Source organism: Cydia fagiglandana, chromosome 25, assembly GCF_963556715.1.
Source record: "Cydia fagiglandana chromosome 25, ilCydFagi1.1, whole genome shotgun sequence".
NCBI classification, from domain to species: Eukaryota; Metazoa; Arthropoda; class Insecta; order Lepidoptera; family Tortricidae; genus Cydia; species Cydia fagiglandana.
In genome coordinates, this window is record NC_085956.1 from 3,130,043 (window position 1) to 3,190,990 (window position 60,948).

Consider the following 60,948-nt stretch of genomic DNA (forward strand, 5'->3'; position numbering starts at 1 on the left):
ATAAAAAGCAATTTGATTTGACCCCTATTCTAATATCAGTTGAGATGACGTTTTGTTCGAAATCAAATGACAATTGCATACAATATTGACAAATCTCGCATGTAAGTTGGTATCGGACGATATGGTAATCGACCCCGACTCTAGTTTGTCTCTGAATTAAAAAAAAACTACGGATGCGTGACGTGCGTGAAAAAGGTTTTCATTTGCCGCCATTTGACGTACAGTTTATCTTTTAATTAGTTAATAAGTAAAAAATAATTTGTTTTGTTGTTTTTAAAGGAACTATAACAAATGTTTCGTGTAAAATGTGGGATAAAGATATTTGGGAGACGCCATCTCATATCCGCGAGTTCCGCCAGAGAGCAAAGTCGGCTGTAATATGAAGTTAGTGAATATATCATAGAAAGTTTATAATATGTGTGTAGATAAAGCAGTGTATGTAACTGTACATAATTAGGCATTAAAACACTCGTGTGATACTATTATGAAACTCATTTCATTCGTTTCATAAACCCACACTCGTATTTTAATGCCTTTCATTATGTAGCAGTCACATAAACTACTATTAATTTACAATTTTTGCATATATTACTTACCTTATTTAATAAATTGATTTAATCATTGAACCTGCTCACAAAATTTCACAAAAATCTGTTGAGAAATGCGACCTGTAGAGGAGAACTGTACATAAGAAACCATTTTTGCCCAAGCTTAAATGGAGACCTTAGCTAACGGAATTAGTTTCACTTGTAACAAACTATGAAATAAAATCTTGCATTTCAATTTTAACCTTTTTTCCGAAATTTTACAAGTATACATATTTTTGGGCAGAAATGTAATACTTACTCGTCTAATTTAAATGCTTTTTAACTTGGCAGTGCACATTAAGGAGCAGACAGACTATATGCAGCATTCTGACTGTCAGATGGAGACACAGTGTGCGGAACAAATTAAAGAGGAGTCCTCATGCTCGGAAAGTGAGGAATGCAGCATGAGTAAGGCAGCATTGCCGGCTAGCCTGTGCACCGAACACAAACCCTTATGTTCGGACAGCACAAGCTATGGTGTAAGCGAGGCAGAAAAGCTCGCTGATGAGCTAAAGGAGGAGGCACTGTGTTCAGACGGCATGGAGTGTGGCATGACTGGCATGAGCGAGTCAACCATGCTGGCTGGTGTGGATACTGACCATGATGTAAAGGATGAGTTTGTGCTCGGATCAGAGCATGTGAAGGAAGAGCCTTCATTGTCAGAGAGCGTAGAGTATGGAATGAGTGAGGCGGCCATGCTGGCAGACCTATACGCTGACCACGTCGTAAAGGATGAGTTAGTGCTGGGGCCGGAGCATCCACATCGGCCAGATGTTTCTCTGGTAGCCCTCGGTAAGTTATCCTGAGTTGTATGTATTTGTGAGATAGTCAATACTAAAATTTTTCAAGAACCAGTAAATAGGTAATTTTATATAAGTTATATAACAAATGTCAATACCAGTTATGTAATCGAATTTGTTCTGTCCTAAGTCATAAGTCGTACTAACTTAAGCCAAAAATATTGTGTGGTTAACCAAATTTTTTGGCTTAAACCAATTATGTAAATATATTAAAAAAATTTAAACATGAATATTTGTTCCTGAAAATCCTCTGTTATGTAACTATATACGTATATGTATCTGTTTATCTATTTTTGTCTAGTACAGTCGCCATCAGATATATCGGAGCGCTCATCAAGACGCTGACAAATATCCGAACACGCCTCTATTGTCCGATATATCTGGTGGCGACTGTACACAGGCCTAACAGGGACTAGGTTGATTTGTGTTCTTACACAAATCAACCTAGTCTTCAGTCAGTCTTCTAACTTCATGGTTTTATTCTGAGCAGACTGGGCGCTAGCTGACGAGGATGTTTGCCTGCAGGAGTCTCAGGAGCACACCTCACAGCCGGCACTGAAGGACTGCTGCGTAAGGCTCGAGCGCCTCCACTACGGAGCCCCTGCCAAGCACACCATACAAGACACCACTCACACTGACAGTGAACCTTATTCTGAAGATGAAATGTACACTAAAGTTGACTGTGAGAGTGTGACTGATCCGGTGTGTGATCTTTGTGGCAAGAAGTTTTCTCTGAACTCTGATTTATTGAAGCATGTCATGACCCACATTCACACGTCTAGTGTGCAGCAAGAAGGCAGCCGGCCTGTTGTCGCTGATTACGGTAAGTTCTTGATAAAATTCAAAAATGGCTGCAGCAGGCCTCATATAGTGATACCTAGCGACCCGCCCCGGCTTCGCACGGGTTAACAAATTATACACAAACCTTCCTCTTGAATCACTATATCTATTAAAAAACCGCATCGAAATCCGTTGCGTAGTTTTAAAGATCTAAGCATACAGGGACAGACAGACAGTGGGAAGCGGCTTTGTTTTATATTTTGTAGTCACAGTAAATTTACTGCCATCTATCAACACAGGATTAAAACTGAAATGAAAATGTATAAAAGTATCGAAAAGATTATATGGATAAATGATTTTTTATTTTTTGAGAACGCCATATGACTCTGACCCATGTTCTTTCACTGATATGTGTTACAATTGTTAAATATCTATCGGTGTCGCCAACGCCATTTACACGACTATAGGCCTAAGGTGTGGCGCCAACTATTCGAACATAACTTTTTCTTGATTTCCGAGGCACGTGTTTTCCTAAGACTTATACGGAGTTAATTAACCGATTACTTAACAATGTGGTTTCAGTATTTGAAGAAAAGCCGTTACAGGAGCGCGTCCTTAGTGGAGACTCTCCGCTCGCGCTCCGAGACTGCTGCGTGCGGCTCGAACACCTCCAACACCACGAGGCGCTCGCCGGCAACGACACAACACGTACTGACACGGAATCTGATACTGAAAACATATATGCTAGAGACTGTATCGTTAACAATCGTACAACAACTAGTGGCACAGACAATGATAATGAAAATATATATGCTAGAGACTGTAAGAGGATGTTTATATGCGATCTTTGTGGCAAAAAGTTCGCTTTGAAGGCGGGTTTAATGAAACATGTTGTAATCCATATACATGTACCTACTAACGCTGGATCGATTGAACCAAATACTTCACAAGACAAAATAAGCATAAATATCTTGAATGAAAACTCAGATATAGATGAATATGTGTGTGACACTTGCAGAAAAACATTTCGCCGCAAATATGACTTGATTCGTCATATACAAAACACGCACACGCAAACAAGTTCTAAAATAATAAAACCAGAGCCAACGGTCTATGAATGTAATAAAGAAGGTAAGAAAACTTATTCCTGCGAGACATGTGGAATACAATTTACACAAAAAATGTATTTGATTACACATAAACGAATTCACAGTGCCGAAAGGCCTTATTCGTGTAACATATGTGAAAAACGGTTTAAAACTTCTGGTTGTTTGAAAATTCATGAACGTGTTCATACTGGTGTAAAGCCATATTCGAGCGAACCGTGTAACAAGCAGTTTCAGGATGTGCGACTATTAAACAAACATAAAAAAGTTCATACAGGTGAAAAACCATATATGTGCGAAATATGTAAAAAACAGTTTTCGAACATACTGTTTTTAAATATACACAAAGTTACCCACACGGGTATTACGTGTGAAATTTGTAAGGAACATTTTAGGCAATGGGAAAAATTTCGAATTCATAAGCGAACTCACACAGGCGGGACGATATATACGTGCGCGCTGTGTAATATGAAGTTTGCAAGTGTCTGGAAATTCAATGCGCACAAACGAACACATACGAACGAGACACCATACGCATGTGGAATATGTGGAAAGCGGTATACACGAGCTTCTCATTTAACGAGACATAATCGGTATCACACTGGTGAAAAACCGTTCTCCTGTAAGATGTGTGATAAGAAATATTCGGAACAAGATTCTTTGAGCAAACACATACTAAGCCATACTGGAGCGAAGCCTTATTCTTGCTATGTCTGCAAAAAACGGTTCGCGCATAAGGGCAATTTGAAGGCACACATACTAAGCCATACTGGAGCGAAGCCTTATTCTTGCGAAATCTGCAAAAGACGGTTCGCGCACAAGGGCAGTTTGAACACACACATACTAAGCCATACTGGAGCGAAGCCTTATTCTTGCGAAATCTGCAAAAAACGGTTCGCGCATAAGGGCAATTTGAAGGTACACATACTAAGCCATACTGGAGCGAAGCCTTATTCTTGCGAAATCTGCAAAAAACGGTTCGCGCACAAGGGCAATTTGAACACACACATACTAAGCCATACTGGAGCGAAGCCTTATTCTTGCGAAATCTGCAAAAAACGGTTCGCGCACAAGGGCAATTTGAACACACACATACTAAGCCATACTGGAGCGAAGCCTTATTCTTGCGAAATCTGCAATAAACGGTTCGCGCATAAGGGCAGTTTCAACACACACATACTAAGCCATACTGGAGCGAAGCCTTATTCTTGCGAAATCTGCAAAAAACGGATCGCGCAAAAGAGCAATTTGAACAGACACATACTAAGCCATACTGGAGCGAAGCCTTATTCTTGCGAAATCTGCAATAAACGGTTCGCGCGTAAGGGCAGTTTCAACACACACATACTAAGCCATACTGGAGCGAAGCCTTATTCTTGCGAAATCTGCAATAAACGGTTCGCGCATAAGAGCTATTTGAACACACACATATTAAGTCATACTGGAGCGAAGCCTTATTCTTGCGAAATCTGCAAAAAACGGTTCGTGCGAAAGTCCATTCTGATCACACACATACGAAGCCATACTGGATCGAAGCCTTATTCTTGCGAAATCTGCAAAAAACGGTTCGCGCAAAAGGGTAATTTGAACACACACATACGAAGCCATACTGGAGCGAAGCCTTATTCTTGCGAAATCTGCAAAAAACGGTTCACGCGAAAGTTCATTTTGAACACACACGTGCGAAGCCATACTGGAGCGAAGCCTTATTCTTGCGAAATCTGCAAAAAACGGTTCGCGCAAAAGAGCAATTTGAACAGACACATACTAAGCCATACTGGAGCGAAGCCTTATTCTTGCGAAATCTGCAATAAACGGTTCGCGCATAAGGGCAGTTTCAACACACACATACTAAGCCATACTGGAGCGAAGCCTTATTCTTGCGAAATCTGCAAAAAACGGTTCGCGCAAAAGAGCAATTTGAACACACACATACGAAGCCATACTGGAGCGAAGCCTTATTCTTGCCTTGCTTAAGATCAGATATTTTAAGAATTAAAAAAATCATAATATGCGATGTACGTTAAATGAAGTTTTAGCACTCGACACGTTTAGAGTACATTTAAAATAAATAAATAGATAAAATAAATTAAAAAGCCTTTATTAATAAGGAGTATTACACTAGTGACATAAGTATACCATAGAGTAACTTATACATACTGTACCTTAAACTGTTTTTGACAAGTTTTCACAGACAATCATTAATCAAATATGACATTGATACATCAAGGCGGTTTGTTTACAAAGGGCCTACCGGGAAACGCGAAATCGAACTTCAGCTACCTGCCTCTTTATCACTCGAATATGCAAGAGTGGTCTCTATCACTCTTAGAGGTTAGATAACAACATTTCGACTCTTCGTTTGCGGTAGTCCGTTAGATTTTGACTTATTGTGGGAGCGACGCCACCTACGCAGTTTGGCGTAATATTCCCTATTCTCTACGAGATTAAAGTATGTTGTATGGAATATCATTAAGTATGTTTTAAAAAAGTTTGTTCGTAAAGACCCTAGGGGGCAGATTTTTGAATTTCTAGTTTCGTTCGTTTTCGAATTTCGCTCGATTTCGTCACACGGAAATCGGTGGAAAAGGGCGAAATGCAAATTTTTGAAATACGACCGATAGAAATTGGGAGTCAAGTGGTATTGACCACTCGTTTTAAATTATATTAGTAGAATTTAAATGCAATGTACTCGAGATATTATTGAACGAAATACGCGAAATCAAGCGGTCGAACTTCAAAAATTGCCCCCCTGGGCCCTGTTTGGCTGAGCGCCTTCTCCAGTTTTCGCCAAGTTTTTCTATCCTTGGCCTTCTGTGGCCAGTCCTTGCCAGCTGTAGCCACTATTTCATCGGTCCATCTTTCTTTCGGCTTCCCGTGTTTCCTGGTCCCGGTGGGACCACGCCATAGCGTGGTTATTATTGACTTCAACTTTAACCTTTTGGCCGCCGGACCTAGTCCGCAAAGACGCTCACTCACACGCCAGAGCAAATTTTAAGTAAACAACTAATAAAAAGTTTAGGGATTGCAAATAGTGATAATTTATTAATTTCCGCTACCCAAAGGTTGTCTGGAAGAGATCGCTTTTTAGCGATAAGACCGCCTGTTGTTTACCTCTGCCTGTATTTCTGTTTTCTTTTGTATTGTCTTATTTTATTGAGGTGTGCAATAAAGAGTATTTGTATTGTATTTGTATTGTATTGATATCGATATTTACAATATTTAATAAAAATCTTTTTAATTTAGCTTTGTTCTTATCCTGTTTTAATTTCATTCCAAATTGCCAAAATTAAACATATGTTTTACACCCGAAAATGTTTAAAATATAGGGATTTAACATAAAAAACAACCACTAAACAATGTCGATTCAAGACGTGATATCGCCGCACTAGGCTGTACGAGAAGTCTTTTATACAAGACAACGGCGCCCATGGACTGCCCGCAGTGCAGACCGACAAGGACTGTTTCCGCGCGGATCAATTAATAATAGTCTCTAGGTCAACGGCGTAAGCGCTTGTCGGTACGTAAACTTTATTGGCGTAACGTTAAAGCTGCGCATCATGTGTCGATAAAGTCAATATACCGGAACTGTTTTAGTGAAAATTACACGTGGGTTGAATTTTTTATGAGTGAAGATATTATTCCGGAATTAGAATCGATCATTATAATTTCAGTTTGGTTTACATTAATCTATAGGTAAACTCTTATCAAAAAAACGTTCAACGACTTGTTATAAAAAAATTACACATTAACTTCAATGTTATAACAATAAAAGTAAAGTCTGATAAACAGGTATGATCCTGTACCACACTTGTGCGAAGCGGTCGCTGCGGTGTATCCCTTCCCACTAAGCTATAAAATAACATCAATTATTTTTTTTATTTATCTCTTCTGCAATTAAATAGTCCACAATCTACAATGGCAAATTTACTTGTCTGACTCTACTTTATAGAGCTAAAGAAGCTACCTGAACTTTAAATATAGTTATGCCTATCTGACTCTCGTTCTACGTATTCTAGTAAGTAGTTACCTACTATTCGTTGAAAAAAATTGGCGATTAACAAGTGTTCAAATACTTAGATAAAAACATATTTCTGACTTTATATTTACTTTAAAAATTCCCATATCGAGTTAACATTCCCATCCCTAGCTGTCTTTTATACAAGACAACGGCGACGAGGAACATGAAAAATGTTGAAAATTGGAGCAATTTTTTTAAATGCCTTATTATAAAAGAAGGGATTTATATAGCGGCTTAAAAAGCAAATAAATGAAAAAACAAAGACTTTAAATATGAACACGAGTGTAAATGAAATTGCAATTGTTATTATTTTCACATTAACTCAGTGGTTGAATTTGTGTCTTGTATACAAGACGACGGCGCCAGCGTATCGTTCTATCGTTGTCTTCTATACCGGACAACGGCGGTCAAAGGGTTAACTTCAAATATACTGTATTCATGTCGGCCTAGCAAGTAGCAACAAGCAATAATTATATTATCTTAAGAGGGGGTAGAGGAGGGTAAATTTTCAGATTCTGTCAAATTATCCCATTACACACAAACGCAGTTCACGCACACTACCTCAATTCACTGGGACAGGTCAATGACCCCTAATGTTTTTTTAACGGTGCTGTTTCGAGTTTGGTATTAACCACTGGCCTCCTTTGAGGAACTGAAACTGGCAAAGCGTTCCTTGAAATGAAATTAAATATTTATTTGTAAATAAATGGGTATACATAAATGATCTTATTTTATAGACAGTGTCTCCATTTTCAACCTATTACAGATATACAAATTAAATAATTAATTTTATCTATATTTACATTATTGCTTCATTGCGAAATGGCAAAGTGTTCCGAATTGTTATAATACATTTTTTCTAAACACCATCTAAAAATCTACCTCTTGATCAGTTTAAAACGAGTTTGTATGCCTGGATATGTGACTTAGATTGATTGATTTGTATACTATTAATGAGTTTTTTAATGTAAAATGTATATACATAATAATGGTATGTTGTAGGATAAGACTTGTAAATAGACTAAGTCTCTGTATCTTGTTGGATCATTAATTTACTAACAATCCACCAAAATACAGATTATTTTTTACCCGACTACGGCAATGCAAAAGGAGGGTTATGATTTTGACCGGTATGTATGTGGGTATGTATGTATGTATGTATGTATGTATGTATGTTCATCTGTTCCCTCATAACTTCTAAAGTACTTATTATAATTTAACAAACGATGAGTCATTCGAATCGTCTTAATCGTCCGCTGGTTATAGGCTATATGGCGTCACAAAAAAATGAACACTGCGCCCTCTACAGGTCATAAAGTCACGAACCAAAAAAATAAAATAAAGTAATGATGACGTGTTATACATCATTGTAAAGAGCTCAATTAGCACATTTCAAATATATAAATATTGTTAGCTTTTGCACCCGGCTTTGCTTGCATGCGCCAGATAAAACATTAAATTTTTACCCGACTACGGCAACGCAAAAGGAGGGTTATGATTTTGACCGGTATGTATGTGGGTATGTATGTATGTATGTATGTATGTATGTATGTTCATCTGTTCCCTCATAACTTCTAAAGTACTTATTATAATTTAACAAACGATGAGTCATTCGAATCGTCTTAATCGTCCGCTGGTTATAGGCTATATGGCGTCACAAAAAAATGAACACTGCGCCCTCTACAGGTCATAAAGTCACGAACCAAAAAAATAAAATAAAGTAATGATGACGTGTTATACATCATTGTAAAGAGCTCAATTAGCACATTTCAAATATATAAATATTGTTAGCTTTTGCACCCGGCTTTGCTTGCATGCGCCAGATAAAACATTAAATTTTCAGTTAGGTGATTCGAACTATGAATCTACAAGCGCTCTGGATTCTATCCGCGTGTTACGCGACTACGGCGATACAAGAAGGTTTTTGCAAAAGAAATTTGTTTGGCCGCTATACATGGTGTTTTTTTAATGTCCTGCAACATTTTATTATAACGTGAATAGGTATAGAAGTCCTGGCCCCAATTTCACATCGGTGACAGGTGCGACGAATTGTAAAATCACTGTTGCTGACGTCACAGGCATCCATGGGCTACGATTACCACTTACCATCGGGCGGGCCGTATTCCTGTTTGCCACCATCATTGTATTATTAAAAAAAACTTTATTATATCGGAAAAAACAGATATTTCTCTTGCTAAATTTCGCCTTCGGCGCCCTCATACTAAACGTGTCGGGCATAGCCCGACGTACGCGTTGCAGTACTAGAAGAGTCGGGCGCAGCCCGACATACGCGTTCCAAAGCCGGGCGCCTTCGGCGCCCTCATACTAAAAGAGTCGGGCGGAGCCCGACGTACGCGTTCCAAAGCCGGGCACCTGCGGCGCCCCCATACTAAAAGAGTCGGGTGTAGCCCGACATACGCGTTCCAAAGCCGGGCGCCTTCGGCGCCCTCATACTAAAAGAGTCGGGCGGAGCCCGACGTACGCGTTGCAAAGCCAGGCGCCTTCGGCGCCCCCATACTAAAAGTGTCGGGCATAGCCCGACGTACGCGTTCCAAAGCCGGGCGCCTTTAGCGCCCTCATACTAAAAGAGTTGGGCGGAGCCCGACGTACGCGTTGCAAAGCCGCGCTCATACTAAAAGTGTCGGGCGTAGCCCGACGTACGCGTTTCAAAGCCGGGCGCCTTCAGCGCCCTTATACTAAATGAGTCGGGCGGAGCCCGACGTACGCGAAGCAAAGCCGGGCGCCTTCGGCGCCCTCATACTAAAAGAGTCGGGCGTAGCCCGACGTACACGTTCCAAAGCCGGGCGCCTTTGGCGTCCTCATACTAAAAGAGTCGGGCGTAGCCCGACGCACGCGTTTCAAAGCTGGGCGCCTTCGGTGCCCTCATACTAAAAGTGTCGAGCGTAACCCGACGTACGCGTTCCAAAGCCGGGCGCCTTCGGCGCCCTCATACTAAAAGAGTCGGGCGTAGCCCGAAGTACGCGTTCCAAAGCCGGGCGCCTTCGGCGCCCTCATACTAAAAGAGTCGGGCGTAGCCCGACATACGCGTTCCAAAGCCTCACACTAAAAGTGTCGGGCGTAGCCCGACGTACGCGTTCCAAAGCCGGGCGCCTTCGGCGCCCCCATACTAAAAGAGTCGGGCGTAGCCCGACATACGCGTTCCAAAGCCGGGCGCCTTCGGCGCCCTCATACTAAAAGAGTCGGGCGTAGCCCGACATACGCGTTCCAAAGTCGGGCGCCTTCGGCGTCCTCATACTAAAAGTGTCGAGCGTAACCCGACGTACGCGTTCCAAAACCGGGCGCCTTCGGCGCCCTCATACTAAAAGAGTCGGGCGTAGCCCGACGTACGCGTTCCAAAGACGGCCGCTATCGGCGCCCTCATAGGCACTAAAGGAGTCGGGCGTAGCCCGATATAGGCGGCGCTCTGCGTGCATTTCTGTACTGAGGACGCCCTCGCAAAAGACCCCAAAATTAATTAAATAAAAAATAAGTTCAAAAACTAAAACCCGACTACTGCAAATCGCGCTCTAAAAAGTATGAAACAAGATAGAATTCTTATCTAAAATGATCAAGCAGGAATTATTATAAATGTTACCATTTCTTTATATAAAAATACAACGTAATATAATTTACTGAATTTTTTATATATTTACAGAGATTCAGAGGATCGCCGTGGTCGTATGCCACATTACTTTTAAGTTTATAATCGTGGCATACGACCACGGCGATCCTCTGAATCTCTGTAAATATATAAAAAATTCAGTAAATTATATTACGTTGTATTTTTATATAAAGAAATGGTAACATTTATAATAATTCCTGCTTGATCATTTTAGATAAGAATTCTATCTTGTTTCATACTTTTTAGAGCGCGATTTGCAGTAGTCGGGTTTTAGTTTTTGAACTTATCAGTTAGGTGATTCGAACTATGAATCTACAAGCGCTCTGGATTCTATCCGCGTGTTACGCGACTACGGCGATACAAGAAGGTTTTTGCAAAAGAAATTTGTTTGGCCGCTATACATGGTGTTTTTTTAATGTCCTGCAACATTTTATTATAACGTGAATAGGTATAGAAGTCCTGGCCCCAATTTCACATCGGTGACAGGTGCGACGAATTGTAAAATCACTGTTGCTGACGTCACAGGCATCCATGGGCTACGATTACCACTTACCATCGGGCGGGCCGTATTCCTGTTTGCCACCATCATTGTATTATTAAAAAAAACTTTATTATATCGGAAAAAACAGATATTTCTCTTGCTAAATTTCGCCTTCGGCGCCCTCATACTAAACGTGTCGGGCATAGCCCGACGTACGCGTTGCAGTACTAGAAGAGTCGGGCGCAGCCCGACATACGCGTTCCAAAGCCGGGCGCCTTCGGCGCCCTCATACTAAAAGAGTCGGGCGGAGCCCGACGTACGCGTTCCAAAGCCGGGCACCTGCGGCGCCCCCATACTAAAAGAGTCGGGTGTAGCCCGACATACGCGTTCCAAAGCCGGGCGCCTTCGGCGCCCTCATACTAAAAGAGTCGGGCGGAGCCCGACGTACGCGTTGCAAAGCCAGGCGCCTTCGGCGCCCCCATACTAAAAGTGTCGGGCATAGCCCGACGTACGCGTTCCAAAGCCGGGCGCCTTTAGCGCCCTCATACTAAAAGAGTTGGGCGGAGCCCGACGTACGCGTTGCAAAGCCGCGCTCATACTAAAAGTGTCGGGCGTAGCCCGACGTACGCGTTTCAAAGCCGGGCGCCTTCAGCGCCCTTATACTAAATGAGTCGGGCGGAGCCCGACGTACGCGAAGCAAAGCCGGGCGCCTTCGGCGCCCTCATACTAAAAGAGTCGGGCGTAGCCCGACGTACACGTTCCAAAGCCGGGCGCCTTTGGCGTCCTCATACTAAAAGAGTCGGGCGTAGCCCGACGCACGCGTTTCAAAGCTGGGCGCCTTCGGTGCCCTCATACTAAAAGTGTCGAGCGTAACCCGACGTACGCGTTCCAAAGCCGGGCGCCTTCGGCGCCCTCATACTAAAAGAGTCGGGCGTAGCCCGAAGTACGCGTTCCAAAGCCGGGCGCCTTCGGCGCCCTCATACTAAAAGAGTCGGGCGTAGCCCGACATACGCGTTCCAAAGCCTCACACTAAAAGTGTCGGGCGTAGCCCGACGTACGCGTTCCAAAGCCGGGCGCCTTCGGCGCCCCCATACTAAAAGAGTCGGGCGTAGCCCGACATACGCGTTCCAAAGCCGGGCGCCTTCGGCGCCCTCATACTAAAAGAGTCGGGCGTAGCCCGACATACGCGTTCCAAAGTCGGGCGCCTTCGGCGTCCTCATACTAAAAGTGTCGAGCGTAACCCGACGTACGCGTTCCAAAACCGGGCGCCTTCGGCGCCCTCATACTAAAAGAGTCGGGCGTAGCCCGACGTACGCGTTCCAAAGACGGCCGCTATCGGCGCCCTCATAGGCACTAAAGGAGTCGGGCGTAGCCCGATATAGGCGGCGCTCTGCGTGCATTTCTGTACTGAGGACGCCCTCGCAAAAGACCCCAAAATTAATTAAATAAAAAATAAGTTCAAAAACTAAAACCCGACTACTGCAAATCGCGCTCTAAAAAGTATGAAACAAGATAGAATTCTTATCTAAAATGATCAAGCAGGAATTATTATAAATGTTACCATTTCTTTATATAAAAATACAACGTAATATAATTTACTGAATTTTTTATATATTTACAGAGATTCAGAGGATCGCCGTGGTCGTATGCCACATTACTTTTAAGTTTATAATCGTGGCATACGACCACGGCGATCCTCTGAATCTCTGTAAATATATAAAAAATTCAGTAAATTATATTACGTTGTATTTTTATATAAAGAAATGGTAACATTTATAATAATTCCTGCTTGATCATTTTAGATAAGAATTCTATCTTGTTTCATACTTTTTAGAGCGCGATTTGCAGTAGTCGGGTTTTAGTTTTTGAACTTATTTTTTTTGCATGCTTGTCTAAGTAGAATATGGAGAACTTGTAAATAGAATGTTTATACCAACCCAATGTAACCTGTATTCCGCAAATAAAATTAATTAATTCATTATAACTTAATTTTTAGAACTTTATTGAAAATAAGGTTTTAAAAAACATCTAATGAAATTATACTTTAGTAAGTCAGTAAGTGATGGTTACCTACTTATAACTTATCGGCCTTGTTAAGAAATAAAAAAACTCATAATTATATTACAATATTTAAGTTTACTATTTCATTTCATCAAAGCCACTGACAAGACTTATAACACCTCATAATTATAAACGTTCACTGAAAAAAACCAAAGGCATTTCTGGTAATTCTATTTCGTTTCCGAGTTATAGTTTTGCACAGAATATCAATGAAATAAAAGCACATTGTTATACTTGTTATTAGATAGATACATTTCTATAAGAATCGTCATATGAAACCAACATACTCGTAAACCAGACCACTGCGATGGTATTGGCTGGCTATTTCAATTTCTTGATGATAATGATGATATATCATTGAATTAACTTTTAAAGCACGTGATATTCTCAAAAACAACCTTAGGAACAAATAAAATTATTTTATTAAATGTTCACAATTAAATAGAACTAGAAGTGCCCGCGGCTCCGCTCGCGTAAGTTTGTATTATGCTTAGGTACTTAAATACCGACATTATTATGTAATCAAAAATGAACCTCCAGATGATGATGATTCAAGACTGCCAGAGTTCATAACTGTGATGGACTTCCTAATTAATTGTAACCGTAATTTAGATAACATAGTTCATAAATTCACGTATTTATTTACTTTTCAACATAAAATTAATATTTATTTTTATAAGCCCAGTTTCAAACACGTTCATTAGATTAATCGCCGCCTTAAGGCCAGCGCAAACCGGCGGAGCGCAGCGCAGATCACCGAGGAGGATTTACGCCGCGAAGCGCACACCCGAGGTAAAATCCCCCGCGATACCGCGAGCGCCCGCCAGCCCGAGCGCTGGCGGCCGGCGCAGCAGGCAGCACTTCGGCGGTGGGAGCAATTTGGCACCTGAGCGCGGGCTAGTCCAACGCTCAAAAAACCACGTGCGTTTTCCGATAACGTGCCCTTGTTACGCATCTCGATGACACATTTTAGACTGGTTCTGTAGCGTTCGACTCGCCGGCACTTAGTAACCGAAGTACTAAGTGCCGGCGAGTGGAACGGACCACACACATCGTAACAAAATATTTATCCATTTAGTTCATTTTGAATCTTATTGCAACTTCTATAGGCTGTAATTCAATTACCTGGGTAAAGGACTAGAAAAATGGGTATAGTCGCGGACGGTCTAGAACGCAAAATGACCATTTTTTTATATCACTAGCGTAGGTTAGGTTCGTTAGTTATCTTCAAATGGCCGAAGGCCAAACAGCACAGAATAGAACATATTATTAGCAAAATATTACACTAGTCATTTTGCGTTCTAGACCGTCTGTGAATAACCTGGAAAATAAAGTCCACCACAGCGCATGGAATAGAAAAATGAAGGTAAAAGTCAGGGCAAGAAGATCACCCTAACGATGATTTAAGTTGAAGAACCTACTCTCAAGAATCATGAGATTAAATTGAACACAGCTTTTCTTGTATAGACACAGAATAAATAATAGTACTAGGTACAGAAGACTCACTACCTAACGAAACGTCTGTTACGATCAGGACAGACATGGCCGCTAGGTTTTGGGAAGGTCGGGCTATGCCCGACGTACGAGGCGCGCAGTATGTTCCAAAACCGGCGCCCTCATACTCGCCCGACACTCTTAGGAGTGTCGGGCCCGACGGACGTGGCTCGCTGTATGCGTTTCGCGCGGCTTATGGCTAGCCACAAGGATTAAAAAATAAAGTACACACGGAAAAAATCAAGAATTTCTTTATTAGTTTTATTACTTACACATTTTTATATAGTGACTACTTAGTGCAAGTTGCACCAACAACATTTGACAGACTGATCAACGTCAGCCGGCGCGCCCCGGCGCTTTACTATGAAAGTTTTCATACATATATATTTAGCGAACTCTTTAACGATACAAACAGTTTGGTGCAACCGACCCTTAAAAAAAAAACAAAAGCACATCGACGTTTCGAGGATGGCGTTGTCCCCGCGGTCTCGGAGAAGACTGAACATCGGAAGTAAATTTAAAACTTAATTTTACGCGATTAAGTCCCGTCGTTGTGAATAATAATGAGTGAAAATCGTAAAAGTTTAAATCTGTGTTTTATCTTTATATGTCATGAGTCCTTACATGTGCGGTTAAGTGATATTTCCGACTAAATCCCATCTTACACGTATCGCACGAAAACGGCTTCTGTTTAGTGTGTACAAATATATGATTATTTAAAGTACTCCGCTGTGTAAAACATTTTTGACATATTTCACAACAGTAAGGCTTTTCAATGTGGATCCGTTTGTGTATTTTTAAATAATTAGAAGTCGCAAATACCCCGTTACATATTTCGCACGAGTAAGGTTTTATCCCAAGATGTGTTTTTATATGTTGCTTTAAAGTATCCAATAGCAAAAAGCGTCTGTCACATATTCCACAGAGATGTCTTTTCACACCTGTGTGAATAAGTTTATGTTTATTAAAAGTACTCAAGTGCATGAACGGTTTTGAACAGGTTTCACAAATGTAACGTTTGACACCCTCGTGAAGACGTCTATGTGAGCGTAAACCAGTCAATTGTGAAAACTGCTTATTACATATTTGACACGAATATGGTTTTTCTCCCGTGTGAGTTACTTTATGAACTTTTAAAGTATGTGGCAGTGAAAACTGCTTTTTACAGATTTCACAAGCGTAAGGCTTCTCACCAGTGTGAACTCGTTGATGTCTATCTAATGTGGACTTTAGAGTAAACTTCTTATCGCATAATTCACACTGGTATTTACGTTCTGCTATATGAATATTTATATGTCTCTTAAAATTGCTCAATCCTGTATATTGCTTTCCACAATTTTCGCAAGAGTATGATTTTCTCTCAGTGTGAATTAATAGTTTGTGGGTCTTTAAAGCATTTGAATGCTTGTACTTCTTTTGACATATATCACACGTTTTTTCGTCAATACGGTGTGCCGTCCGTATATGCTGCCTTATGTAGTCTGGTCTCGCGAACGATTTTTTACATATTTTACAAGGGTATAATTTCAGTCCTTTGTGTGCTAATTCATGTCTGTATGCGGAACGTTTAGATTTTAAAACTTTGTTACAATATTCGCAGACATAGGCCTTCTTTCTTGGACTGCGTTTGTGGTTTAATTCTGATTTGGTATTTGGTAATATCGGAACCTTTTGTAGATGTACCCTACTATGACTATTGAGGCCAATTTCAGTTTGAAATGTTTCACCGCATGTGTCGCATGCGTATGTGTTTGTATTAGTAAGCTGGATAGCGTCAGAGTGCATTTCCTGTCGTGGTACACTATCCTGCCGTGATACAGTTTCCTGTTGGGGTACAGTTTCCTGCCGCGGTACACTATCCTGTCGTGATACAGTTTCCTGTATGCTCGATTCTACGTTCTTAGTTACGTGCTCGCGATGAATCGTGTCACAGCCCTCGAGTCTCACCCAGCAGTCACGCATCGAAGACTTCAATTTCTCTGGAAAGACGAAAGGAGCATGAATATTTCCCACGGGCAGTAAATACTAGAGATGCAACGGATAGTTGTTTGGCCGGATACCGGATACCGGATATCCGGCGTGGATACTGGCCGAATATCCGGTATCCGGCCGAATATCCGGATATTCGGCCGGCGGAACTATACCTACATTTCGGTTTTTCAGGTGCGCATTCTGCAGGTTTGACCTGTTTCCTAGTAAACGTTCGCGCGGACTCATTTCTAGGTTCGAAATGAGTGGGCGTGCAAGTCAATGGAATTATTAAATTGTTTTAAAATAATAAACAAGTACGATTATGACCGTGTCTGTTTCTTAAATCCTATTTGTTTACTCCGAAATCAATCAATGTTACTATCTGGTATCCGGTCGGATAGTAGGTCACTATCCGGTATCCGGCCGGATAGTAAAATAGTGGCCGGATAGGCCGGATACCGGATAGTAACCGGATATCCGGTGCATCTCTAGTAAATACTTTACCTATCTGAGCCTTATCTTATTGTTTTCGGGGGCCCTTGCGGATACACTTCGACCCATAGGGATATTTTGTGCAATTACCCCCTAGAAAAGATCCGTTACTCAATAGCTTTTTCCACCATATCCATGTGTCGGATGATGGAGCTCATGGGTAGCGTTTTAAAGTCCTTTGGTTCCAGGTATCCTGCTCCAAAGTCCTTCATTCTTTGTCTGTCTACATACATATGTAAAAACAAACTATAAACTTATTTTTAACGCTTACGATGGTAAAATAAGGCTTTGATCTAGTATAGGAACCGTCAGAATTTTTATATATAAACATCTAATCTGAATAACGGCTTATGCAATATTAAAATACCAATATTAAAAAAGCCAGGAAACTAAAATTCATCTTTTTCAAGAAAAATAGATCTGACTTAAGACAGACGGACGGACCGACTAACTATAAGGCCTTTTTAAACTTTATTGCACAGTAAAAATTGTACAAAAGGCGAACTTAATGCCAGAAGGCATTCTCTACCAATTAACCCTCGGGCCAAACAGGGAACAAGTAGTTATAGGTGCAAGAAAAATTAAAAGTACTATTTTTTTACTTTTTTGGTTTTTTTCTTGACTTGACGGAACCTTAAAAAAACCAGACTCACCACAGTTCGAGACGCTGTGTCTCTCTTCCTCCTTCCCTGTAGGCATATATATGTGTCTCGTCATGGCATGTTTCATCAAATCTGATTTCAGACCAAACGCAGCACCACAAATACTACATACAGATTCTCTTTTGCCACTCTCTTTTCTCTGATAAGTAAGGTCTTTGACCTCTTCAGTCTTGACAGTATAAGAGCCCTTGGTTCCTTGGTTGTTGGTGAACGCTTGGTATTGGAGGCGTTCGAGCTTGACGGAGCACTTTTTCAGCTGTTTTAAGCCGCGAGTACGCGGGGTTGATGCAGGCCAGTCCGTTAACACCCAGCCTAAACACAATAACACATTATTAGTTACTTTTTGACGTCCTTCTTCTAGGGCCTTATAATGGCGTCCTAGCCTATTTATTTTATTATTCAAATTAGTTACACAGTTAAGAATATGAAACAGGGTTCAAACCTGGTAAGGGCATTTATTTGTGTGTGCAAGATATTTGTTCCTGAGTTTTAAATATTTGAGGTAAATATACCCGTCTCGCTAACGGAAGCGGCTCCTAAAACTAGTGCGATAAGGACAAGGCGAAAAATCCTGCGTAAAATCTCAAAAATCGAGGTGTCGTACTCGACTGTCTCCTCCTCCAAAACTTAACCAATCGTAACCAAATTAGGAAATCTAAATGATTATGAAATTATGTGTCGGACCGTTTTGCTTTTTTGGCTAATTGATATCAGTTTTGAATACTACGCTTCTCATTGCGGATATAGTCAATGAGGCCATTTTGGCCATTTTTGAAGGGCTCTAGCGCCTTAAAAAACAAAAATATCAAAAAAAGCAAAATGGTCCGACACAGGTATTGACAATATTAATCTGTGTTGAAAAAATCATTGCTCTAGCATTAAAACCCACAGAGGAAACAGTCGAGTACGTTTGTATGGAGAAATGACCACTCCTGTTGGCTCTTAAGCAACGCAACTCATGCTAGCAGCACAGTTGTAAGAATAATATAGTAAGTGATAAAAGCTCGAATAAAACCTAAAATTTTTGACAGTAAACTTATTTTTAAAACTAATAAATGAGAAGGTAAAGTACTTACTGGGAACCGTCAGTATTACATCAGGCCTATGTGGGTGCTCCGGTCCTAACACAAGCTCGTCCTTGACAGTATGGTCGTTGTACAGGCCGGCCAGCATGGCTGCCTCACTCACTCCATCTGTGATATTTTGTGAAGGGATGGACTCTGACATAACCTCATTCTTAACTTCATAGTTGCACAGGCCAGCCAGCATGGCTGCCTCACTCACTCCATCTGGGATATTTTGTGAAGACATAGACTCTGACATAACCTCATTCTTAACTTCATGGTTGAATAGGCCAGCCAGCATCGCTGCCTCACTCACTCCATCTGGGATATTTTGTGAAGGGATGGACTCTGGCATAACCTCAATCTTAACTTCATGGTTGTACAGGCCAGCCAGCATGGCTGCCTCACTCACTCCATCTGGGATATCTTGTAAAGGTAGAGACTCTGACATAACCTCTTTCTTAACTTCATGGTTGTACAGGCCAGCCAGCATAGCTGCCTCACTCACTCCATCTGTGATATTTGGTGAAGGCATAGACTCTGACATGACCTCATCCTTAACTTCATGATTGCACAGGTCGATAGACATAGCTGCCTCACTCACTCCATCTGTGATATCTTGTGAAGGTAGAGACTCTGACATAACCTCATCCTTAACTTCATGGTTGCACAGGACAGCCAGCATCGCTGCCTCACTAACTCCATCTGGGATATTTTGTGAAGGGATGGACTCTGTCATAACCTCATCCTTATCTTCATGGTTGCACAGGCCAGCCAGCATGGCTGCCTCACTCACTCCATCTGGGATATTTTGTGAAGGGATGGACTCTGGCATAACCTCATTCTTTAATTCATTGTCACACAGGCCAGTCTGTATAGCTGCTCCACTTACTCCACGCTTAGCACTGTCTGAACTTAAGGTCTGTATAGACGTAGACTCTGGCAGCACAACCTCATCCTTGACTATGTCTGATCTGTCTGAACACAAAGGAGTTTGTGAACGCAGAAGCACTGGCACAACCTCATTCTTAACTTCATGGTTGCACAGGTCAGTACACATGGCTGCCTCTCTCACTTCACTGTCTGTCTGTGAAGGCGTAGACTCTGGCACAACCTCATCTTTCACTTCATTATTGCACAGGCCGGTCAGCATTGCCTCCACAAGTGCCTGCAGAGTGGGGTCTGCACTGTTTAAACATGCTGTCTGTGAAGGAACTGTCTCTAACTCGTTCTCATATTTCACTTCATGGTTGTATAACCCGTTTGGCACTCCCTCGCTTACAATACATACATCACTGTCCAAACATGGAGTTATCCGAGCCAGCACAACCTCCTCATTAACTTCATTTACGTTAGTATCCATGGTCTCACTTAGGCCACACTCTTCACTGTCTGAAGGCTTCAATTCATTTGCAAAGTCTTCCTCCTTGACATGCACATCTGTCAAACAGCCTGATTACTGTAGCTCTGCATTGTCGTTGAAGTTCACTGTCAAATAACAGATTGAATATTATTTTGAGTAAGTAAAAATGCTTATTAATAAATCTATCACAACAGTTTAGTCAAACTCCCAACTAAGGTTAATAGGTACCATCACACTCTGCGATTGTTGCGCCATTTAAGGCCCTAGCTAAATTGATTGTTCAATACTTTTTTTTTATCAGCCTGTTTAAGTGTCCCACTGCTGGCCAAAGGCCTCCCCTCGACCCTGTCTTTTGTAGTTTCTCGCCAATCCGGATAAAATGCATCCAAGTCGTCCCGCCATCTCCTTTTCGGTCTGCCTGCACTCCGGCCAGCACCATCTATGCTTATGCTATACTTATGCTATAGAATTTCCAATTTAGCAAGAACCCTAAATGGCATGGCACAATCCCGTGTGGTGACTGTACAAAAACCCTAAGAAGAATACAAATAAACTTTATCATTTTATTCACATTTTATCTACCCATAACCTTTTTGTTAACATTCATAATATCAACGGATAAGTATACAAATATCTATAAAATTCCAATTTTTGGAAAACACACTTTGAAGAATTCAAGTAGGTAACCTTCTGGTGTTGTCAATTCTGATGCTGCATATGTGTGGTCTCCGAGGTAAGGCAAGTCATAGAGCCCACATGTTGAATCTGTAAAAAATGATACAGGGTAGTAGTACTAGCAGTAGTATCAGTATCAGGTGGTGAAAAAAAAAGTTGATTTTGCTTTCCTTTTGTATCCTTTCTTTAAAACGAAAGAAACTCAATTCTATTTTCTAATACCATTGATTCAAATTTGACAGCCAATTTTTTTTGCATGGGAGGCCGCTAAAAGTTAACATATAATAAAGGTAGATGTCTACAAGGCCGTACGCTGCATCGCATGCATCGGATTTTAGAATTATTTGTATATGTCAGCGGTCGATCGTAAGATCAGGCAGTTCGTAATGTTCCTGTGTAATGTTTTGACGATATAGTCACATTAAACCAATATATAGATAGGATAGGTTCGTTAGGTTGCTTCAGATGCCCGAAGGGCAAATTGTCCAGGAATAGGAGCCCCGCGTAGCAGGGCTCCGTTAACTCAGGGAATGAGTCAAAGATTTTCACGTTTCACGATATGCCTAGGAATTTCACGATCTTACGATCGGCCGCCGACATATAGAAAGTCACACAAGTGTGTCCACTGATCAGCAGTGGTATGCGGCTCTGTGGACGTGTACCTACTCACCTAGAAGTGCGATCACTGTGCCAGACGAGGGCAGGTTATCTGAAGCTGTCTCAGTCTCTTCTACACCGTGCACTAAGTTTTGTGACTGTCCATATCGACTCTCCATTTCGCACTGATTCGGTATCGAGTCGCAACTCGCTAAAATTGGACCAGTATTAACAATTGTATGGTACTTTAATAATATCACATGGCAGAATAAATATGTCACATTATAGTGTTTTAATATTAAATTGTTAGATTGTTACTTGTACTCGGTCGATTTTGCTGAATGAAGGAATTAAAAATGAAGTTAACATAACCTCAGCTCGAAAACCAAGGCCCCTACCTTTATTGTTCTATTTGACGGCGCAGCAACTAGTATCATTTCTCTCTCCTCGCTCTTTTAAAATGCCATTTGTCAAAAAAGGACAACTATACTGTTGACAAGATGGACTTCAAATCCAAGTGGCCCCTTTTTAGGCGACCCGGGTTGTGCATGTGTGCGTAAAAACGTATATGTGTGCTCTTTTAGGCATGTGAAAAGTCGATTTTAATCATGTTATATATCGATAAACGCTACACAGCGGAACCAAATAGCGATTAATTGAAGCTTCAATAAACATAAGCTTCGTTAAACATAAACATAATTGAAATGCTAATGGATAATGAATATATTATAATGTAATAAAATAATTCAATTATTGCGGACCACCTATTTTAATAGGTATTTATGTATTTTAATTAAATATCTGAACTTTCCCTTGGTTCTCTCCTGGGGCGTGACTACAAAATTGTGATCTGATAACCACAATAAAGAAAAAAAGCGTTTTTGTTCATTTTAGGTATAGTTAAACCTTTGAAGTAAAATTAAAATTGCAAGAAATGTCGGTAGTTTATCGATATGACTTTATCGACATGGCTACAGCAAAGTGGGTCGTTTTGTTAATCGTACACTAAATAAAAAGTGGTCCCACTGACAGCTCGCTTGGAAGGCATCTGTATATATTCTTATATCTATGTCGAAAACAAATACGCTGCATGACAGAAGTCACGTTGACAGTCACGTCAGTCGCTTTTTTTTACAAATGAACCATAGACTAAGAATAAAGATTTAACAGCCGATCGAACAGGTCCAAGGTTGCTCTCCGGTACGCCCGTCTGTTATAGTTAGACCAAGAAAAGTTTGCAGCGAATTTCATAGCCCACACAGTGCTAGTGTTATTTTAAACGTCAAACGTCTATGAAATTATGACGTATAAATAACAGTTGCACTGCGTGGGCTATCAAAATCGCTGCAGGCTTTTCTTGGTCCAACTCTAGAGTCTGTGCGGAAAGAGGAGAGTCGTAGAATGTATGGGCCCCATAAAGTGTCATTCTATGGAACTTGCTAACTATAATATGTAAACAAACCGCCATATTGAAATTGTCACTGAATGATGATTTCAATATGGCGGTTTGTTTACATATTTAGCAAGTTCCATAGAATGACACTTTACATTCCACGATTCTTCTCTTTCTGCACTAACTATAAATTGTATAATTGCAGAGTATCTGTGTAATAATGTTTTGAAAAGATGTCGCCGAGTTTGTTGCCGGTCCCATATTGGGATACCCTCCTCCAATTGAGGGGGGATTTAAATCTTCTCGGGGCAGGGGTGTACGGTTGGAGCCGTTTTAGGTTTATTTGGCGTTCATAAGCGCATTGTAATATGCCTACTTACACATCTTTTCAAAACATTATTACATCTTATAATTAACATGCATTACGAGTAATTAAGAAAAATACAATTTAAATTATACTCAGTGAGTACATAATTTTATAGAATTTGATATAAAAAATAAACATATGTACATGAAATCATACAAATACAGAGCTCTTTCAGAAAACATCAAATTCTTACAAAAGGAAAAGAAAATAAAATCAATAAAAGGAATGAGAATACGCAGTCTTAAGAGGCTCTGTCAATACCTATAATGGCTCCTCTACACGATGGGCCAGCGCCGGCCACTCCAAGGGACGCAGCCATGCGGTAGAATGAGATAGCAATATCACTTGCTCCCTCTAACGCATAAATGCGTCCCTTGGAGTGGCCGGCGCTGGCCCATCGTGTAGAGGAGCCATTATAGGTATTGACAGCCTCTTAAGACTGCGTCGAGCGTCCAGTGGCGCCCTCATTAGTGGAATTGTGTTTTATAATAAACCAATTAATTTCTGTATACATAAATCAGTATATGTTTGTTGTCCTACTTGTTCCCCAAGTTTTGGTCTTTGTCACATAAGTAGAGTCAGACCAAGAAAAGTCTGCAGCGGATTTGATAGCCCACGCAGTGTAAGTGTTATTTATACGTCATAATTTCATAGAAGTTCATAAGATTCGGCCGGGACGATAAATTTGTCGTACATTGTAACTATTTCCCGCGCCTATAACTGCTTGTATCCTGTGTTAACTGGTGTTGGAGAATGCATTCTGACATTAAGTTTGCCTTTAGTTCATTTTTAGGGTTCCGTACCCAAAGGGTCCGTCATCCAAACAGCCACGACCACTCTTGACATGCATGACTGAGAAGAACCCAAAGGGTAAAACGTTACGGGACCCTATTATTAAGACTCCGCTGTCCGTCCGTCCGTCCGTCTGTCACCAGGCGAATTTGTGAAATTTTCACAGATGATGTATTTCTGTTGCCGCTATAACAACAAATACCAAAAACAGAATAAAATAAAGATTTAAATGGGATTCCCATACAACAAACGTGATTTATGACCGAAGTTAAGCAACGTCGGGCGGGGTCAGTACTTGGATGGGTGACCATTTTTATAAATAATGGTACGGAACCCTTCGTGTGCGAGCCCGACTCGCACTTGGCCGGTTTTTTAATGAGCACCCACAGTAAAGTGTAGATAAATATTTTTTTAGTAAGTTTTAGTTGTTTTATTTTTAAGGTTCCGTACCTCAAAAGGAAAAACGAAATCCTTATAGGATCACTCGTGCGTCTGTCTGTGTGTCCGACCATTCACCTGTAAACGGGTTCCAGCAAGCGTTCTACATCACATAAAGGTCTCTAAGGGGCCTCTACGTGTTGGATCTATCCCTACGCGAGCCTATCAAAAGATCGTGATTTATATGCCCGTGAAATACAATAATCAATGTGATACAATCTACATTTGATCTACATCAAATCCCGCATCTTGATTATTGACCTGACCATAAAAACTGGTCTGAAGTGAAATGGTATTTGACGCATCTTATAAAAAAATGAACTTTCGAAAAAGGAATCCGTTTAAGTCTCCACTACAAGTTGACCCGTACCTTAAACTATTTGTGTAGAAAACGGAGATCTACAAGACTGGCCGAGTAAACAAGCGTTATGCGATCCATGAAATAACTCTTAGCTCTTAATTTCTTTAAGTTAGAGTTGGGTTTTGAGTGTTTTTATGAGTGGTAGGTGTATGTGTAAAGTTGTTTTTCTCTACGGTGTATCGGTCGGTCCACTAGCGGCCTACTTTACACGGTCAAGCGCAGCTGTGTTGCCATCATAGTGTTTAACCGGAATTATGGATTTTTTCAATGTATTATGGTTCATAATTAATTTCTTTTGATTTAGGTACAATGCGAGTACAATAAAAAACTGTTATTGTTATGGCTATGGCACTCCATAAATATTATTACAACAAACTGGTACAAAAAAATTAACAATGACACCTAAATATTTGAATCGAAATTTTCTTAAGTAGGTATTTCCAAAATGAAGGGTTTCTTTGCTACCTCAGTTAAATGTTGTTGAAATTTCCGAGAACCGATCCAACTGTTTGGAAAGTTTCCTTATAGCTATGTAGATATTCTTATTCCTATAGGTATGTAGATATAGTTGTCATTTTAATATTTATTACTTAAGGCACGGTATAATAATATACTCCGCCTGGTACTCTCTTCCCGTCTTTTCATGGTCACGTGACTGACACAAGTCTACGTCATCGTGCGACAGCGCTATGTGATAATATGCGATAGCGCTATATATAGCGGCCATGTTATTGTGACGTAGGCTTGTGTCACTCTGGGAAGAGAAGACAATGTTTTATTAGACTATGTACTTAATTTAATGTATTTTGTTAGGGAAATTTTTAAACTAATACACTAAAAAGTTACGGTCTTCAAAAATAAGAAGACCTACCTATGTATATATCTAATAATCTTACCGAGTGCTCTATTTACCGATGGTCTTCGCGGCTATGTATAATATACTTTGCAAATACATTTGGTAAATAGACCAAACTAAATATTAGGTACCAATGCAATTGCTACTACATAAAAATATACGTTTGCACAAATTACAAGGACACAGTTGACAAACCCCAAATTACTAAAACAATATAAACACCTATTGTTTATATAACCAACCTTGTCACATATTATAATGTTAAGCCACACTTCAGTAACTTTTGGGGTCGGTCATTGATTCGAGAAAACTGGCAACACAGCAGTGTTGCCAACTTGGCATAAATGATGCCAGATCTGGTATATTTTCACTAGCTTTGGCACCAAAATTTTCCATTTAGCATCTGGCATATTTTTTAGCATAATTTAGTCTAAGCCAAGTTTGCACCAACTTGGCAGCAACAATATGCGCCATCGCCTTATGTGGTTCATATTTTCATATGCATTTTGACTTTTGTGGACGGATGGACGTCAACGGACTATATCAAGTTGGTCAAGCAGATCTTGTCAGTAGAAAAAGGCGGTAAATTTGAAAAAAAGTATGTGTTTTAAGTGTCTAATTTCAAGTGATATTTTAGCATTTTTTTAGCATAGGTGTTTCAAAAATCTTTGGCATAATCTAGACATTAGTCTAGCATTTTTTCAAAATCCGAGTTAGCAACATTGCAACACAGTCTCACGCACATCACTTGCCCGTCCGCCGCGATACGCGATCGTCGTCTCAAATTAAAAAGTAAAAATTCAAAATGGCGCGCGTTTTCCGCGCTTTCCGCCGGCCGTTCTTTTTTCAAACTCGTCACGAGTCTACAATGGCTTCGTTGACGAAAGACGAGATTTTAATACTTTTGCGACCGCCTTTTACGAATTGGAGCAATATTATAAGGGATGCGGAGAAAGTTGTGGGATATCCTACTTCGTTTATGAATCTGAGGTGTCTGTTGAGTGACGAGTTTGCTAATATGGCGCTGTATCTAAGGAAATTGGTGAGATTTCATGTTTTTTTTTTCTTGTGTTCGTATAGGGTAATTGCGTCCAGTGCCAGTTTCCGCCCACCTGACGGATTAGCAAATAATACATTTCTTTTTTTTTGTTGATAGTCCAAATACTCCAAATTTGTGCAGCAATGAAGGTTTATATTCAAATTTCGTCAAGTGGACGAAAACTAGAGCCGGACGAAAACTAGCGCGGGTCATTGCGCTAGTTTTCGTCCGGCTCTACGACCTATTGACCACTAGTTTCTGTCAGTATTTTCCATCGTATTTTCACGGAAATGTACGATCGTGTCTTTCTATTTCAGTCAGTCTCGGTACAAAAAGTACTGACTTGAGGTTGACTGAAGTAGCATGACAAATACGAATGTTTCCGAGAAAATACGATGGAAAACAATTATGCGCTACATCTGTACGTCAGTATTCAGTATCTATAGCTGGTAAATTCAACCTTTTGATTCCTTTAAGTAAAGGGATAATTTTATTTTCACCACACCAGCTCGGAAAGGCTGACTTTGCGCTTCAAAAACTGATAGCAAAGTTGCATTTTATTCACATGTGAGGCAAAGTAATCAAATGCAAATTTTGAGTTGTTATCTTATGTTTCCTGGTTGAATTGACTTTTAAATGATGATTTGGGATGATAAATATTTAATAAAATTCATTTGGATTTGATTTGGTTTGATTGTGTTTGATATTTTACATTTAATATTTGCTTCCGGTTGGTGTGGTGAGAAATTTTGTGTTTCACTCGGGGGCAAATTTTGTTTAACCCTCGTGCCTTGAAACCCTCGCGACGCTCAAGATTCCATTTCTCGAACCACTCGCTACGCTCGTGGTTCAATTATGGAATCTTTCGCATGCTCGGGTATCAATATTAGCACGAGCGGTTAAACAACAACTTTGCCCCCTTGTAAAACAAATAACTATAAACTAATAATAATCTCGTACGTATTAGAAACTATCCTATTAATTTATGTTCATTATATATTTCTAATGTTTTACAAATTAGCCTAGTATTTTCCTCGCGTCGGTGTGGTGAAAAATTTTGTATTACACACGGTGATGACAAAGTTTGTTTAACCCGCCTGCCTGGAAGTCCTCGCAACGCTCAAGATGCTATATTTGAATCGAATCAAATTTGTATCTTTCACTTGCCCGGGTATCAATAGTAGCACGAGGGGTTTAAAAATATCTTTGTCCCCTTGTAAAACCTTTGCCCCCTTGTAAAACAAATAGGGTCATTGCGCTAGTTTACGTCCCTCTAGTTTTTGTCCAGCTCTGGTTTTAGTTCACTTGACGACATTTGAATATAAACCTACTGCACAAATATGGACTTATTGCAATTCTTAATGTATACAATATACATAATATAATCACAATACACAATATATTCTTAATGTACACAATATATTTATCTACATAAAAATCATATTTATCAAGTAGCAAAATAAAAATGAAATATATTATTTGCTAATCCGTCAAGTGGACGAAAACTAGAGCAATGACCTAACTACCTATTGATTTGTTCCTAAAGTTGCAAGTGCAGTTTTCCTCTTTGTATGTTAATTCTTAATTTACTCATAATTGCTGAGTAATTGCTTAACAATAGTTGACAATAGCCTAAGTTAGATAACTAAAAGTTAACATGATGTAGGTAATGTCATAATTACGTAAGAGAACTGAAAACTTTTTAAGAAGTTAGTGCAAAAAGTCAGACAGAAAAATGTGCAGTGATTTTGATAGCCCACGCAGTTTCGCAGTGCACTTTTCTTGGACTAACTTTAACTAATGCGAGTTCGCGCGCCGTCTACAGGCCGAGCCACACCGACTTGCGTGTGCATGAAGTGCGCGTGTGCGTGCGCTAAAATGTTGGAGCCGCACACGCACACGTCACGCAAGCGGTGTGCCGTTCTCATAAGGATCTGTATACTACAACGCCGCACGCGCACGTGCATGTCACGCACACGCAGCCGGTGTGCACAGGCCTTAAATCAGCCCTAAAGCCTCCTCCACACTCGTGGAGTGGAGTGGCTTCGCCCGCGATTCACGCGCATAGTCTGGAGGGGGCTTTATAGTAGTTTGTGTTACAAGGGATCAAAATGACAATATTTCCGTCAAGGGCGTAGGTACATTGAATCCTGAATGAAGTGATGTATTCTACAATATAAAATATACAATAGTGTACAGAAAAGTGTTATTTTGATCCCCCCTAGCAGGGAAGAAAAGTGCCACTTTGATCCCTCCTAGCACGGAAGAAAAAGCCCTTTTTTCGAGTTGGTGATGGGAAAAAGCTGTTTTCACTAGAGGTTAATTGGACTGCGGACGATTATAAACAGACTACTTTCACGACGATATGACGGCGGTAAGTGGGTGGGCGTGAAAGTGGTTTCATCGAAATAGGAACTAAACTTGTTATTGTTTACGTGCTTATAAACAGTTCCGTTTTTAGGGTTCCGTACCCAAAGGGTAAAACGGGACCCTATTACTAAGACTTCGCTGTCAGTCCGTCCGTCCGTCCGTCCGTCTGTCACCAGGCTATATCTCACGAACCGTGATAGCTAGACAGTTGAAATTTTCAAAGATGATGTATTTCTGTTGCCGCTATAACAACAAATACTAAAAACAGAATAAAATAATGATTTAAATAGGGCTCCCATACAACAAACGTGATTTTTGACCAAAGTTAAGCAACGTCGGGAGGGGTCAGTACTTGGATGGGTGACCGTTTTTTATTTGCTTTTTTTTGTTTTTTTTTTTTGCATTATGGTACGGAACCCTTCGTGCGCGAGTCCAACTCGTACTTGCCCGGTTTTTTAGACAGTTTATAAATAGAGATAAGTAGCATTTCTCAGTGATATCTAATGTGATTTCATTAAATATTAGGTATTTATGTAGTATCAAGTATCACTCGGTAAAAAAAGTCACAAAAAATCCACCATTTTCTGTTGTTTATATTCTTTAGCGCAACAATTTGTTGGCACAATTGGCACGTAAATTATTAAATTTTCACCTTAAGAGCATTTCACCTAATTAATTCAAATTAATTAAACCATTTGATTATTATAACATGTTATAACGGAATTCATTCCTCGCACAACGTATTCAGCATTGCGATAGGTACAGTCGACGTCAAAGATATGTTTACACTTTTGTACCTTACTCCCTTGTAATAAAGCAAAAAATGTAAACATAATTATCTTTGACGTCGACGTACAACATAGAGTTATATACCTATACAGTAAATAAAGAGTGGTAACTCCATACATCAGTTTTTTTACCAAAACGCGAGTTATTTCGGATTATTATCTACTCGTAAAGCCGTATCATCTAATTTTAATTTTTACCATTCTAGCTGGGCAGCAACCACCTCGTGATGCAGACAGCCAAGAACGTCCTCTACGGAGACTCCAAGAACCTCCAACCTTGGGGGCTGATCATCCTCCTCCTCTCCAAGTCTGTGAAGACCTCATCAACTCCCCTACAAGCCAAACAGATAGAGGAAAAGCAGAGACTCCTCGCCGAACTAACCGAAATGATGAGAACAGGTCATCTGATTCACAAAGGAATAGTTAATGTTCCATTCGCTAAAAGATCTAAAAGCACAGAATCAGCGATCTTCGGAAATAAAATTGCATTACTCCTTGGAGACTACATCTTAGTGACAGCCAATGATATGCTCGCAAAGCTAAGAAACTCTGAAGTATCCTACATAATTTCTTCTGCTTTAAGAGACTTATCCGAAGGAGAATTTTTCGGAGAACGAGATGAACAGAACCAACCGATTCCGGGCAAACCTAAAGCAGTAACCGATGATGTAGACATCACGTTTGACACCACTACTATCTCTGTTGATGATGTCTTGGGAAGACCTAGGAAAGAATGGACCATTAGATCAGTTTACAACGGTGCATCCTTGTTAGGAAGGGGATGCCAGTCTGCGATGGTCCTAGGCCAACAAAACAGGGAAACTATCAGCTATGCGTATCATTTTGGATGTCATGTTGGACTTGCTTGGCAGGCTGCCGCTGAAAACCAGACTTTAACGTCGAACAGCAAAGATCAGTTTTGCTTAGCGAGTGCCCCTGTCTTATTCGCTTTGGAAGAAAATCCAAGCCTATATCAGATAATAGATCAAGCGAAGGGAGACTTAAAAGACGTTGATTATGAAGACCTTAAGTTTAATATACTTAAGACTGATGCTATTAATAAAACTCAGAAGCTGTATGAAGACCATGCGCAGAAAGCCATAGCTTATATTGAAAGTATTGGACAGAACGAATCGGTTGATATGATTAAGAAATTGATAAATACTTTTTAAAGACTTACTACGCTATCGCGATGACCCAAAATGAGTCGTGGCCTCCAACACAAGAGCATGCCACTTTGCTTGGTTCAGAGCGGTATCAAGCCAGCTTTCGCTGACGCCAAGCTCACGGAGATCTGCCTCCACTCTATCTGCCACCGCTCGATATTTAGGATGACCAACAGGACGGCGTCCAGTTGGTCGACCCGCATAAATAAATTCAAATGTATGCCCTTTGGTACTTAGAGACCGGAGACGCCATGTCTATAATTTTCGGTACAAAATAGTCTGCCGTTTTTTGCGGGGGACGGGCATATCAAATGTATAGGAACGTCATGTCAGATAATCGTCAGTCCAGTCCATACATGTGGTTGACATGTTGTTGACCATTGGCTGCCTATTTTCGACAGAGGGGAACGCCTGTTAATGACCACTCCGTTTGGTTATATTCTCTAAGCTTTGGTATGATGAATATATCCTATAGATCTGAAAGACTTGTCGTATTTACTATTATAATATAATGAACTTGACGGATCTTGCCAGAAACCAAGTGAAAATTTAAAAGGATTGTGATCTATTTGGCTATAGATGCTATAAACCATTGGTTCAATTATTCTTTACGTACAATACTTCTCTTGATATCGTAGTAACTTAGAATTGATTTAATTGCTTAATATCAGGAATATTTTAATTCCAACATAATTTTGAGAATAATGGAATCATACCATTGAATTATTAATAATTATTAATAAGTTTTAATTTATTTATGTGCCCAATATTAAAGTAAGTTATTTATAACCGTTTTTGTTTTTAAATCTTGTTTATTGGCATTATTTATAATGTATACTTGTTAATAATAAACAACTTATTTAAAACAGATGTTATTTTAATTTACAAATGTATACTATTTTATTAAAAACCTTTAGAATAAAACAGATTAAACATACATTATATTATAAACTAAAACTATTTAGAAATAATGGCAGCCTTTCTTAGCTTACAAACTTTTGCAAAAGGCATGTCAAACTGTCAAATCTTACTTCGGGTCGATAACATGACGGCAATTTCCTATATTAATCGAATGGGCGGTGTGCAGTTTCCTCATCTCCACCGCGCTGCAAAGGATCTTTGGCAATGGTGCGAGGCACGGAATATTATTGTTTACGCCTCTTATATTAAATCAGTAGATAACACTGTGGCAGACGCGGAATCGCGTCGTCCTCACTCGGATATCGAAAGGGAATTAAATAATTCCGCTTTCAAGATTATCGTTAAACAATTCGGTATGCCAGAAATAGATCTTTTTGCTACTTCCCTGAATAAAAAATGTCATATATATGTTTCTTGGTACAGGGATTCACACGCACTTACCATAAACGCCTTTACCATTCCATGGAACAAATATTACTTTTACGCGTTCCCTCCTTTTTCGATGATTTTAAAGACGATAAGAAAAATCATAAGAAACAACGCTACTGGTATAATGGTAGTTCCCTTTTGGCCAACTCAGCCGTGGTTCCCCCTATTTAAGCAACTGCTTGCCACAGAGCCCTTATATTTTGAACCTAGTAGCGACTTGATCATATCTAATTCCAGCGATCGCAGTGTACACCGCCGACTTACCCTGGTTGCCGGAATCTTATCCGGGAGTCGCTACTAAAACATGGGATCCCTCCGTCATCCATCGATATAATGGTTGCATCTCTATCTGATAATTCCATAAAGCAGTATGATTCCTGCCTAAAGAAATGGCACAGTTTCTGTACTACTAATAATGTTGATTTATTCACTTCCTCGATAACAGAAATATTAACTTTCCTTACACAGTTGTATGAAGCTAATGCTCAGTACGGTACTTTAAACAGCTGCAGGTCTGCTCTATCCCTAATTTTAGGCGTGCACATTGGTAACGATGAGCGTATTAAACGGTTTTTCAAGGGCGTTTACAGAATGCGCCCGCCTCCTACGAAACTACTACCTAAAATACGGTCACCCATCCAAGTACTGACCCCACCCGACGTTGCTTAACTTCGGTCAAAAATCACGTTTGTTGTATGGGAGCCCCACTTAAATCTTTATTTCATTCTGTTTATAGTATTTGTTGTTATAGCGGCAACAGAAATACATCATTTGTGAAAATTTCAACTGTCTAGCTATCACGGTTCGTCAGATACAGCCTGGTGACAGACGGACGGACGGACAGCAGAGTCTTAGTAATAGGGTCTCGTTTTACCCTTTGGGTACGGAACCCTAAAAAACGTTAGTTTAATTACTTTAATTAGTTTTCTTTAGTTTCTAAAAGGGCCCCAAATTCTTTTTTGCCCCGGGGCCCCAGCAATCCCAGCATAGTTTAAGTTAAGACGGCCCTGGTCACATACGAAAGAAATTATGACCAACGCCTCCAGTACCGAGAGCTAGGATTGAACCAGTCAATTTATGGCGGGAACAGGCGTGGCTCACTCCGCGATTTCGTCGCTTTGCTACAGGTAGCTAAAAGTACATCCGTTCGAACCCAATTTTAGGGTTTGCCATAAGCCGCGCGTGGCGCTGTCGCCACCTAGCGGCCATATCTGTGCTGATCGTAACAGACGCGTTTTGTTAGAGAGTGAGTCTTCTGTACCTAGTACTATTATTTATTATGTGGTGGGAATAATGTACGTTTTTATTATTATTTGCCAGAATAGGAGATTCTCCTAATGTCTGATTGTGGGGAGACACTCCTGACTTCGGGCAAACTCGGCTCCGTTCGGCTCAGCATTGCTTCGAGCAATTATTAGGGTTGGCACCACTTGACGTTCTTTTGCGTGCACGACTACAGATAAGTTAATGATTTGAATGTTGACAACCCTAAATAGCCGAAAGGGATAGTGCCATACATTAGAAAGGGACGGTAGTACTAGTAGGTACTATTATTTATTCTGTGGCACAGAGTAGGATTAACAAAATTGCTCGTAGAAAAGCAGAAGGCGTTCTGGGTTATAATGGCTCCTCTACACGATGGGCCAACGCCGGCCACTCCAAGGGACGCAGTTATGCGTTAGAGGGAGCAAGTGATATTGCTATCTCATTCTACCGCATGGCTGCGTCTCTTGGAGTGGCCCACGTTGGCCCATCGTGTAGAGGAGCCACAAGACTTATAAGAGAAAACTGTTTGGCAGCTATGCCAAGCCAATAGGGAATATTAGGCAAAGCTCTGCGTAGATGGCACCTTTGTGGCACATAAAACAAACCACACTGACACATCACACGTCACGTCAATCGCATGGGCTACCGCGAAACAAGAAAATCTAAATTTCGTTATCTAATCTCTTTATCACTCTTGCATATTCGAGCAATAAAGAGGCAGATAACTAAATTTCAATTTTCGCGTTTACCGGTATAGTCGCACCAATAAAAGTCTGCAGCGGATTTGATAGCCCACGCAGTGTAAGTGTTATTTATACGTCATAATTTCATAGATGTTTGACGTTTAAAATGACACTTGCACTGCGTGGGCTATCCAAAATCGCTGCAGACTTTTTACGGTCTAACTATAAGCCCTTGTTAACAAACCGCCTTGATGCATCAATGTCATATTTTATGTCTGTGAAAACTTGTCAATAAACAGTTTAAGGCACAGTATGTACCTATAAGTTAGTCTATGAATTTACTAGAGTCGGAGTGCTGCACTCTGGCGGCAGAACATTGCAGTAATATCCCCTATTTTGTCAGTAACAGCACATTATACATACACGATTAATTACTCACCTATATACTTACCTCTCAATATGATTATGGTAATTGAACGTCAACTGGTGCTACCGACGTTACCATACCGCGTCTACCCTGCATACAACCCCCCTACCCTACCCTACCCTACCTTATGTACGAGTAGGTACGGGTCCATATTGGGTCGCATAATAATTGATTGTCCTAATGTAATGTAAAGGGGCCCACTGATTAACAGTCCGCCGGACGGTATCGGCCTGTCAAAGAACAAAATTTTGACAGTTCCGAACAACTGACAGGCCGATACCGTCCGGCGGACTGTTAATCAGTGGGCTCCTTTACGCATAAAACGCATTTCGCACAATTGTTATTGTGCTGGAAATATTAACATTTCTGAAAAATTATAACACAAACCTAACCTACCTACAGTAAAGGGCCAAAAAGAATGCACATCGGCAATCATCGCATTTCCGAATACAAACGAATGCTCATTTCCATGTACATCAATTATTAGGTTATTCGTTTATCAGAATTTGAATTTAGAACTAAGTACTTTATTGTTGTTTTGTTTTGATTTCACGTGAAATATATAGAGCTGTAAAACACGATGTAACTATTTTTAATTATTGCTATGTTCTTGTCAGGGAAAAATAATCTTCATAAATATATATTTTATATAAGATCGACAAAAAGTGTAATATTGTAATGACAAATCTCTGTTGAACCTAAATAATTACTTACATTAACATCCTCATGTTTTTTAAATTGGTTGGCTTCAGATAAAAAATATTTATAAACATTGTGGATAATTTCGCGTGACTGGTAGAGTAACGGCTTACCTTTTTTCCCTATAGATGCCATAGTACAAATTTAATTTTATAGGGGTTTTAGCAGCTCTATATATATATTGACTTAGATAGGCGACTGCACTCTCTCGCATTTGAACCATGACTGACAAAACAAACGTCATGGTGTGTGCGACACAGATATCGCTATACGAAGTCGAAATTAGCCGATTGCCTCTTTCTAATACGGCCCCGACACTATCATGGATACTGACATTACTTTGACGGAATGACGTTTTTAGTGATAGTGTAGGGAGTGTCATGAAGGAATGACGGCAAGTAATGAAGTTTATTTTAATAATTTCCGTCAGTATTGGAGTTATGTCAAAATAATGATATAAAGCTCGATGTGCATTCTTTTTGGCCCTTTACTGTACCCTATTCTACACAACCTATGCAAAATATTTTCTAAAATACTTTCTGTTTCAGCCGGAGAAAAAATATGCGAAAAGAGATTTTATGCGTAACATTACATTAATGACAATCAATTATTATGCCATGAGATATGATCCCAGTAGGTATGTATGTATAAGTAGGCAGTACAAAGGCGAACTTATCCCCAAAAGGGATTTCTTCCAGTTAACATGTGGGCTGATTTTTTTAAACCTTTGAGTAGATGACGAAGTGAGGTGTGTGACGTCTTTAGTTTGACCACATGAATTAAAATACAGGTTATGGTGTTTACCGTACGGATGCGCGTGAGTGGCTCAGTCGCTCACCGTTACACCAACGGTGTGGTTGTCGCTTTTACGTATAGTTCGTGGAACAAGTATAATTACCGAGTATTTTTGTAACAGGTAAGTGGCGATATGAATAATGATAGTATTTACGTTATGTAGGGAGAGTTCGAGATACTTGCCCAGGTAATTCGCCAGTAACTGGCCACTTTTAGCACAAAATAATTAATAGTACTGTCGTATATAAAGGAAACTTCCTACAAAAACGAAGTTTGACAGCGGTTCAGGGTCGAATCATGCTGTCTCTTTCTAATATATGGCACTATCCCTTTGGGTTATTTAGGGTTGACAAAAATCAAGTGATTATCTTATCTGTGGTCGCGCACGCAAAAGGAAGTCAAGTGGTGCCAACCCTAATAATTGCTCGGAGCAATGCTGAGCCGAGCGGAGCCGAGTTTGACCGAAGTCAGGAGTTTCGCACCCCTGCTTTTAAGGGGCCCACTGATTAACAGTCCGCCGGACGGTATCGGCCTGTCAGTTACCACAAAATTTTGACAGTTCCGAACAACTTAGTTGATTGTAATCTAAATTATACGAAGCGTCTTGTTGACGGTGACCGAAGAGCTGGCGGCTACCTCGCACAACGTATTGCGATACAGTGAGGAAATGCCGCCAGCATCCTTGGTACATTGCCCTAAGGGCCTATTTTAGATTTAAGCTTAGGGGTCATCCATTAATTACGTCACACGAATTTCTAGGTTTTTTGACCCCTCCCCCCCTCCTTGTCACACTTGGTCACATTTGGCAAACCCCTCCCCCCTAGTGTGACGTCACATTTTTTCTACGAAATCGCCAAATCGAATTAAGTAAGTACCTAAGTATTGTTAATATTTTATCAAAATATTTTTGACGATATAAATATTAGCAATCTTATAACCCAAAACTGCTTAGGAAGGAAAATGAAACGAATAAAAACGATTATCGTTTTAAAAACTTGTTATTTAAATGTACAGCGTATAAAATAATTTAAATAAATTTTCGGTTACTGATGAAGTTAAAGTGACGTCACAAAGTTTGTGTCTCCCCCCTCCCCCATGTCACATTTTCTTGACCCCTTCCCTCCCCCTAAACGTGTGATGTAATTAATGGATGACCCCTTATTTTACCATTCATTTAGTTTGCCTTACCTCTGTTATATCTATTATGTAAATAAACGCCTTATTTGATGCAAATCTTTGACATGCAGTCGTGTTTTTTTAAGTTATTTTTAATTGTTAGATGTAGGTAAGTACTTAATATGTTAATTTCGTAAAACAAGCAAATTGCCATTGTAACCTTGACTTGTGTTACGTAAGAAAAAATAAAAATTTATAACAAAAACTGTAAAAACAAAGGTTACTTAGTAAGTAATATACATACAAATAAAGTTTACATACAAATAAAAACAGATTTATGGAAAATGTAGAATACTTCGTCCCCTGCCACTCCTGCCAACTTTATGGCCACATTTCAACATTTTAATTTAATGAAGATTATATCTTGATTAAAAACAATAAAGTTAAGTTTCCTTTAAAAATCTTAAAGTCCCTGTGTAATGTTTTGACGGTAGTCACATTTAACCAATATAGGTACGTTGCTTCAGATCCCCAAAGTGCAAGCTGTCCAGAAATAGAATCCCCGCGTAGCGGGGCTTCGTCGACTCAGAGAACGAGTGAATTATTTTCACGATATGCCTAGGAATTTCACGATCTGCCTGATTTTACAATCGGCCGCCGGCATCTACTGCCCGATTCGAACTATAGGATACTTCGAATAATAAATCTAGGAACGAATGTGTCAGTGTTAAAAGTGACGTTTTCGTTTGATGAAACCTTCGAATCGGGCTGTTATATTCTCAATGATCAAATATTTATTTCCGAATTTCAGCAAAATGGCCGCCATATACATGCGAATGCTGGGCTACACCGTGACCTTGACAATGCATGGCTGCAATATGTTCCTGATGAATAATCTTCTCCAGGGTCCAGTCATGGAAGACCCTAACATAAGGACCTTCAGCGCGATGTATAAAAGATTCTTCACTGTATGGACTATGGTGAGACGTATTTGCAATAGCCCCGTGTTTACAATCACCACATGTAATAGCTATGGACTTGTTTGTAATCGTTTCGTGTTTACAATAACCTTTTCAAAGTATTGTAAGTTTAATCTCACCCCTTTTTTAACTAATACTTATAATATTATATAAAACTAAAACATACTAATAAAATACAGCTTGGCAAAAAAGAGTAGACATAAAAAAGTGGCAACACTGTAGTGTCGTCCCTTTCAAACCAATTTATATAAGAAAACGGGATGACACTATAGTGTTGCCACTTTTTAATTTCTACTCTTTTTTGCCATGCTGTAGATGAAAATAAATGAAGTTATAAAAAGAATACCCCTTTTAAAACCTTCGACTGCGGCACTGAACCCATAACGCCGGCTTCGTTACCTCTCTGTATTACCAGCGATAGACGTTGGGAGAGGTAAGCGCCAGCCAGGTCTCCTGAGGCGTCGACTAGCCTTGTTCTAATTCGCCCCATTTATATTTCCATTCGTATATTTCAGTTCCTCCAAATCGTCGTGGCGTCGCTGGGTCTGACGTCTGACTACTTCACGCTAAAATACTCCAACAAAAAAGAACCTAAATGGCTGGGGGTTATTAGAAGCACGAAAAACCGTCTTTTCGCAGCCGTACTCTGGCCTACTGTTTTTGTAAGTTTTATTTTATGACTTAAAACTTGACTAAAGGGACCCCGTTTTAAACATTTCACAAGTGTGTTTCACAGAGATCGCTTTAATGTAAAGGGGCCCAATGATTAACAGTCCGCCGGACGGTATCGGCCTGTCAGTTGTTCGGAACTGTCAAAATTTTGTTCTAACTGACAGGCCGATGCCGCCCGGCGGACTGTTAATCAGTGGGCCTCTTAAAAAAACAAGGATACATTAGTCTCAGTTCTAATAACCCCGTTTTAAATTCTTTCATTGCAGCTCGTCTCGACCCTCTTCTGGACGCTGTATCACTACGACCGCAGTCTAATTTACCCCCTCTTCGCCGACAAGATCCTCAGCAGCACCGCCAACCATATCCTGCACACGGCAGTTGTGCCTCTCGTGGTGTGGGAACTAGTTTTCCAACCGAGAAGTGTGCCGAAGAGTCATGCGGTTAATGTTGCTATGTTGACGGTGTATATGTTGATTTATTTATTTGTGTAAGTAATTTTCTATTGTGATACGAAATAAATAATGATGTTTTTAGTAGCCTCCTAAGTCCTGTACGGATATGATGGTCGTACGGATATGATGGTTGTTTTTGTCTACGTGACAGCGTGATAAAACGGTGTCCGTCACTTTCTATTCCATGGTGTTAAAAAGTGACAGTTATTTTATCACGTGGATAAAGATGGATAAAGCCATGCATAATACGCCGGCTGAGTTCCTTTAAAAAGAACAAATTAAAATCGAATTTTGAACTTTAAAGGAATAAAATGAGGTTCCAAATTCAAAACTGCAAAAATGACTCTGGGTCTTAGGAGGGTAGAGATGCCCCGAATAGTGGTTTTTGCCGAATACCGAATATTCGGCCCCTCTCTCTACCGAAGCGCCGAATATTCGGTATGAACCTGACCATTTTGAGTCACATATTTTTATTTAACAAAGCACAAGGTTTGCTAAGATATAAGAAAAACTTTAAGTAATTCATATAACTAGAGTTAGACCAAGAAAAGTCTGCAGAGATTTTGATATCCCACGCAGTGCAATATTATTATTTTAAACGTGAAACTTCTATGAATTTATGACGTATAAATAACACTTACACTGCGTGGGCTATCAAAATCGCTGCAAACTTTTCTTGGTCTAACTCTATTTAGTTAAATATTTTAAATAACAATGACATTATATTTTCACACCAGTCCCACCTTGAAATCACTGTAAAGGGGCCCACTGATTAACAGTCCGCCGGACGGTATCGGCCTTTCAGTTAGAATACAATTTTGACAGTTCCGAACAACTGACAGGCCGATACCGTCCGGCGGACAGTTAATCAGTGAGCTTCTTATATAACAAAGTACTTTTTTTTTCAGAATGCATTACACCTACGTAGAGCAAGGAATCTGGATGTACCCCGTATTCGGCATCGCATACGACACTCATTTCTGCTTCCCACTCATTATCACTGCCATTGGCGTTATGCTGTTCACATATTATCACATGCAATGGCTTTTAACGAGCATAGTTTGGGGATCGCAGGCGAAAATTAAAAAATAACAAATTTGCATAATTATTTTCCATCGTATTTTCAAGAAAACGGTGTCTTTGTTTTCAGTCAGTCTCGGTACAAAAAGTACTGAGGACTGAAGTACCTAGCATGACAAATACGAACGTTTCCGAGAAAATACGATGGAAAACAATTATGCACTACATCTGTAAAATCATGTTGGGACAGCGGTAAAATGGGGTGACTTTGAACATGATGTTGGCAAGGATGTTGAGGCCACCTTAAAATGAGGTGACTTTGGAAACAACAGAATACTTTAACTTTTACTTAAACAATAAAAAAAAAACTTTATCAAAAATCTTCTTTTGCTTTTTAGAATTTTAAGTTACTTGACTATGACTGACAGTAAGCTCAAAATGATGTGTCAGCATATGAAAAAAAAAACTTGGAAACGGCCTAAGCACAGTCCATAAAGCAATACAGTCATTCGATGAAGCCGTCGAGACAGGGCAATCTGGTGGGGTGCGAGGGGCGAGGCGTGGGACGCGCGCACCCGAGCTGCATACATCGATTACATCGCCATTGTTAGTAGCTCGGTACTAACAGGGCTAGCGTGATGTCTTATTTAAAACGTTTGGTATGTTTGTGTTGGTGTGTAAGTCTGTTTCAACCCTACTGTAGGTATCAAAGGCATCGGTCCACTGTTACTTTTTACACTGTGACATAAGGCTGTACTCGTATCTGCAGGTACATATGGGGCATTATCTATGAGAAGGGACCTTATTGTCGATGGCGCTTACGCCGCACTGCGTCGCGCGGCATCGTATTTATATCGAAGCATTGATAATAATGGCGTAAGCGCCATCGACAATAAGGTCCCTTTTTATAGATAACGTCACATATACAGTCGTGCAATTTGCTACGCTCGTAATTCATTTTTAGAATCTTTACGATAATATAACCACTTGTACTTAATAATTAAGGTTCTATAACAACATTGCCCCCTTGTAAAACAAATAACTATAATAAAATTATCGGCCTCGAACTGAACAGGTGAAGATAACAAGGTAATATATAAGTTTCCTTTCATAGTAGAGACCGCATCAATAGGGAATATTACGCAAAAGTGCGTAGAGGGCGCCACTAGGCCAATCACGTGGCCTACCGTGAAACACGACAGTCGAAAGTTGTCAAAGTCAAAAAAATGTGACATGTTGTGACAAGGGATAGGAGGGAGTCACAAACTTTGTGATGTCATAAAGTGACTTCATCAGTAACAAAAAAACATTTACTTAAATTATTTTATTCGCTGTAGGGTTAAAAAATAACTTTATGGAACGATAATTGTTTTTATTCGTTTAATTTTCTGTCCCAATCAATTTTGGGTTATAAAATTACTAATATAGTAAGTAAGTAAATACACTTTATTGCACCACAAAGCCCAATACAATAACAGATTTACAGTGTAAATAATGGTAGCAACAGGCGGTCTTACCGCTGTAAGCGATCTCTTCCAGACAACCTAATATAGTTGGTCAAGCAGGTCTTGTCAGTACAAAAAGGCGGCGAATTTGAAAAATGTAGGCGCGAAGGCATGTTGTCTCATAGAAAATTTAAATTTCTCGCCTTTTTCTACTGACGAGATTTGCTTGACCTATATATCTTTTGTAAAAAATATTTGGTTAAAATATTACTCAAATAAATATTTTGCTGATTTCGTCGAAAAAATGTGACATCACACCAGGGAGAGGGGTTTGCCAAATGTGACCAAGTGTGACAAGGTTTGGGGTCAAAAAAACCTAGAAATTCGTGTGATGTAATTAATGGATGACCCCTTATGTGTTTACCGGGATGCGCGTGAGTGGCTCAGTTGCACACCGGTACACAAACGGTATGGACGTTGCTGTTATTTTTACTTAGTATCGTGGAACGAGTATAATTGCCAAGTATTTTTAATAACAGGTAAGTGGTATTATGTGTAATGATATATTTACGTTATTTAATTACACAAACGGGTCTACCGCGATATAATTTCATTGTTTTTACCTTAAATTTTACCGTCGTGTGTTTCCGTGACCACAGCTGGTGCAACTCAGCTGAAACGTCGGAATTTAAAGTAAAAACAATGAAATTATATCGCGGTAGACCCGTTTGTGTAATTAAATATGTGTACAAAACGCGAGAGCTTAAAGTGTTATATTTACGTTATGTCGGGGGAATCCGAGAGACTTGCCAATGGAGATTTGATTAAAAAAGTGCCAAATTATGCAAGATACTATATTTTTTGCATGCATGTGTCCGAATAGGTGTAAGTCTTCCACCTGGGCAAGTCTCCCAGATTCCCCCTAAATAGTGTGATATTTCGATATTTCTATAACTTATAAAACTATCAAAAATACAATAATAAGTTTTATAAAACGCTATTGATTTCGGCATGGTAGGTACATTATAAATAATATTTTTTTAAAACAACAAACAAAAAAAACATAGGTACCTACTTTAAAATGTTTCATTTAGTTTGAAGCATTTTAAAGTACCTATGTTTTATATTTTTTCTACTCCAGTACTTTTATTTGTCATTTAAAGGGTCGTGCACACACCTTTAAAACCCTACCTTATAGTTGTCAAGACAAGTCTTTAGTCTATTCCCCAAAAAAGCATTTGTGCATACACGCAGTATCTTTTTGGCGATTTTACGATACTTCGTGTAATGACCACTTAAAAAATATTGAATGAAATACAGTGTTGCCAACCTTATTTTAAATGTCATCTCTGACAAATAAGTGAACCATAGACATGTTTTTTTTTTTAATTTCATTCATTCATTCATTCGTTTCCCGCCCGTACCCTCCATTTTTGCTACTTCTTGAATTAAAAAGATTTGTTAAATTTTCAATTTTATTTCAAAGTAAGTGCTTGGTCGTAGAAAATGTATTGTATGCAACGTTGTTTAACTGAGTCAAAAAATACTCGTGGCGTCTTTATTAACAATTTTCGGCTTCGCCTCAAATTGTTACTCACGCCACTCGCCTTTTTTGACCTCTCTTAAACAACGGTTGCATAAAATACTATTAAAGTACCAATACATTATACTATTTATTACATGAGATACTTTAAATTTGGAAAAAAATACTTAGTACGGGCCAAACACAGTTACACGATGGATGTGACGTCGTCGTGTTACGTTGCCATGTCATATCGCTGGCCAAATATTACAGGGTTCTATGTTTCACTTTTATCGAACTGAAATTTGAACATTGTCATAGTGACATTAAGTCGAATTTCAACTATCTTTAAAATGTAACATAGAACCCTGTAATATTTGGCCAGCGATATCGTGTAACGTTGCGACGTCGTGTCACGTTGCGACGTCGTGTCACGATGCGACGTCGTGTCACGTAGCGACGTTGTGTCACGATGCGACGTCGTGTCACGTTGCGACGTCGTGTCACGTTGCGACGTCGTGTCACGTTGCCACGTTGTGTCACGTTGCGCCTATTTATATTCGGTGCCAACCCCAAAGTTAATAAGTTAAAGTCCTAAGGTCAACATACGAGTATATAGGAGTCAACGTTCTGCGCGATAATGGCGATAAGGGATTATCACATGCGATTAATTGATAATAAACTAGAATTTATTCCATAGGTATTTAAATATTATCTAGTATCCAGGTAACTACGGATGACGTAAAATAGGCCAGTAAAATTAGATTTAAGTAAGCTGGAAATCGTTTTTAGGGTTCCGTACCCAAAGGGTAAAACGGGACCCTATTACTAAGACTTCGCTGTCCGTCCGTCCGTCTGTCACCAGGCTGTATCTCACGAACCGTGATAGCTAGACAGTTGAAATTTTCACAGATGATGTATTTCTGTTGCCGCTATAACAACAAATACTAAAAACAGAATAAAATAAAGATTAACAACCGCTATAACAACAAATACTAAAAACAGAATAAAATAAAGATTTAAATGGGGCTCCCATACAACAAACGTGATTTTTGACCAAAGTTAAGCAACGTCGGGAGTGGTCAGTACTTGGATGGGTGACCGTTTTTTTTTGCTTTATGGTACGGAACCCTTCGTGCGCGAGTCCGACTCGCACTTGCCCGGTTTTTAATATCTTCATTTGATGCATAGAGTAATTATAAGTAAAGAAAGAATGGTAACTCCGTACATCAGTTTTCTTAAAGCGCGCGTTATTTCGTATTCGACATCTATAGTTTGTTTTTTTTAGCATTAGAAAGAACTTCGCAGAAGTAAGCTTGTGGTTCCAAATTCGGCACTTTTAGCGGTAATAATTTGAAGTAAATTATATGTATTGACCATGCTACATTAGATAATTCAATAATTATTAACAATTAAAGAGCCTGATAAAAACTGCACGCTTGCTTCTGTGGAGTTCTTTCTAATGCTAAAAAAAACGAACTATAGGCCTGAGTTACACTTGTAAGTTTTACTTACGTAAGTAGGGACACGGCTATACTACAGAATGAGAGATGAATATCGTTAGCTCATTCTAACAAATAGCTTTGTCCCTACTTACGTAAGTAAAACTTACAAGTGTAACTCAGGCCATAGCGTCAAGTAGCGGAATTTATCAGTACCTACTGATAGTTGACAATTGTTCCATTTCTATCGACTATCACTATGCGCGTCCCTTTCGCACTTACATACTTGTTAGAACGTGACAGGTATGGTCACAAGGGATAAAAACGCCACCGTGCTACGCCGCCAGTGGCCTATTTTATAAAGCTACAAGTTACAATTTACAAGCGGAAGTCTCTTTCTAACCCTATGTGTTAGAACGAGACTTCCGCTTGTAAATTGTAACTTGTAGCTTTATAAAATAGGCCACAGGTGTGCATAAAATTTAGGAATTATCACTAAACACTGTGTAAGAAGTAGAGATGCAACTGATAGTTGTTTGGCCGGATACCGGATACCGGATACTCGGGTTGACCATCGGCCGAATATCCGGTATCCGGCCGCCGAATATTCGGCCAGCGGAACTATACCTACATTTCGGTTTTACAGGTGCGCATTCTGCAGGTTTGACCTGAGCGGCTACCGAGAAAACCGAAATTCGCAAATTGCGGGGATCTTTCTCTTTTACTCCAATGAAGGCGTAATTAGAGTGACAGAGAAAAATCCCCGCAGTTTGCGAACTTCGATTTTCGCGGTTATATCCCTGACCTAAAAGCTTGCGAGCTTACCCGCAATTGACGATTTTCGGTATTGGCGGTAGCCCTACTGTTTCCTAGTGAACGTTCGCGCGAAATGAGTGGGCGTGCAAACATTTAGATTGTTTTAAAATAATAAACAAGTACGATTATGATCAAGACTGTTTCTTAAATCCAATTAGTTTACTCCGCAATCAAGCAATTGGACTATCCGGTATCCGACCGGATATTAAAATCAGGGCCGGATAGGCCGGATACCGGATAGTAACTGAATATCCGGTGCATCTCTAGTAAGAAGAATAATTTATTATTTTGTCTGCCACGCCACGTGACAGTCACGTTTGTGATATAAACCGACCTTTTACCGAACAACGCGCATTGTTTAAAACATGTTTGTCTTACATACTGACTCATTAGCGGCTGATAAATGTCCAAAACAAACTGATATGAAATCTCTACAAATAAATACGATAATTGGTTCATTTAATGGTAGTCAACGGCCAAGTTTGAACGGTTTGGATTATTGGAATATTTGGAAGTAAATAATCGTAAGTCTTTTATGGAATACAAACCTAATTGAGACTCTGTACGGTACAAATTTCAATGACAATATAAATGGACTGTGTGCGTTCCACTGATTAATTTAAATTTTCCGCTCGGCGTTCGAATTTTGAAAGTTTTTTTTTGTTGATTTGATGGACGATTTCTTTTACAAGCTTTTATTTTAGTTTCACCTGACCGTGTTTGTCTGTAATCAAATCTTGCAAGTGATCCACTTCCTGGTTTCCGATTGAGCTGAAATTTTGCATGCATGTATAAATCGGATGACAATGCAATATTATGGTATCATCGAGCTGATCTGATGATGGAGACAGGAGGTGACCATAGGAACTCTGTGATAAAACAACGAAACCCAATTGTGTTTGGGGTTCTTAGAATTGTCTCGATGAGTATTAGTTGTCTGTCGTAAGAAAAGTACAGTCAGCGATAAAAGCTTGCACCAAAAATTAAATTTTTGCCAGAAACTTATTCAAGATAGAGCTGGCAATATTCTCATAGTTGTCAAGTGTCAATGTCAATGTCACTAGTGTCAGTAGTCGTGCGTAGTGCGTCGTGGGTTGTTTATGTTTTCATGTTTTGATTCATGATTGATTCAGTGTCGCCGGTCTTGTTAGTATGTTATGTTTGTATTTAAAATAAAATGAATTTAAGTATGTACTCGGATATAGTGATTCGAAACCCACGATTATGTATAAGTATCGTGTCGCACGAAGGTATGTTATTTATCATTTAGAGCATACTTGAAAGTTTTATAAGACTTTACGATGCTTAACTCAACTATTTACGTCCACTTAAGTCCGAAAAACGTATAGAGAATACAAAATTAATAGTGAATTTGAAAATAGTTTGAAATCAGTGAAATATAGATTGAGACAGAACGTACAAAGTGAGAAAGCCTAGTTTTCCCTGCAGGTTCGAAGTTCAAATGGCAGTCGCTTTCGTAAAAACTGGACCCTACGCCAAATCTTAGATTTGCCGAGCGGATCCCAGGCTCACATGAGTGACAAAGAGCTGGGACAAAGCTAGGAATTTTGTAATTAAATTAAATTAAATAATCTTTATTTTGACCAACTAGGATCATAATTTACATAAAATTATAACAAACAACAGACTCATATTATAAAGTCGCACCAAACAAAGTCTGCAGCGGATTTGATAGCCCACGCAGTGTAGGTGTTATGTATATGTCATAATTTCATAGAAGTATGACATTTAAAATGACACTTGCACTGCGTGGGCTATCAAAATCGCTGCAGACTTTTTACAGTCTGACTATAACAATAAATTACATTAAAATTACTATAAATCTAGATTAAATTAAACATATAGGCTTTTATAATAGGCCTTTGCCCAGCAGAGGAACACTAAACTAGGCTAACAAAAAAAACATAATTAAATATAATATTGAGGTTTTTTTTTTCAGCAAAATGGTCGCCATCTACATGCGAATGCTGGGTTACACAGTGACTTTGGCAATGCATGTTATCAACACGTATGTGATGACCAGCTTTCTTCAGGGTCCAGTCATGGAAGACCCTAACATTAGGACCTTCACTGCGATGTATAAAAGATTCTTCACTGTCTGGACTACGGTAAGTTTGGTTACAATTGCCCCGTGTTTGTTATGACCCCGTGACATTGCGTTATGTTTTTTAAACGCTTTTTAGACTTAAGTACACCACTCCTCAGGCCATTACCTACCTTTCCCTACCCTCCACTCTATACTCTCTTATCCTTAATCTGTTAACACTGCTCTTACCAAGAAATGAGTCCCGAAAAATTGTGTAGTCTCAGTTTCATTGGTGCAGGCCTGCAGGGTGAGGGTAATTTCCAAAACATATGCCATTAATATGAGTTTCACTAGTCTTTCCGCTGTTTTAACCGACCCGACAAAAAAACCAAAAGGGTTTGACCTCTAACACAGAAATTGGGTTGGAAAGATCACCACTCTACGAATGCGGGCAGAAAGAGCAGACCACTGACCATAATATATTCCTTGACTCGTATTCTGGGTTACCTGAAGATTTGAATATACGCCTGAGTTGGTTGCCTGGCTTAGCGAGTGCATTCGTCTTTGTGCATGCCATACGACTAAATAATAAATAACTAGTCTTTATACTGCCTACAGGGAGTCACCACATGCTTTATATCGACGAAATTATAGTTGTTGTACTGCTAAATAGCTATGTTTGTCTTACCCCATATGACCTTCATAATTATAGATTTGAATTTCAATCTCACCCCATGTGCTAATTCACCCCATTTATGTTTCAGTTCCTCCAAATCTTCGTGGCGTCGCTGGGTCTGACGTCCGACTACCTCACGCTAAAGTACTCCAACAAGGAGGAACCTCATTGGCTGACGGTTATGAGGAGTATGAAGAATCGCCTCTTCGCTGCTGTACTCTGGCCTACGGTTTTTGTAAGTTTCATTTATATAATAAATAAATAAATATTATAGGACATTTTTACACAAATTGACTAAGCCCCACGGTAAGCTCAAGAAGGCTTGTGTTGTGGGTGCTCAGACAACGATATATTAGATATATATAATATATAAACACTTAAATACATAGAAAACAACCATGACTCAGGAACAAATATCTGTATCATAAATAATGTTTAGTTTTAAGTTTATAAAATACATATGTATATTAGTCTGTAAGGTATTTGTAATATGGGCCTTGTTGCCTGAATTAAATATCTAAATAAAAATAAATAAATAAATAATACAAATAAATGCCCTTACCAGGATTCGAACCCAGGACCATCGGTTTCATAGGCAGGGTAACTACCCACTAGGCCAGACCGGTCGTCAAATTTATTTTAACTCTTTCTACTTTGTTTAATGAGTAAGGGTCTCCCCAAATATATCGACGCGCATTCGGCAAAAGCCGATAGGAAAAAGCTTTATGTCCGCGCAATAAGAGCGAAAAAGTCGTCGTTCGGCTCGGCTCGCATCGGCCGGCGCCGGCCGACGCGTCGTCGGCTTCTTCGCTCTTATTGCGTGGACATAAAGCTTTTTCCTATCGGCTTTTGCCGAATGCGCGTCGATATATTTGGGGAGACCCTTATGATGGTCCGACGACAGTTCGTTTTTTACGTAAAATTTTTGTACACATTTTTAGAAGTTTAGCATAATAATTTGAAGTTAGTCCAAGAAAAATTTGCAACAATTACCACACGCCATAGTCTAATAAAACATGGTCTTCTCTTCCCAGAGTGACACAAGCCTACGTCACAATAACATGGCCGCTATATATAGCACTATCGCATACGATCATATAGCGCTGTCGCACGATGACGTAGGCATGTGTCAGTCAGGTGACCTAGAAAAGACGGGAAGAGGATAAAACAACGAAACCTAATTGTGTTTGAGGTTTTTAGAATTGTCTCGATGAGCATTAGTTGTCTGTGGAAAGAAAAGTACAGTCGGCAATAAAAGTTTGTACCAAAAATTAATTTTTTGCCAAAAACTTATTTAGTATGATGAGTGCACCCATATTTTTACACTTGACTTGACTCTACATGTTATGTGCAGGAAAAACGACCAAAAATTACTAAACAACATTGTTATGTATATGTACCTACACAAGCTATCGTTATGCCACTAATTATGCTATCAGAATGGAAAGAAACGAGGTCAGGCGGACATCCTTTATCTACCAGTCAAAACTATGCAAATCAATTATTGGTACGTGGTGCACATCACGTGATGCAATATCAAATTATATTACTTAACAAAAACAAAAAAACAAAATGACTATTTATAGGTGCATAGATAACACACAAATTAAGATTATAATTGGGAATGTTACGGAGCTTCGCCTTCGACTCTGTTTGTTTTTTCAATTTCAATATTTTTAATGTCAAAATAACACATGTCAAACCGGAACTCCGTTTACACCTTCGGATCCGACCAGGGCTCGAAAACCGTTCTCATTTGTCAAACCGGTTTCGTTAATTCGCCCGGGAACGATAAGGATTTCGTTTCCGTTTACGGTTACCGGTTAAAGAACTGTTCTTTTGAGATAACGGTTTATGCCATATACGTTCTCATTTCGTACTCGAGGAACGAAATTAACCGGTTAAATTGAAAATATCGAAGCGAGATAGAACGAGTAAGTATTGCTATCTCTTTCACGTATGATAACGAGTTTAACCGAGAGTCTCCGAAAGCCAAGAGTAACCGGTATTATATTGTTCCCTGCGAACCATAAAGTTCTGTTCCCTCTTCTTACCGGTTAGGAGAGAGAACGTAATTTGTTAGTTCGCGTCCCATCAATTAACCGGTTTTTTAATGAACGATAACGGTTTTGGGACGATATTAACAGGTATTTCAATACCGGTTCCGAGCCCTGGATACGACTCCGCCTCGAAATTTTTTAGGGTTCTGGTCAACTAGAAACCCTTATAGTTTCGCCATGTCCGTCTGTCCGCGATCGTTAGCTTTGCTTCGAGATCGTTATACGTTCTAACGTGCTAGAAAACTGCAATTAGGCATGGATGTATAAATAAATCATGCAGACAAAGTGGTAAAATAAAAACTAGGAAAAAATAGATTTTAGGGTATATATAATAGTTTTTGCACAGCGTAGTTTTTCCTCAGTCACCCGTTGGCCACGAACGCTGTAAAGGGTTCGAAACGTCGGGATATACATAGTATGAATTTACATTTCAATAGTTTTATTTCATGTGTATCTATCGCGGTAACAGAAGGCAGTACCTATTAGTAACTCTCTATTTCAAATTCTATTTGGTTTGTGGTTAGGGTCGGTCTGTGTAAGATTGCCCCCTTCTTCCTCGCGTTATCCCGGCATTTTGCCACGGCTCATGGGAGCCTGGGGTCCGCTTGACAACTAATCCAACGTAGGCACTAGTTTTTACGAAAGCGACTGCCATCTGACCTTTCAACCCAGAGGGGAAACTAGGCCTTGTTGGGTTTAGTCCGGTTTCCTCACGATGTTTTCCTTCACCGAAAAGCAACTGGTAAATATCAAATGATATTTCGTACATAAGTTCCGAAAAACTCATTGGTACGAGCCGGGGTTTGAACCCGCGACCTCCGGATTGAAACTCGCACGCTCTTACCGCTAGGCCACCAGCGCTTCAGCGCTGTGTAAGATTGCCCCCAAAGAATTATATTGTATGGAATTTTTAATATTCTGTAATATTTTTTTTATAGAAAATCCTCTTTTATTCCAGCTCACCTCCACCCTATTCTGGACCCTATACCACTATGACCGCAGCCTGATCTACCCGACCTTCGCTGACAAGATCCTCAGTAGCGGCACCAACCACGTCCTACACACGGCTGTCATCCCGCTGGTAGTGTGGGAGGTTGTCTTCCAACCTAGGAGCGTGCCGACCAATCATACGATCAACGTTTCGATGCTGTCGGTGTATATGTTGACCTATTTATGTGTGTAAGTAATCATTTCAGTCATTAGTCATTTATTTAGTTAGGTAATTCGCCAGTTTGCGGAACACTTATTTATTTAGACTAGTCATTGAATTTTGAAAGCAATCTATTTCGGACAGATGTTTATTATAGGAACTCGTCTGAAAAAGGTGTGCCTGGAATATACTTAAATAAACAAAGTATTTTCTAAGCTTAGAATAAATTTAAAAACGGGAAAAATTACTGTCTTGAAGTCTCACTCAATTAATAATATAAAAATAATTATAATTTTTCCACTTTTACGTTTATTCTAATCTTAATATAGCATCGTTCGCATACGTTTCTGCTTGTTAAAAATTAAAAAGATATTTTCTTCTTTTCAGAATGTACTACACCTACGTGGAAAAAGGCATCTGGATGTATTCTATATTCGGCATCGCGTACGACACTAATATCTGCTTCCCCCTCATTATAGCCTTCATTGGAGTTATGTTATACGTATATTATCACATGCAGTGGTTCTTAACACAGATAGTTTGGGAGCCGCAGGCTAAAATTAAAATTTAACCATGTTACAACAGGCAAGTGACAGTCTCAACACAACATGTTAATGCAATGTTAAAACGGGGTAACTTTGAACATGAGGTTGGCAAAGTTGAGCGTTAAAATGGGGTTACTTCGAGTAATGGGACGCTTTAATTGTAAAAGGGTCGATCAACTATTTCTTGTTGTTATTCTGTCCCATCAGCCAGGAGACAATAGTAACATAGTTTGTTAGAAGAGCTGCTGTACCATGTTCTACAAACGTGCTTAGGTAGATGTCCCATTATGGTAAATGTCACATTAAATACGAAATAACTAGTATTTAAGAGTGACCCAGGAGACCTTTACCATGGCAACTAGTGACAAGAAAAAGTTGATTCACCTAAAATGACACTAACGTATTTTTAAGACAATGTTAAAACGGGGCGACTTTGAACGTTAGCAATGGTTTTGAGGCAGCGTTAAAATGGGGTGTTTTCGAAAAAGTAATGGGACGCTAAAATAACTAAAAACAAGAACTATTTTGATAAAATGGGAATATTTTAGGCATTATTTGGCAGCATAGGAGCCGTCAGATTTTTGGTGCAAGGCGTAAATGTGTCGTTTATGCTTTCGATGTAGCCCACAAGATGGCAGAACCTAGCACAAGTAAACCTACCGACGAGAACGGTAGATGGTAGCACTTGCTTTGGCAATGTGCACATATGTTTCCGATTCAGGCCACAAGATGGGAGACCCTATACCTAATAATGAATGCCTAAAATGGTCCCAATGTTATTGAAATAGTTCTTGCTTTTATAGTTTCACAAGTTAATTATGTTTATGTGTATAACACAATAATAAGGAATATATATACAATAAGGGATATTAAGGTCAAAATATGTATTAATTTATTATCCACAACGTGATCAGAAAATATATATAAGTATAAATATTTAACTTATATCTTGTACCTTTAAACGAGCAATTATTGTATTTTTTTATATATTTCGGGAATCTCGGAAACGGCTCTAACGATTTCGATGAAATTTGCTATATGGGGGTTTTGGGGGGCGAATCGATCTAGCTAGGCCTTATCTCTGGGAAAACGCGCATTTTTGAGTTTTTATATGTTTTCCAAGCAAAGGTCGGTCTCCCAGATATTAATATAATCAAAAAGAATAGATAGTATAGAGGGGTTCTGCCATAGTAAATTTTGTAGTCATTGTAAATTTACTGCCATCTATCGACACACGACTATAACTCAAAATAAACACGTATAAAATTATCAAAAAAATGTATATATATGGATAAATGATTTTATTATTTTTATATCATTTTGACCCATGTTCATTGAATGATATCTATGTGTTAAAATTGTTAAATATGAAACGGTGTCGTCACGCCATCTAGCCGAGAATAGGCCAAAGGTGTGTGCGCCATCTAACCGAGAATGACTTTTTCTTGATTTCCGAGGCACGTTTTTTCCTTGGACTTTATTCATCTTATACGAAGTTACATATGTCTTTGATATAATTAATGAGCTGAAACCCTCAAGCGCTGCAAATATGACGCTCTAGGAAGCAGCTACATATTTGCGGCGTTTGGTGTCGAGACTTTGGGGCCGTGGGGGCCAAGTGCGCGTCGACTGTACAAAGACTTGTCGGCGCTCCTAATAGCACAGAATAAATAATAGTACTAGGCACAGAAGACTCACTCTCTAACGAAAGGCGTCTGTTACGATCAGCACAGATATGGCCGCTAGGTGGCGACAGCGCCACGCGCGGTTTATGGCTTTCCCCAAAATTGGGGTGGAACGGATGTGCTTTTAGCTACCTGTAGCAAAGCGACGAAATGGCGGAGTGAGCTACGCCTGCTAATAGAGGCTTCTGGTGACCAGAGGGCTGGCCACTATTTAGCCCAGCGTATTAGTATCGCCATACAGCGGGGAAATATGGCCAGCTTTTTAGGCACCTTGCCCGTTGACGGCAATCTGGGGACCGATTTTTGAAATACGAGCGATCGAAATTTGGAATCTAGTGGTATTGGCCACTCGATTTCAATTCTATTAGTAGAATTTAAATGCCTAGTAGTGGAGATATTATTGAACGAAATACATGAAATCGAGTGGTCGAAATTCAAAAATCGGTCGCCTGGGGTATTTTTTTTATCTGTAGGTTTTTTTTAAGTTTTATTATGTTTCTTTCTTTGTATAATTAATATAACATGTAGATAAGGACGTACAACTTCTGATAACCGGGTGTTTAAGTTTCCTTTCTCGCCCCTTACTGTGATGATTTATTAAATACAATTAAGATTATTTAAAGACAATATTGTTACGGGTAACGTTAAGTTTATTATTAAATAAAATGTTAACAAAAAGTTTGTTTGTTTTTAGGGTTCCGTACCCAAAGGGTAAAAACGGGACCCTATTACTAATATTCCACTGTCGGTCTGTCACCAGGCTGTATCTCATGAACGATGATAGCTAGCTATCACAGTTGAAATTTTCACAGATGATGTATTTCTGTTGCCGCTGTAACAACAAACTAAAAAGTAAGGAACCCTCGGTGGGCGAGTCCGACTTGCACTTGTCCGGTTTTTTAATACTTTTCGGCTCGAATTCCCTAACGTCGGATAGATCATTCGACCAAAATGGCATTTTCATCACACCATCTGGTAGGTCAAACAGAAAACTGTGTTACGTCGTTCCTGTAGACATACACAAGAGTTAAGGGCTATAAAGGTTAATTTTCTTATTTAACCCTTAACCACGTGAAAAGGTCCTCCTTTTATTTAGGGAACTATGATAAAATCATTACTTACATGCCCACAAGCTGTTAACTATTGCCCACAGGAGAGAAAACTAGTGTGTTCGCGCGAACTGTACATTTTTCTCTCCTATGGGTAATGCCTATTTCATGTTTTCGAGGGACACTTAATAATCTTCTTCTTCTTCCTCTCCTGTTCCCATTATTTGTGATAATAGATCGATCGCAACGTCGGGCCGTGCTCGTTGACATCACCATCCCCCATGATGAGAATCTCGTGAAGGCCGAGAAGGACAAGTCCAGTAAGTACCTAGACTTGGCTCACGAGATAACCGCCATGTGGGATGTTGATTCGACGATCATTGTCCCGATAGTCGTTTCAGTGGACGGTCTAATAGCGAAGAGTCTCGACCAACATCTCGAGAGACTCTCGCTAGGTGGTTGGATCAAGGGACAGATGCAGAAGGCAGTGATCTTGGACACGGCGCGGATAGTACGTCGGTTCCTCTCTCTGCAGCCCTGACCACCGGTAGCTTGGGCCGTGCCCCGCTGCTGGCGGCACCCTAGGTTAGGTTTTTTGTAATGTGTTTATATGTATTTTTTATTGTTTTGTAAGTGTTTTTATATTTTACTTTTATATTCATATTATAAAAACCCTAGCCTAAGAAAAATGATGAATAAATAAATATTATAGGACATTCTTACACAGATTGACTAAGTCCCACAGTAAGCTCAAGAAGGCTTGTGTTGTGGGCCTCAGACAACGATATATGTATACATATAATATACAAATACTTAAATACATAGAAAACACCCATGACTCAGGAACAAATATCTGTATCATCATACAAATAAATGCCCTTACTGGGATTCGAACCCAGGACCATCGGCTTCGCAGGCAGAGTCACTACCCACTAGGCCAGACCGGTCGTCAAACATACAATAATACAATACATGAAGATTGTTTTCCTTACCTCTACCTTCCATAGGTACTTGATTGACCGGTTTGACATGGCAGCTCGACCAAGTCACGTATATATCGGACATTGACTTATTTCATTTCGACTAAAATGTAAATACTTCGTAGTATCGTCCCACGTTTCAAACATATATTTTTACTATAAAGTTGACGTCGTTAGTAATTTATTTATTTCAAAGATATAATGCAAATACATACATTGTACTGATACATTTACATAGGTAATATACCTACATAATATTGTTCAGTGTTTTACATAATAGTGTTTTTGTTTCTGTTTTCTTTTGTATTGTCTTCTTTTATTGAGGTGTGCAATAAAGAGTATTTGTATTGTATTGTATAATATATATACTTACAAGAAATTGTGAATGAAAGATATATTTATCTGTGATATCAAGATATTAATCATGTAAGTACTTAATCTACAGTAAAATGTACTTAATATACTTAATGTAGTGATACAGTTTCTAAATTCTTGGTTAGGTATAGTAAAAGCAAAGAGAATAGTGTATAGAGGCTTATTGTCATAGTAAATTTTGTAGTTACAGTAAATTTACTGCCATCTATCGACACACGACTAAAACTCAAAATGAAAACGTATTAAATTATCAAGAAAATGTATATATATATATATATGGATAAATGATTTTATTATTTTTATATCATTTTGATCCATGTTCATTCACTGATATCTATGTGTTAAAATTGTTAATTATGAAACGGTGTCGTCACGCCATCATGTCACGCCATAAAGATGTGTGCGGCATCTATCCGAGAATGACTTTTTCTTGATTTCCGAGGCACGTTTTATTCTTCGACTTTATTTGTCTTATCTTTTACAAAGTGACATATACCGGGTGTGGCCTGTAATATGAGCAAAAAATTTAACTGTAGGCTGTACTCCTCATAAGCGGAGAAAGATTGCATATTTTGGACATCTACATAGAAATGAAAAGTATAATCTGCTGAAAGTTATAATAGAAGGAGAAATAGAGGGAAAACGGGGAAGGGGAAGAAGGAGGATGAACTGGCTCGACAACATCAAAAAATGGACAAACATCAAAGACGCGGCCACGCTAACAAGACTGGCCGAGAATAGAGAAGACTTTGCAAAGGTGACCGCCGATGCCCGCTAGGACATGGCAGTAGAAGAAGAAGTACTCCTCATACTGATCAACATTTGTTCAGCGACTTTTGAAAATAACCTGTAGTTTGATTTTTAATACACTTTAAAGGTTATTCAAAGACGCAATGTATTGCGAATTTTGTTATGTTTAAGGCTTGACAAGTTACGTCAATCACAATGATATGGCGTGGCGATGGCGTCCATTGAAGATAATATTTATTTTGTATGAAAAATAGGGAGTCTAAATACTTCATAATTTTTAAAAGTTGTTGAACAAAAGTGTCACCGTTTGAGGAGTAGGTACAATCTATGTTTTAATTATTTGCTCATGTTACAGGCCTCACCCGGTATGTATCTTTGATAAAAGTGATATGCAGATAGTGATATCTATATATATAGTTTGTAATTCGCAGATTGAATTTGTATTATTTCATTAATAGTCTTTACCCTTTAATCACCCAGAGGCCTATAAAAAGGCCTTAGATTTCATTATAATTTAATTCTTTATTTTGAAATGTTGTCCTATAACAATTGCATTTTGTCTTGACAAGGTGTGTGTGTGTGTGTGTGTGCGTGCGTGCGTGCGTGCGTGCGGGCGTGCGTGCGTGCGTTTGTGTGTGTGCGTGCGTGCGTGCGTGCGTGTGTGTGTGTGTGTGACGTGTGCGTGTGAATATTTACTTTATTCTATTTGTGCTAAGGTAGTAAACAAATGCGATACATATATCGGTGAACGGGACCTTAACATCTAAAACAAATTAAACAAAAAAAAGGTCCCGAAATGCTGTCAAATATAATAGTCTTGCCAAAAACATATTATTTCTTTTTAACTCACTTGATACATCTAATTCAGGACAATGTCCCGAATCCACCTGCGCATGGCCGGCTATGTGGTCACCCTAGCACTACACCTCTCAAATGGCTTGTATATGAGGAGTTGCCATACGAAAGAATTGCTGGAAGACCCTGAAATAAGGACTTTTGTTGGCGTCCAGTGGAGATTCATCACAACGTGGACTTTTGTAAGTATTTTTTTCGTATATTCCTAAACCAAGTAGTCCGACAAGAAATTGTAGAGAATTGTTGAGGGCGCCACTTCCTACGTAACTGTCACATTTTTGACGTAAAATGCTTAAACATGGCAACAACTTAGTATGGATTTTTTAGTTCTATTTTATTTAATTTGTACTATTTTATGTCGCACTAAGTCTGTATTTTATGTGCTGCTGCATAGTTTAGTTGTTATATTTCTGAAAATAAATATTTTTAAATGTAACTAAATGTCATAAAATAAGCGTAATAAGTACTTCAACGTGTTATGATTAAACTGGTACCTATTTAAAGATACTTTAAATGTTTTTGAATATTTCTATTTTAAATTTATACTTTTGAAAATTATTAAAATAAAAAATACCTACTTTGGTAATTAAAAAAATAAATATATAACTTTATAATTTACAAATTAATTACCTACATCAAAAGCTTACAAAATTAAATAAAAATTAAATCTATGTTAATTTATAATAATCTAAATATTTTATTCCAGCTCTTTCAAATTCTGTACGCCCTCATCGGACTGAGCTGTGATTGGTTGACACTGAAAAACTCCTCGAACAAGAAATACAAAGTCCCGAGTTTCCTGACCGACACCAGGGACACCCTGTATTCCGCTATCATTTGGCCTTCCACTTTTGTAAGTATTCAATTTACTGAAAAATTAATAATTTAAAAATTTTATTTGGTTTTATAATTACAAGTTTACTGGGGACAAAAGAGCTGGCAGCTTCCTCGCTCAACGAATAAGCGTTGCGATTCAGCGAGGAAATGCTGCCAGCATCCTTGGCACTATGCCCCAGGGGCTCTCTTTAGAAATAGTTTTTAGGTTGTTTTTTTTTTGTTTTAGTTTTGTAGGTAGTTTTAATTTTAGGTTACTTTTTATTGTAAGTTTGGTGTTGATTAAATAAAACACTTTAATAAAAATTACAATATTTAAAATTAATCAATGTTAATCAATGTACTAGCGAATTGTTTAAATTCTAACGATCATCATGTCAATAAATATTTTTTAATTTTGCAGCAAGTGGCAACCCTATTCTGGCCTTTCTATCTCTACAACGTGCAACTGGTGTACCCTGTCTTCATAGATAGGGTTGTCACCCGTTTATCCAATCATATAATGCACAGCTTTATAATACCAATAGCTGTATGGGAGATGGTGATGAGGCCACAGAAAAAACCTCAGAGCGAAGCGAAGATTGTTAGTTTAATGTCGGTGTATACCATAGCTTATTGGGCTGTGTAAGTATTTTAAAAATGAAGATATGTTTGTTTTTCGATATCACTTTACGTAATGTGTGTTGTAAGACAACACATCCTCCAGACTGAGCATAGTAGCTCTACCCCCTCTGCCATGCATGCGGTAGTTTTACTCCATTTTCGACTCGAAAGTGTCTTTATGTGACGTCCGTGTCTTTGAACGGACCAATCACGGCACGGGACCTCGCTCACCTCGTCCCGCGCACCCCAGTATTTATGGCAGCATCGGTTTCATGAAATAATTGCTCTAATCTCCGTCTAGAGGATTCCTAGTCAAGTCCTAGTCTATGTAATCCATCTACCATACTCCTAAGTCCATTTTTGGAATCATCCGACATTCTGTACTTTTGGAATTAAGTACCCAAATAAATTTTAATTTCTGTACACAATGATTTATATTACTTAATAGTGATTCAGGCACTTTGTGAAAAAAATTGTATGAACTAGTCATCATACAAATCATAAATTATAAACCGTCTATTAGTAGCCACCGTCAAACTGGTTATCCTATACTAAAAAAGATGCTGCTTAATATTCACACAATCCAAAGGTAATCTTCAGAAATAGTTAATGTTTTTAAAATTTGGTTTACTTAAATTGTGTGAATAAATAAATAGAATTTAATCTTATTTCCTCGTTTAGTATGAGGTGGCCAGTAATATATATACTTATATCTTATATACATTTTTATATTTTATTTTTTATATTTTTCTTTTCAGATTATTCTACACATACATCGAGCAAGATTACTGGATATATCCTATATTTAAATATGTATATGGCACAATTTATTTACCATTACTTATATGCTATAGTTTACTACTTTTATTTATAAATTATAAGTCGCAATGGATTGTAATAGAGTTTTTGTATCCGTCAAAAAAAGTTAATAAAAAAGTGAAATAAATATCCTAAATAAAATAAATCGAAATAAATAACCTATCATTTGATTTTACGTTTAAGATATTAGGGGTAGAAATTAACATCCATAAATATTACAGCATTTTTTAAATAGGCCAGTAATAGACGATTTACCTTTCCTAAGCTTTAAAAATATAGATATACTTACTGAAATAAAATCGAAAGCTAATTTTTTTCAGAAAAGACAGTAAAATGACAAATAAATAACTTATGAACTAAATATATCTAAGACTAAAACTAAATTAAAACTAGTAACCCTAAATATATCTAAAATAGGAATATAAAAACTACTGAAAAAGGCCTCTCCGCGCTACACCCGGCGCAAAGGTGCCCATCACTCTCAAATAA

At 39.1% G+C, this 60,948-nt stretch overlaps 6 protein-coding genes across 9 annotated transcripts; 5 read left to right on the forward strand and 1 right to left on the reverse strand.

Moving 5' to 3' along the window:
- The first annotated feature begins 859 nt into the window (after positions 1-859).
- On the forward strand, positions 860-6,473 carry LOC134676798 (zinc finger protein 493-like). Its single transcript, XM_063535180.1, has 4 exons — positions 860-1,379; positions 1,878-2,210; positions 2,750-4,467; positions 4,516-6,473. The coding sequence occupies exons 1-4, from the start codon at positions 860-862 to the stop codon at positions 5,248-5,250; spliced, it is 3,306 nt and encodes a 1,101-aa protein (XP_063391250.1). The 3' UTR covers positions 5,251-6,473.
- An 8,712-nt stretch (positions 6,474-15,185) lies between these two features.
- On the reverse strand, positions 15,186-22,142 carry LOC134676876 (zinc finger protein 28-like). 2 transcript variants are annotated; one of them, XM_063535258.1, is made up of 5 exons: positions 21,850-22,142; positions 21,192-21,269; positions 19,154-20,581; positions 18,069-18,389; positions 15,186-16,931 (listed from the first exon to the last, which is right to left on the reverse strand). In XM_063535258.1, exons 1-5 carry the CDS (start codon positions 21,953-21,955, stop codon positions 15,556-15,558), a joined length of 3,309 nt encoding a protein of 1,102 aa, XP_063391328.1. In that variant the 5' UTR covers positions 21,956-22,142; the 3' UTR covers positions 15,186-15,555. The 2 variants fall into 2 exon arrangements, with proteins under 2 accessions (XP_063391328.1, XP_063391329.1); XM_063535259.1 differs by lacking the exon at positions 21,850-22,142 and having other exon boundaries at positions 19,154-20,629.
- A 4,573-nt stretch (positions 22,143-26,715) lies between these two features.
- Positions 26,716-31,373, forward strand: LOC134676907 (all trans-polyprenyl-diphosphate synthase PDSS2-like). The gene is made up of 2 exons (XM_063535289.1): positions 26,716-27,025; positions 30,387-31,373. The coding sequence occupies exons 1-2, from the start codon at positions 26,789-26,791 to the stop codon at positions 31,350-31,352; spliced, it is 1,203 nt and encodes a 400-aa protein (XP_063391359.1). The 5' UTR covers positions 26,716-26,788; the 3' UTR covers positions 31,353-31,373.
- A 5,242-nt stretch (positions 31,374-36,615) lies between these two features.
- LOC134677084 (androgen-dependent TFPI-regulating protein-like) lies at positions 36,616-41,153 on the forward strand. Its single transcript, XM_063535534.1, has 5 exons — positions 36,616-36,687; positions 38,494-38,662; positions 39,178-39,324; positions 39,601-39,821; positions 40,695-41,153. The coding sequence occupies exons 2-5, from the start codon at positions 38,498-38,500 to the stop codon at positions 40,876-40,878; spliced, it is 717 nt and encodes a 238-aa protein (XP_063391604.1). The 5' UTR covers positions 36,616-36,687; positions 38,494-38,497; the 3' UTR covers positions 40,879-41,153.
- A 1,550-nt stretch (positions 41,154-42,703) lies between these two features.
- LOC134677081 (androgen-dependent TFPI-regulating protein-like) lies at positions 42,704-52,664 on the forward strand. 3 transcript variants are annotated; one of them, XM_063535530.1, is made up of 5 exons: positions 42,704-42,790; positions 47,992-48,160; positions 48,843-48,989; positions 51,773-51,993; positions 52,352-52,664. In XM_063535530.1, the coding sequence occupies exons 2-5, from the start codon at positions 47,996-47,998 to the stop codon at positions 52,533-52,535; spliced, it is 717 nt and encodes a 238-aa protein (XP_063391600.1). In that variant the 5' UTR covers positions 42,704-42,790; positions 47,992-47,995; the 3' UTR covers positions 52,536-52,664. The 3 variants fall into 3 exon arrangements, with proteins under 3 accessions (XP_063391600.1, XP_063391601.1, XP_063391599.1); XM_063535531.1 differs by having other exon boundaries at positions 42,720-42,774; XM_063535529.1 differs by lacking the exon at positions 42,704-42,790 and adding an exon at positions 47,160-47,281.
- Positions 52,665-58,217: 5,553 nt separating this feature from the next.
- LOC134677083 (androgen-dependent TFPI-regulating protein-like) lies at positions 58,218-60,588 on the forward strand. The gene is made up of 4 exons (XM_063535533.1): positions 58,218-58,385; positions 58,910-59,056; positions 59,441-59,661; positions 60,399-60,588. Exons 1-4 carry the CDS (start codon positions 58,221-58,223, stop codon positions 60,583-60,585), a joined length of 720 nt encoding a protein of 239 aa, XP_063391603.1. The 5' UTR covers positions 58,218-58,220; the 3' UTR covers positions 60,586-60,588.
- The last annotated feature ends 360 nt before the right edge of the window (positions 60,589-60,948 follow it).

Bases quoted from the DNA above. Each gene is read 5' to 3' on its own strand.
- LOC134676798 (XM_063535180.1), top strand. From the start codon at position 860: ATGCTTTTTAACTTGGCAGTGCACATTAAGGAGCAGACAGACTATATG. The intron at 2,211-2,749 runs GTAAGTTCTTGA...ATGTGGTTTCAG, and splicing joins GCCTGTTGTCGCTGATTACG to TATTTGAAGAAAAGCCGTTA. The intron at 4,468-4,515 runs GCGAAGCCTTAT...ATCGCGCAAAAG, and splicing joins ACATACTAAGCCATACTGGA to AGCAATTTGAACAGACACAT.
- LOC134676876 (XM_063535258.1), bottom strand. From the start codon at position 21,955: ATGGAGAGTCGATATGGACAGTCACAAAACTTAGTGCACGGTGTAGAA. The intron at 21,270-21,849 runs GTGAGTAGGTAC...CATTTTTTACAG, and splicing joins CACAGTGATCGCACTTCTAG to ATTCAACATGTGGGCTCTAT. The intron at 16,932-18,068 runs GTGAGTCTGGTT...TCGTCTTTCCAG, and splicing joins ACACAGCGTCTCGAACTGTG to AGAAATTGAAGTCTTCGATG.
- LOC134676907 (XM_063535289.1), top strand. From the start codon at position 26,789: ATGGCGCGCGTTTTCCGCGCTTTCCGCCGGCCGTTCTTTTTTCAAACT. The intron at 27,026-30,386 runs GTGAGATTTCAT...TTACCATTCTAG, and splicing joins CGCTGTATCTAAGGAAATTG to CTGGGCAGCAACCACCTCGT.
- LOC134677084 (XM_063535534.1), top strand. From the start codon at position 38,498: ATGGCCGCCATATACATGCGAATGCTGGGCTACACCGTGACCTTGACA. The intron at 38,663-39,177 runs GTGAGACGTATT...CGTATATTTCAG, and splicing joins TCTTCACTGTATGGACTATG to TTCCTCCAAATCGTCGTGGC. The intron at 39,325-39,600 runs GTAAGTTTTATT...CTTTCATTGCAG, and splicing joins TACTCTGGCCTACTGTTTTT to CTCGTCTCGACCCTCTTCTG.
- LOC134677081 (XM_063535529.1), top strand. From the start codon at position 47,256: ATGTATAAGTATCGTGTCGCACGAAG. The intron at 48,161-48,842 runs GTAAGTTTGGTT...TTTATGTTTCAG, and splicing joins TCTTCACTGTCTGGACTACG to TTCCTCCAAATCTTCGTGGC. The intron at 51,994-52,351 runs GTAAGTAATCAT...TCTTCTTTTCAG, and splicing joins ATGTTGACCTATTTATGTGT to AATGTACTACACCTACGTGG.
- LOC134677083 (XM_063535533.1), top strand. From the start codon at position 58,221: ATGTCCCGAATCCACCTGCGCATGGCCGGCTATGTGGTCACCCTAGCA. The intron at 58,386-58,909 runs GTAAGTATTTTT...ATTTTATTCCAG, and splicing joins TCATCACAACGTGGACTTTT to CTCTTTCAAATTCTGTACGC. The intron at 59,057-59,440 runs GTAAGTATTCAA...TTAATTTTGCAG, and splicing joins TCATTTGGCCTTCCACTTTT to CAAGTGGCAACCCTATTCTG.